Source organism: Carassius auratus, unplaced genomic scaffold, assembly GCF_003368295.1.
Source record: "Carassius auratus strain Wakin unplaced genomic scaffold, ASM336829v1 scaf_tig00217072, whole genome shotgun sequence".
Taxonomy (NCBI): domain Eukaryota; kingdom Metazoa; phylum Chordata; class Actinopteri; order Cypriniformes; family Cyprinidae; genus Carassius; species Carassius auratus.
Window position 1 is genome coordinate 1 of NW_020528880.1, and position 61,330 is coordinate 61,330.

The following is a 61,330-nucleotide window of genomic DNA, read 5'->3' on the forward strand; positions in this document are numbered from 1 at the left end:
TAGTCAAAAAGAAACATAAAATTGTCCAAATGTGATAAAATAAATCTGACTCACCGGTCGCTGAAACCAAATAAACACTCCCATGTTTACAGTTTTCTCTGTCAATTTGGTGCATTTCTCAAATTAGAAATGAAATTCTCAAAACTACTTGTACAACCTCACATCATCTAGTCATTTATACACATCATAAAAACCAGTTTCTCATTCTTTTGAACAAGCTGCGATTGCTTTTGTACATTCATGCAATTTATTACGCCACATTTATCTGCGGTTTCCTACATTATCAGTTGCTAATGTCAAATGTCAAAGGTTCATCTCATGAATCTTCAGTTGGAAAGCTTATACTGTTTAGACAGAGGAACAACACAAGAGTTACAAATTCAGAAAATTGACTTATTTTCATCTTTGTGCCCACATGTCTTTACTTTTCTGTATCACAATGGCATTGTAAAGGTTTTTTATTTATTTAGTCAGACCACTAATAAAAGTGTAACCAGTCTCTTTCAGTCAATATCCCACATACAGTAATGTGTAAATGTGTACTTTTGAAATGGATATATGGCATAACATAAGGCATCTGTTCAATACAGTAACTGTCATCCAAAATGTTGCCATAGTTTAGATCAGAACACCCATCCAGACTACACTGTTATACTGACAACATGACTAAGCAATTTAACTGTCTTATCCGTAAACTATGACGCAAGGACTTGTCATTCGATGGCACAACATGTCATTGCACGATGTTTATTTTTGAGAGATGAACTAAGGATTTTGAGAAAGAGACTGGCTTTTACAGGTAATCCATTGTGTTTTGCTATTAGTACGAGTTGTTTTGAGAAATGCACTTACTGCTTTGCAAATCTCAAGAATGATTAGAGAAATGTACCAAAGCGACTGAGAAAAACGCGTAATAACTACATGCTAAGATTCAAAGTTACGTTAATGTACACTAGGTGGCAGCACCGACTTGTTATGTTTCTCTATCCTCTTCTACTTCGCATATGGCTTCAAAATAGTCTACTCAATTTGTGCATCTCCAGTTTTCATAAAAATGTTCTTTTGCAACCCATTTGCTTTAGCTCTACATATGCTGTTGTATCTAGAAGAACTTTGAGCTAGAAGAACGTGTGGGCAGTTCATCACAAGCAATGTCGGCACAAACCCCACTACCCAGCATGCCTCAGCACTCACCATGGGAAGCTGGACACTCAATGCCCTTCAACACCCATTCACAGTTTCCATGGTTACGTTTCTATAGCAAGAAGCCAGCCATGTTCGTCAAAAACATAATTATGCTTCATTGAAATCAGATCTGTAATAACCCCTAGATGTGTTTTTATGAGTCATAGACAACTTGCCGTGACTACTTACTTATATAGTGGTATTTCCATCAGCAGGTCTCAAGACTGTTGTGTTCTGCATTTCATTTAACACGGGGAGCTTATTAGATCATATTAGGCCATACACTTTAAAATCAGCACATATTTGGCTAGTGTTTGTGGAGGATAGGAGATGATCAGCCATTCCCAAGAACTGTGTAGTTGTGATATCTTGGAACAAGCTAATTATCTCATTTATCGGCATATTTTTATTTTAAAATTCTGTCTGGGCTAAGCCCGTCTGACTTGGCAGGTTATGTCAGCATATGTTTGCAGGCTTGTGAATTTTAATCTGCCCTGTTTTGGACGATGTTCTTGGTTTGGAGGCCCCAGCCAAGAAACTGTTTGGACTGGCTCATGGGAATTAATCTTATCAGAGACGGGCCAGTTTCCTGACAATATAGCTGGAGCTCTATGCTGTCAGATAAGGCAATGTACTGTAGGAATGCAAGAGTAGTTGTGCATTTTTAGAGAGTTTCTACTATGTAGAATGCTTATCCCAGCCAAGCCGTGTGATATGTGTGTCCATCTGTTGCATGATCTGTCAGCCTTCACTTGGTTTTGAGGTCCAAAACACTTTTTCAACTACGCTGTGCTTCTCCCATGAGTTTGTTTATTTTTTTTTTTATTTTTTTTTTTACATAACACACAATTAAAAATACAGTAACTTTTGGCAGAGAACAAATAATTTTTTTTCTTTTTTGAATGATGTTTCGCATTAAAATGTCCCTCATGATTATATTGCACACTGTTTATAATTGATGATGTGCTGAACATGAGGACACAAACCACAAAGAGAGCTCATGGCTGTCACTGAAACTCAGATGCTGAGAGCAGCACATTTCTACTGAAGTTTGGTCCCAATGGATTTGCAATTAATTATCTTTAACAGTCACTGCAGCATACATAATAGTTGCCGTGTGATATATGAATGTATAACATATCTTGCTCACTGGTGAATCCGCTGCAGTAAATGGGTGCTGCCAGAATGAGAGTCTAAATAACTCATAAAAACATCACAAGTAATCCACACGACTCTAGTCCATCAGTTAATGTTTTGTTAAATGAAAAGCTATTTGCTTGATGAACAAACAAACTCACATCTTTGATAAAAGTTTTAGCAAAATAACATTTTTGGGTGAAATATTTCTTTAAGATTTTAAAACACAGTTTAAACAAATGTTTGTAATATAATTTAAATTATTATTATTGTTATATATGTATGAAAATCAGCACTAATTCTAGGTCACTAATCTAAAAGGCATGTGTGTGAACTGTTCATCTTGTCACATTCTTTCTTCTTGCAAGTGCTGTCAGATGTTTGTGATAAAGTGATAGACTCACACTTCCTCCATTACAGTGCTTAAGAGGAAGTGCTGTTATGTCTGTTGTTCTCCTGCAGCATAATGGATGTCATCATATAGGACAGAAGAGCTCATAGCAACCCTTGGATCTCCTCAGGTCCAGCTTTAAATCTTTTAAGTCTTCTCCACACAACTTGATTGCTCAGCAAGTTTGGAAGCCTCTCCCATTTGTGAATCTCAGAGTTTGGGGTAATGAATTATGTATTTGATTTTTTCCAAAAAGAATGTTTTTATTATTATTATTTTTTTTTTCGTTGTAAGCACTCAGCTTTCATTAAAATTTAAGAATCATGTATTTGCTTGGCTTGAACCTAAAATGTTGCGTTTTTTTGCCACAATACAAGAGCAGTCACACTTAAAGTTTGACTTGGTTTGCAGTTTAAATATAATAAATTATATCTTTAAATTATAAATATTTTATCTGCAGAATATTCCCCACTTGTGATGTACTTAAATTGTTCACAGTTGTTCACATTTACATTATTATTACTATCTCTTTCTACTCTCAAATCTTCCATTGTCATTTGCAAAGATTCATGGTCACACTTTATTTACAGTCTAGTTCTGGCTATTAATAACAGTAACTACAATTTTTGTCCTAATTACTGCTTTGTAAGGTAGTTCGTAGTTGTTAGGGATTAGAATATGGTCAGGCAGAATATGTGCTTTTAATACTAATAATAGCCTATATGCTAGTTATCTGCATGCAATTTTGTAAAAAAAAAAAAAAAAAAACATTATTTATTTTTAATAGTACAATAAAATTAACATTTTAAACACTGCCATTTCAGTTGCAAGTAGGCCTTAATATACCCATTAAATTTGTAACATTAATATCAATATATTTATCATAATATTTATAATATTTTAAATTATTTTGAAATTGTGTAAACACTTGCATTAGAAGTGGTGTAGAAGAGATTGTTTTAACAAATCATGGCTCCCCTGTGCCTTTAGGACTGCAAGTTATTTTTTTTTTTTTGTCATCTGGAGAACAGAGAAGATTCTTTGTCTTATGACATTCTGAATAAGTTTGGCTGTTTTGGCTGTTTGGCTGTTGAAAAACCCCAGATCACTTAAAGAAAACAATACTTACAACATCAGAACATCCCTGAATTATTACTCTTCAGTATTTTACCCTAAGCTAGATGTTGATCAGTTTTGAAGAAATGGTCATGTAAATGCTTTCTGTCTGTCTTGTTAAAATAAACTGCATTTCGAATGTCACCTCAGTAGGCCTGTGCACAAATAGTGTTTACTGTGACATAACATTATTATTTATGACTGCACACTCAGTTTGCATGCATTACAAACAGACCTTGTATGGTGGCACATTTGTCTATCTCTGTCTCTCTATTTCTTTCCAGGCAATGCAACGGCAGAGTACACTGATTTTCTTAGAGCACAGAGAACTGTCCAAACACATAAAACCTCATTGTCTGCCTGCAGGGCCTCTACTTGTCCAGTCAGGTTTGGTGTGTAGAGAAAAGTGGCATTGGTGGAAGAGAGGTGTTCTTTGGATTTATCAGCACCCAGCTTTGCTAGCACTTCTGATTGGTTGGACTCCGGCTGTATCTAAGACCAGAGTGAAAAATCCACAACCAATTTACAGTGGATTTATTAAAGGGAAGTTGCGTTTTATTATATTGTACTGATGCACTGGTGCATGACTTAAATTTTACGTTTCTGGGCAATTTTGGCTGATGCACACATGTTTTTAAAGACTAGAATTCAGCTTTAGATTTTCAAATTGCACAAACCTAGAAAGGCACCTCAAAGTTTATTCATGATGCCTAATTCAGTAACTAATGTTAATGAAATGAATCCTATTAGTGTTACCAAAGAATCAAATATGTGGTGTATTTTATCCTATACTTTTTATTAAAACACAGACTAAATAATTTGCATACCCTACTTTAAAGATGCGACGCCCTTAGAGATGCAGCCACTTTTGAAAACCATCTTAATATTTTATTTATTTTTTATTTTTGCCAGATAATGCAAGGTTCTGCAGTGAGGTCACAGTTATTTCCAGCAGCAGGGATTAAATGATGATTTTTCTCATAGTGTGACTTGGTTGAGGATTAGAGAGACTTTGGGACAAATGTCAGAAGACTCCAGACTCCGCTTCCAGTATCAACCTGGCTCCATCATAACTAACAGTCATGCTGAGGCTGTGAAAGCTGTGCTCCAGTGTGCCACTTTTATTAAAAACTTATGATAGATTGGATTGGTTAATACTGGGATTTTGCAATTTTTCGCTGAGTAAACAAAACACATCAAACCTATGTAGCCAGTGTGGTAACAGAAGAAGTGCTATGATTCAATCCACCTTCTGACAGCTGTCAATGAATTTTTAATGGTTGTACAGATGAAACATATATAATTGGTGACTGGATATGAATATTTAATAGACTGAGAGATTGTAACTATTATATAAATTCTATATAAATTACACAAAGAACTGACAGTATTGTAAATACATCAGGTGCATCATTAGTGTGCATGTTTCACTCTCTAACATTAGGCAATACAATATTATATATCCTCTGCTTACTTTTTTTTAACGGAGCAGAATAAGAGATTAATAATTCTCAGAAAATTCTTACTATTAGCCCAAATGTTACGTAGGGGCCGGTTCATCCCTCTCGGTTTCTCTGAACTTTTAGCTTGACATGAAGAGGATTCTGGCCAAGCATGCAATAACATAAACAGATTGTGCAGACTGAATATTGCAGGCATATTAAGATTGTCATTCATTACTTCCGCCAGGATTTTATAACAGCATGCTATTGTAATACATATAAACATCTAAATGAACATAGTGTTTCTGTGAATGTTTATTTCTATGTCCAGAATTCTCCATAGGCAAGTGACTTGTGTTTTTTAAGAGCGCATGAAACTGAGTAATATAGGGATATTGGTTTATGTGTGGGAGACTAAAAACACTGTTGCATGACATTTTCTTTCATTTTTCGTACATCTTTTATTGTTATTTTGAAAACTGGACATTATTTGTTCCTACAAGACCATGGGATGATGAAAGCAATTATGTATAATGCAAGGTATTTTTTATTTTATTTGTTAGTTGTCTGTGTGATGACATTGTAGTCCCTATTACAGCCCTATAAAATAAATGACTCATTAAGCATATTAAATAATGCCATCATGTAAATGTACAAAGCTAAAAGGTTTCTATACAACTTAGTTTTGAAGTTAAGTGGGAAAATATCATTGGCTCAGTATAATAACAATAAGAAAAATATGTGTTGGCAACTAAGATTTCTTGTAATGTTCGGCATTCTGTCAAAGTATGTCAAAAAGCACTGAAAAAGCATCAGCCTCTTCATTTATTAATCATATTCTTTTTGAGGTGCTATATTTAAGACAGAGCGCTTGCTGCATAATGTACCTCACTGTAATTTATTATCCTAGACTTGTTCTTCCCCGGCATGCTCTTCTTCAGGGCTGTTCTTCCTTTGTCTGAACCTAGGGCACAGTTTAAGTGGCCACAAGTGTCTCAATCTGCCTTCTACAAGATATAATGCTAAAAATATAGACTAAAATCAATGTAGCACAGGTCTGTGTGTAAAGAAATCAGAAGTCTCATAAGATTAGTATCATCAGCTTATTAACAGAACTTTCTGTGAACGGTGAAAAAAACCCAAAGGTCACATTCGAATTTAGATATTGAAAATGTCACTAGTATTTTTAGAGATATATCGTCATAAAATGTGGCAATGCAATTGATTTTGTTCTCAGTGGTCTATACAGAAACCTTCACATGCCGGTTAGTATTGTAGGTCACCTATTCGACTCTTGCAAGTGACATCACCCCTGTGCATTTCCCTTACCTTTCTATTTCCATCTGTCTGTCCTACTTGTCTTTCCTCCTGGTGAACTGTCTAATTGAGGGCCGTCAAGGGGCAGCTCCCCCACCATCCCTTTCTTGTCTGGGGGGCAAATGCTGGTTTCGGTTCCTGCTAGTCCTCTGCCGCCCGCTGTCTGTCCTTGGCTTAACTTTGGTCAGAGGTAATGTATCCTTTCCTAATATAGAGAAACCAAAGACAATTAGACACTAGAATAGAGCCTGGATTGTGGAGTCCCCGCAGACGATATCTGTGCTGGTTTGTGGAAAAGCACTTCAGTGCAGTAGTGTACTATACTCCTCTCAAAATCAATATCTCTACTAACTCTTGTGTGAAACTTTGTCCATGTTCTCATCAAATGTGTGGTTTCTGTCTATATGTATTGAAGGTGTACACTGAAACCATTATCTGCTATTGTAATGAGAAGTTGCTGTGTCTTGTATAACTCAAAATAAAAATATTAAAAAAGAAAGAAAGAAACACATCAATCAATCAATCAATCAATCTGTTAAACAGCAGTGAGACTTCTCAGTGGCATAGTCTGCGTTTTTTCAATAAATCTGGCTGTCTGCTTTGTTTTGCTGATCCCTCTCCACAAATGATAAAAAAGCTTTCATAAAGCTTTCACTTTACTCATTGATTTCATAGACTCCACTAAACGCTGCATAATATGCTTAGATGATTAGTCTACGTTTTTTTTTTTTTTTACTACTTTTTTAAAAAGTTTTTTTCAGTAAATTATTATTATTAGTTTTGAAGTCTCTACTTGCGCCTTTCTATATAAGGTATTTGTTTTGGAAATTTTTTGTGTTCTTATAAATATTGAATAACAATGAATTTGGTATAATTATGATGGTCCTTATTTTTGTGGAAACGTCAACCATTTTTTCAGGATTCGGGAAGTTTTTACTGCCACTTTTGACCAATTTAATGCACCCTTGCTATAACAAAGTATTAATTTCCAATAATATTAAATACTAACCCCAAACTTTAAAATGGTAGATAATGTTTAAATGTTAAAGACACTTTTAAAACTTGTACATTTATAAAAATATTATTACAATATGAAATTCAGACCGTGATTCATCATTTTCTTTTTCTTTCTTTCTTTCTTTCTTTCTTTCTTTCTTTCTTTCTTTCTTTCTTTCCATCCATACTGACATTGTGAATGATGTAGGTGTCTTTTGTCCTCCACTGGGAAGACAGGCATGAGTTACAGTAATCATCACAGATCTCTGACGTGATGAGGGAATTGATAACTCGCTGGTGGAAAATGGAGGCTTGTTTAAAAGAAAAAAAACGGGCTCTTTTTCCGAAACAGAATACTTTAATGCACTCTTGAAGAAAAATAATTGTACGTAAACTTGACAGTGAAAACTTGAAGTGGTTTGGCAGATGATGAGAGGATTTAGATGACAGTATTTGAGATTGAACTGGGGAGGATAGGACTGAAACAGGATTCTTGATTAGGGCTATTAAGCTCAAGTTTAACAGAGATGAGAGCCGTTTTAAGAGCGGTGTGGATTGGGTAATATTGATCATTTTGGAAACGCCGAAATGAATCACTTACTAATTGCTAAAGCTTTGATTGCATGTGTGTCTGAGAATGGATGTTTTTTAACAGTAAATTTACGGATATAATGCTTGCATGTTTTGAATGAAGCATGTGAGTTGAGACAGCGGAAGGATGAATGTGGTATATAACAGGAGGACTGAGTCGACGAGAAAGCGCCAGAGAGAGAAAAAGAGAGAATAATCCCTCAAAGCCCAGGAGGATTAAGCATCCAGAGAGCATCACGCCATATTACACAGATGTTTTTAACCTCAGGTCAACTACCCAGAAAACATCTCTCACTAATTTCAGCACAGTAGGAAGAAAGGAAAAATGTCCATTTCTGAACAAGTGCAATTAGCAGCAGTAGATTAGCTTTAAGAAAGATGCTTTTAAGCTAAATGGATAAGCTAATGTATAGGTTTCTTCCTGATATTGCAGACCTTTTTGTTGTTTCCTTCTCATGATACAATTGCACACCTGGTTCCCAACTGTGCACACCTGGTTCTGGTCCAGTTAGTTCCTCATTAACCGTGCATATGTAAAATCTTGTGTTTACCTCTTCTTTTTGAACAGCATGGAATAGTATTGGTTGGTGGATGTTCCATATTGTGCTATGCAATAAGGGAAGTGCATTTATTTACCATATTTCTTTTTAATAAACTTCTTTTATGAAATAATTATGAATGTAAAAGAAAGTGGAAATTACTGGTAAAACAAAGCTAAGATGAATAATAGTGAGAATGTCACCATATCAGAATATCAGTTTTCTTTCATGAACCAAAAGTCAGTTCCTCCACTGGGCATCGGATCAGAGGCAGGTGCTTCCTGAACCTTTGCAGGCAACTTTCATCTTTCTCAGTCAGAAACATCTGCCATTGACTAAGATGAATGTGATCTGATGGATCACAAGTGTAAGTTTATTACGTAATGTGAATTGTAAAGACACGGATGAAGCAATCTGTAACTGGTTTTATCCAAGGATGGGCCATCAAACAACATCAAAGATAAAAAGAAATGGACACTTTCTAGGGAAGCATAGTGGAAATCAATAAAACTGATTTGAAGTATTTGTTCTTTTAAATGCCAAAGCAAAAACAATAGGAGTGAACATCAGGGAGGGAGATTGCTGATTTCAATTGTTGAGTTTTCACACAGTTGCTTGATTCCACCATGCATGTGTTTACGACAACATACCAATTAATTGGAAATATTATTAGATAATGGAATTATATCTAAGAGAAGAGACAGAGTGTCTTCCATGAAGATACATTGCTAATTCAAATCTATGACCTTTTTTTATCTGTCCTTGATGGCAAATCAGAACACCTCTCTGTGTCCTTGAGTAAAATTACCTGCACTCAGTCAAAGCCTATATGTATATATATCTAGATGCAGAGAGCAAGGTGCCATACAAATGGGAAATTTCACCACCCAGCTGTACACTAATAATTTCTTTGTTTGCAATTATGTGGATGCCACATACCTTATTAATTACATACCTCTTAATTCACATCTTCTTAGGTCTACAAATGATAACAATAATAATAACAATTTATTTATTACCATCAGGTCCAATAATAATAATAAATCATTGTTAAAACACATTTTAATTCAAAAAGTGCTGTTGTTGTTGTTGTTGTCAGTGCAACATGTAAAATATTGATCAAGACAGCCATAAGCTTGACATTTTATTTTATTTTATTTTAAACTCCATTTCTACATATGTTTTCAGTTACAGTATGTGGGCTAAGAGAAGCAACCTCTTTTCACTCTTTTTTTTTTTTATTCTTATTCACAAAGATAGTCTTGTTTTATTAATAGAAATATTTGATTTAGTTTTTGTTACATCTACAAATCGATATAATTTGCTGCTAGGGTCTAAGCAGAGACTATTACTGTGAAGCAATGCAAATAGTTAAATTCCAAATCCTGACCTGAAGCATGTAAGTGAACTGTAAAATGGATTTATAACACCACACTGTTTGATATATTTCACCGAACTGAGAGCAGAGAAATGATTAAATGCATTAATAATGCTGACTTCTTATGGATGCCACCATCTGGAAAGTAATTTAAAAACTTTTTGGGAAGGGAGAAAAAACTCAAGATTCTCACACATAATTTTATATAAAGAAGCACTTATTTTCATTACATCAAAGTAATTTAAAATAAATAAGAAAAGAGGTGAGAGGAAAAGAAAGAGATGTCACCTACTGGATGAATGGCAAAATTAATGTCTGAAAACTTAAAACTTTTCATTTTAGTCACCTGACTGTTACCACTTTAAAAATTCAGAAAGCAGCGTTCACAACAGTTTGCATCATTTAGTATGTGTCCTGTTTCTGTTCTTCCATCACACTGTAGATATGCCATTAAGTGTGTGTCTGTGTTTGAGGCACTGCACAAAACTCATCTGTTTCTTATTTTAACCTCATTTAACCAGGCCTACTTTGTTCTTCTGTTACTCTCCATTTCACGGTATATTCATATTTTAACATCTTCTGTGTCTTTCTTTACATGTATCTCTTCCCATTCACTTTCTAGCCAACTAATGGTGAAAGAAAAACTGAACCATTGGTTCCATTAATCCTGGAATATTTTAAGAGGTATTTAGACACTTGGACAGAAATGAAAATTAGCTTACAAACAGCTGATAAAAGCATTAGGGTTAGTAATGTTTGTAATAAACAAATCCATCAAGACTTTTTTTTTTTTACTTCTCTCCTCCATCCATAATATTGATGTCTCCAGTGACAAAGTTATCAGGAGAGAAATATGCAGAGTGTATATAAATAAAGTGTATGACCATCATTCAAAGGGGTTTCCACCAAAGACATTATAGTCAGTTTGACAAGAGCAGATGACTTGAAACTTATCAAAACGGTGAGTCACTCATGTCAATATGGAAATTCACCTAAGGCATCTAATGTTCCACATGAAACACATGTGATATTTACATAGTGATTCTGCCAGCTGCTTTCGGACCTTTTTAAATGCAAATTCAAGAACCGACTTTGGTGATCAAAGGTGTTGAAAAAAAATATTTTATTGGTAAACAATTACTAAACAGAAGGATATGGAACATCAAGACAATATGAGGCTAATAGCACATCAAAAGACAAACTGAATTACACAAAGATTCATAGCAGAGAGAAAGAGAGAAGAGGAGTGAAGCAGGTGAAGCATAGATCACAAGCTATAGATGAAAGCAGAAGGGGGGCTAGACAAGGACCAATGTCACATGGGCTGGGTAAACAGCGGCTAAAGAGCTTACACTACCTTGTTTTAATCTATCATCCTGTGTAAATGTTAGGTAAAATAACCAAACAATATTTTCACACTTTGTCAATCTGACTCAGGCCTCTTTGCTGATGCAAGCAGATTGAGAAAAAAAAAAAAACACTTCAGCAGCTAACTTATCATTCGGCATGTTTCACTGGAGAATCTGAGAATCTAAAGTCTTGGGTTATTGACAGAGATTACACCCAATCTGTCAGTATGAGCCCATTGCAATGCGGTCCAGTATAATCCAATAGGCTCATCGCCCACTCTTTGCTTCTCTCCATAAAAAGTGCATTGTTGTCCTAGCAGTGGTATTAGGCAAGCAAGCCATGCGGTCAGTGGGAGCCGACCCAGCTGCTGACACAGTGCTGGCTGGAACAGTGCTCAGTATTTGAAGAAGGGAACACAGAGCACTGAGCAGCTCTATCCCTGCAGTGTTTAACACATTACAGGGAGGCGAAAAACATTTCTTTTATTTGAACCTGTAAAGTATTTAAAAAGCAATAGCTATGCAAGATCTGCAGCTGTGTGGATTTGAGACAAACTCATGGTGGATGATGAGATAATATTGATCAGGTGCATGGAACTGCTGTGATTCTCAAACTGGTGAGATAGATCAAGAAGATATGGGGGAGTCTGAGGCAAGCTGTCACTCCTTTTACAGTGAATATTAAATCATTTATATAATATTTAGTCATATAACTTTTTTGTGTGTGTAGACACATTCTGTACCTTAAAGTATAGTTTGTAAAAAGCTATTAAACATTTTCAATGGTGTTGATTATCCTATTATTACTAATTGTATAAATGAATAACATTTGAATCACAATTTTCCAATGAAAAAGAATGTGACAACTTGACAACTATTTTTTCAATAGCCTTGTCCTCGAAATGTTAGCTATGAGCTATTCAACCTAATTCATCAAAATGAATTTGATACAATTTAATTCTAAGTTCTTGTCATATTTTACCATTTTCTAAACTATAGCGAATAAACTGTGATAATGTGAAAAATGTTGATGGTGTCCAAATAAATGTTGGCTTGACTGTATATAATGAAGATAATTTTCATCCAACTATTTAAAATATAGCTGTTAAATTTAAGTACACAGTAACAGTAGATAATACAAATTTAGGTCAACCAATTACCAAGCAATGGTTCATTTTCTTCAGTCTGTGGTGTAAAAAGGTCTCCTCAGGAATTAAAGAGAAACACCGTATAAGCAAAACATGGCTAGCTCAAGCTTATTTTTTGGTCCCAAATTTTTATAAATATTACCGGTAGTCCAGTGTATGAAGAATAGTTGGGTATAGTATGTCAGAGTTTACTTTATTTTGATATCATCACTTACATAAATTGACTATAGTGTCATGCACCCACTGATTTTGCATTTTAATTGAATTAATATCAAGACATAAATGAAATCTAATCTTCAATTGATTTAATTATTTTTTGAGAACAGAATTCACAAATTTTCATATATATATATTATATTATATTTCATATTATTATTTATATTTTGGACATTTTACATAAAACTTTATATTTACTAACACTGACAGCTAGGCCCGTTATATTGCCAACTATTTGCGGCGCATATCAACAAAATAACATTTTGGAAGAATTCTAGTTTTGACAGTAATTCAAATGTGAATTGAACGCATCTTATCGGATGTATCTGCTAGTAAACCAGCAAAATACTACCAATAGAGGGTGGCGATGAGCAGAGGGTTTTGTTTGCGGTGAATCGGACTAGCTCCTCCTTTTAAACCCACCAACAACTGCCCCTCGCTCCAGCCCACCTATCTCTCTCTCATTCTCCCTCATTGCATGTTCTTCATCCTAGGTAGTGCACCATTAGAACAGATGCGTTCCAGTTTCTCCGTCTCTCTCTCTCTCTCTGTCAGCGTTCACTTCCTTACTTTCACCCCTCCCTCCCTCTCGAGTTCTCTCCTCCTCTACATCCTCGATCTCTCAGCAGCAGCAGTTTGTGTCCTGAGAGAACTGGCACTAAACTGACGCATCCATGGGGCGCGCGCAGCATCTTTATTTCACCACATTACAATTTGAAGTCATATAGGGGAAATATTCACGTCAACGCAGCAAACACACATTAGAGTCGTTCGGCGTTTCATCTTCCGGCTTAAAACTCTCTCAGTCGCACCATATCTGTCTGGGTTTGTGACATTTGTAGCTGTGTTGAGCCGCGGCGATGGATGGGGATTCGTGTGTTCGCGTGTGGACTCGACCGCTGCAAGTGATGCTCCAGCAGAAGAAGATCAAAGCGCGGAGGAAAAAGCGTAAGGACTTGTTCGGAGGACAGATGTGCTTCATGGGGCTGCTTCTCCTGGCGGTGTCCTGCTTGTCCAGTTTGGCCGAGAATTCCGGTGAGTTTCGGTTCAGGATTTGTCAGGAATGTGTGTTTGTGAAGGCGGAGGGGGGTAATGGAAAGTTTTACGGGAGAATCATACTGGCACTCTAAACTGTTTTAGTTTGAGAACCGTATCGCGTTACTGCACTGAGTTAAAGAGAAACATGCAGAACCACATTCTGAACTGTTAAATAATGTATGGTTGTCGAAAACTGTTCAACTTTACAGAATTACACCGCTGTTTTAGATCATGTTCACATTGTTTAAAGAGTCATATAGACAAACCAGCTTTAGAGATACGCACTTGAGAATGTAATTTTTTTTAAAGAAACCTAATCACATAATTAACAGATTCAGAGAACTGTATACCAGCACTATAAACTGTTTAGAGAGCAACTGTTAGAGAACTATATCAGCCGTTGTTGACAGCTGTAGCCTACTCACACAATGAACAGTTTTAGACAGCCATACTTAAGACTGTTTACTATCATTATTAGTGTTATAAAGCACTGTACTCACAATGTTAAACACACAAGGAGAGTGGTGCTAACACCACAAAATGTTTTAGAGAGATGTAGTTAGCCTATTATTAACTATATTATGATATTAACTGCTGAGGAGAACCGTAGAAGTGCTAGAGAACTTTACAGATTAAGTGAACCATAGACCTACTCTGCATTTAACTGCTGTAGACAACTGTCTTCAAACTGTTAACCACATTAACATACATATTCACACTATTAACCATTTCAACGAGGTGTACTTGAGACTGTTATATTAAAGAACCATACTTACAATATTAACTGCTTCAGTGAACCATAATAATGCTAGAGAATTTAACTGTTTAAGTAAACCATACTCTAATGGTTCATGTAAACATTAAAGTTAAGGCTCACATCAAGTTCAAGACATTGATGCTTGCATATAGAACGGCCACATGTTCAGCACCATCCTACTTCCACTACTACAAATCTATATCCCCTCCAGACGTCTGAGAGATGCTAGTGAGCGACTTCTTGTGGTACCATCACAGAGAGGCTCAAAATCAGTCTCTAAATCTCGTCACCATTCCTGGCTGGTGGAATGATCTTCCCACTCCTATCCGGAATGCTGAATCCCTAACAATTTTCAAGCAACAGCTGAAACTCATCTCTTTCGATGCTGCTTTACTTCATCCAAAAAACAAAAACAAAACAAAAAAACTTTTCTAGCTTGTACTTATTTGAACAATTCCTGAAACTTGGTATTACGAGCACTTCCTGTGTGTGTTTGCCTATTTAAGAAAAATCGTTTAATGTATTTCCCAATTGTAAGTTGCTTTGGATAAAAGCATCTGCAAAATGACTAAATGTAATAACTGTTACAGACAGCTGTTCTTACACTATTAACCATTATAGAGTTGTGTACTTACTGTATGTCTGATAGGTTTTCAATAACCTCACTCAAATTTAACCGTTTTGGAGAACCACACTAGCACTCTAATCACTTTTTGAGAACTGTTAACCATTTAAGTGAATTAATTAACTGTTGTAGACAGTTGTATTGACATTATTATTAAACATACTAGAGAGGCGTACTTAGACTGTAAACTTAAAGAGCCATACTCACAATATAAACTGTTCATACAGTTTCAGTATAGTTAATATTGTGAGTATAGCTCATTAAGTTTACAGTCGTAATTAGGCCTTATATATATATATATATATATATATATATATATATATATATATATATATATATATATATATATATATATATAATATATAATATATATATATAAATATATTATTATTATTATTATTATTATTATTATTATTATTATTATTTTATGTAACTAACACAAGTATCCCGATAATCAAAATCATCTACTTTGATTATAGAATTATGTCCATCACTAATTTGTTAAAACTTCACCTGTCACCTATTTTCTCAGGCCAACATTTTAAGATCACTTTATCACACACGTTTATGTTATAGCAGACAGGACTTGCACAAAGGTTTTTCCTTAAAAGCTGGCAAATATTAGCACAGAGGCTTTTTTATCAGCTTGTCTAGATTTTTCCGCTCCCTCATCCACGATACCATGCAATCTGGATCCATCCACATACAATACACTTCATCTGGCTGTTCGTATCTTTGCAGCTCGGCACAAAAATAATGGCTCTTTATAATAATCTTACTATTAAATGTATCTCTAAAAGCCATTTAGTGTTTGTGTATCTGTCGTAGTACCCGACATCATACAAAACAAAAGAAGATTTCGTATAATGCTCTGCATGTTCACTTAAGGGCACCGTATTTGTAGATAATCTTGTTGTATAACATAATTTCTACAACTGTGTACATTGAATTATGGCTGTTGGATGTAATGGACAGAGTATTTCATTTACATATACAGTGTTTTAATATAGAGGAAGATGTTCTTTTGCAAATGCCAGGAGGGAAAGCAAATAAAAAGAAGTAGAGAAACAAAGAGGTGGATTTGGAGGGAGGAATAGGGAATGATGAAGGCAGGGAGAGCTGTGCCGAGAACCTGCCAGCCAGCACAGACACTGATATGAAGTGATTGCTCTGTCAGTTGCTTACTGGCTCTGACAGACATGCTGCCTGCATCTGGGGCGGCAAGTCAGGCCTCTGACCTTCTTTATTGTTTGTCTGAGGTTATCTATTTATTTATTTGTCCTTTCTTTTCATCTTTTCTCATGTTCCCCATTTTCTCTCTCTCTCACTTTTTGTTTCTCACTATCCTTATCTCTCTTTCACACTGTTTGGACAGGATTAGATTTTCAAACGGCTGGAGTAAAATTATTAACAGAGGACATCTGTGATGTCATGAACTGATTTGGACAGGATTTGGATCTCAGTGTTTTTTTTTATTTTATTTCTCTAATTTTATCCCGAGAAAGTTGAAAAAAGGTCTAAATTAATAATGAAGGTGTGCCAGGTAATAATATAGCTCTAGTAATGATATTAGACAAACGTCATATTAATAATTATTTTTATTAATAAATGTAAATAAATGAAACGAAGCCAGATTAATACTGTACTATAAACCACTGCTTTTCAGATTAAACTCACATTCCAGATGCTCCTAGGTACCTGATGTTCAAGCATTGCATGCTCTTATCTGGAAGATGGACAGAGAAAGAAAGGGTAAAACAAAGCATAATGGACAGTGTGTTTGGCAACAAGTTTAAAATGCACAGCACTGGATAAATCTGATGTCTTTAAGATCAGGAGTTTTCCTTAATTGCAGTTCCAGTTTCTGGCTTTTGTGTAATGTTTTGACCCCTTATTCATTTATGCTGTTTTAAAGAATATATTTATCAAACCTAGAAATTTGTACTTTTGGCCCTAATTTTTTATCAGGAATTTTTGCAATTAAAAAAAAAAGAGAAAAAAAGAAAGACAGCACAGGCAAAATATTTTACCAAAAAAACTGTAAGGTATACATTTTAAAACAATACAATATTTTAGATGATTCCACCATTCACTTGCATGTACTTGACATTGATTCACATCACGAATCTTCAATTCCTCTGATACTTGTGAACATGGAACTATGGACAATAGAACACCTGAAAAAGACTCTCAGCAGAGTGACTGAATTATGTTCAAATGAATGAAAGTCATTGCAGAGTGATAGACTGTCCACAGGTGTCTTTGACTTCAGTTTGAAACAGTACAGTATCACCCTGATCTGTGCCCCTAGAAGCTCATCTCTTTGTACTTCCTTCTCTTTGTTACTTTTTCATGTGTGAATCAGAGCTCAATGAGGCCTACACTTTTTAGCCACCCTATCAAGCCAGTGCTGTATTTTCTCTAAATCTTGCAATCATTGATCATTGCTCCATTTTTATATATATATATATATATATATATATATATATATATATATATATATATATATATATATATATATAATTAAAAATGAATAAATATATTTTTTTTATGGTGGTTTCCTTTGAAAATACTGGTATGTCAAATACTATTTGTATCTACTGTCCAACCAAATTGTTTACCCCATGAATGGAACTGATGCTACCATAAATATATAATCAATTTTCTGACTGCAGTTACTTACACTGGCCATAACTTCTTACCTCTTAGCCCCGGATGAAAGCTCTAAAATGTACAGTAGTGTAGATAATGTCTCCATTCTATAGGTGACCAGGCTGCTTAATTGATTTTGCTTTCCAAGTATGGTTACTTCTTGTTGCTCTTAACTCTCTTTCTTCCTCTCTCTCTGTTCTGACCAGCTCATTTATCATCCACTCTGGCCCACACCTTGCCTCTATTTGGAGCAGAGCAGTTCATTATTTTAGCCAGTTTTACACCACGCTGGTCCACAAGCCTGACAGCAAGCTAGTCCCAGATGGATGACTTGAGATGGATCAGTGCCGTAATTGTAATTCTGTACTGCACAGACAAATTGAAGGTTTAGAATGTGTGTGAAATGTCAGAGGTCTATCAGTGTTCAGGTTACAGATTTGTGGCCATTGAAGCCCATGCACAGGTTATTAGGTGTCAATGTAACAAAGGAGTAAATTAAGTCTTCAAGGGATATTAGGTCCATATCTGTTATCATGTGTTTTTTTTATTTATTGGTTATAGTCAGTATTTGATATATTTATCATCTGGTATCAGATATTTAATTTTTGAATGCTCCTTTCCACTTTTTTTTTGGATCTCAGGTTACTTTTGCCATCATCTACTATAGCAAGATTTAACAGGGATAGTGCTGCATTACATGTATTGTTATGGTCAATGTGTTATCCTGTGGCAGAATGTTCTGTTAGCTTTCAAATATACTGACTTTGCGGATTAGTTTTCATTTGAGCTGATGCATGGAGCAAGTGCTGTTGTTGTCTGGTGCACCATTACCTACAAAAGCCATGCTTACACACCAAACCTGCCTCCCTTTGACAGCTAATCATTCACAATTCTCTTTGAAACATGGCTTTACACTTTAAAGCAGAGTCCCAGCTCTAAATATACGCCGCATAGGCTGACGTTTCTGCAGATTTTCTGAGATGTATTCACAATGAATAAAAATCATCCAGTCATCTGATCAAGTGTGAAGAGCAAATAATGGCTCATCTTTCAGTACATCACAGTTGGCAATTAAGCTCCCCGTTCAAACACTGATTACAAAAATCATCTCGACAGTCTAAATGTACAGCAAGATACTCGGTAAAGTAAATCAAGCTTAAAGAGGAGGCACTGCACATATTCTAAAACCTAAAATACATTTTTTTGCTTTCTCATTTTTAACATGGTAGATGAATGCATACTTTAGTTCCTGTTATTTCTCAGTAGTTTTTCGAAAACATTAAGTGTGCCCTACATATCCAAAAGTGTCCGTATATTACGGCATTAGAATGATGAAGTGGCATTGTTATTGACTGTGCTGAGCTGTTCAAAGAAGTTAACATAAACCTGTCTGTGAGTGCCTCTTGAGCTGGACAGTTTGATTACTAAACATATAATCAGAATGAATAGAAATAAAGGTGGAGTTAAGTGGTGCATGGATGACAGAAGAATTATCACAAGTGTGGTCAGCAGCAGTTTATATCATAATTGAGTCGTGACTGACATTAAAAAGTTCATAGAAAGAAAACATCATCCAGTTCTTAATCATCATGTTCACATATTACTCCATTCATTCTTTTATTTAAAATAGGGCAGGATGTACTGTATTAAAATGAAGGAATTTACCATATAGATTTTTTTAACATTTCATTGTATTGGGTTTTACAGTTAAGGTAAATGTCTCTTAATGTCCTGGAAGAAAATGAACGGTACATTTTCTGTTTACAGCGTACAGCCTGTAGTCAATCAAAATGGAATGCATGCTTAAATATTCTGTCTAGTGATTGCTTGTATAGCACTGGTAGCACTGTGTATTTGATGTTGAAGACAATTCCATGGTAGATTTACTGAATCCAGGAGTCTTAGATCTTCTCTGTATGTTGAGGAACACTATGTCACATGATTTTATTTTTTATTTGTTTATTTTACTTCTGTAATGTGATGCATCTCCTATGAAAGGATATTTGGTGAGTAAAAATGTACAGCAGGACTTTTAGTGGTTGTGAATTGATTGTATTGTGAAAAGTCAATGTCACAAACCTGTACGCGAGTTTGCTAAAATAATGGCTAAATAGCTAGTTTGATTAGCATTATCCAATAACATTTGCAGCCTCGGTATCATTAGCAGAAAGAGATAGTCATTTCAGAGAAAGGGCAAGTTATTATTATAAAACATTTTTTTAAGTCATTATAAACTTATTTTTTTATAAAATGTAATATTCTTAATTTAATTAAAGTTAAGAAAAAGGACCTTAAGTGTATTAATCACAAAGATCTTTTTCTAAGCATGATCTAAAATCCAATCAGCAACCTATTTTACTCATGTAATGTTTTCAGAAAGTAAATATCGTCGATTTTGATTTAATTTGGAGAGCTGGTCAATATCTTGAATAACCTGAGAGAAACAATCTCAGTAATTAACAAAAGGTACTGAATCCCCCAATTGAACGTCCCTAATTAATACAGTGGCTTTATTTTAGGATAGCTGTCTATTTTGGAATACACAAATTTAGTCAGGACAGAGGCAGCTGGAGCACATGACAAGGTGAAAAGGCAATGGAGAGAGAGAAACAGCAAAGGGTTTTCTACCTCCTCCACATGCCTCTCCTGCAGATGCCCTCACGTGTAGCGCAGGTCATTATTTCAGGGAGGAGGGGGTGCCCTACATACCTTTTTTCTCACTATATATATACTGTAGTATGCTCTAAATGTCCTCATTAGAAGTGTGATTTATGATGCCCCTACGCTCCACCTACTTTATGTTTGTGCTGCACTATAGGCGGCTCAGGCCCTGCATTGCATCTGTTTATGGTGTTTGCTAAAGCCAAAACCGCTCTGACCGAGTAAATCAAATGCAATGCACAGTTCAGCAGAACTCAGCAAGACCACTGAACATGTCCTAGAGAGACTCTGGCCAGCCACTGAGCGAGAGGACGGATTGCACACAGATGTTTGAAATATTTTAGACGTATGGAGATGAAAAGCAGCCACACATTGTAATGCAGCAAGGACAAGCACATTATACGGGCACCGTGCAAATCGGGATGACCTGCCAGAAATATTACACACTGAAAACAATATGTTCTCAAGTTCACTTTACAGAAACTAGTATGCTGATGTTTTTTTAGAGCGGAAGATACAGTATGAGGGTGGTAACCTTGCGTCTGATGGCCTGTGTGCAGCAGCTATTTGGTGCCGTGAGATAACTTATTGTCTTATAAAATGTTATATAATAATTTAATAGTTTTTTTCTCTCTCTCTCTCTTTTTTCTGTAAAACAAGAAAGACCAATTAAATGTGTTTTCACCATTTGATTGAATTTGTTGACATATTAGCAACCTATATTGCTTCCTATATAATGTGCTGCTTTTTATATCTCTCAAAATATTTGTCATGATAGTTGAACAAAGATTTGTCATTGGTATCAAGAAGTGTTGCTGTATTCTGAGTTCTAAGTGTTGTGAATGATGATACAGCTAAACCGCTCTGCTGTCCGCAATTAGCATGGAACCCCAGCACACGCTATGAGTGCTAGCACATGCAGATAGCCTTTCACCTGCACTAAGAGGGGAAGAAGAACTTATTAGCTTTTTAATTGTCTGATTTGGATCAAACGTGAGCTGACTACCATGCAGTGTAGTGCAAATTACGAGTAAGGATATGAGTAGGTAGCTCATTACTTTTCACACAGGATTACTTTTCATTCAAATAAGCATTTCTACTCTGTAAAAAAAGACAAATATGCTTAAGATATTAAAATCCACTATGAAAGAATAATGAGTTCTAAGCCTTTAAGCTTTTGAACTGCTTTGCATTTATATAAGCCTTTGTTTGATATTCTGTCTGATTACATAAAGCCGCGGTTGAAACATATTTGAAGGTGATGTTGGTTTGTAATGTAACCTGCTGTGGAAGCGAGTACTGACAAGAGATATTTTGGTGGAGTTGGTGGTTTTTGTGATTTCCTGAGCTGTATGTGAGGATGGCCAAAACAAGCCATTACCCCAAAAGAACAATGTCTGAGTTGGATAAAACAGAAGAATCAGACACAGCTGTGATGTAGGAAGAGATTTTGTGGTCCAGTGCCACCAAGACAAATGCAACACTCGTTTTGTCTCAAAAATACAGTGAAATATGGTGCCAGCATTAGTAAGACTGCTTTTCATTATCAGGGACTGGGCATCTTGTTAAAATAAAAGAATGTGTCATCTGACTCTAACCCCAACAACAACCTTCAGTAAATTTCTAAAATGAAAAATGGTGTGTAAGAATAGGCCTGAAGAATGTATGAAGCTAGTGGTAAATATTTAATAAAAATATTTAAATGTGGGGATTAAAAGATAAAAATAGATGTGTCCCAAGTTGTGTACTTATGCAATATTCTATGATGTTTTGTAGTATAAATAGTAAGTGCACTTTCAATACTTGGATGATGCACTTATTGTGGAATATTGAACACTTCATGACGCAGCTTAAATTACATAGCGAAGGGGGAGTGGCTTTCAGTCTCTGATTATTAATGTCAAAATAACACTAAATAATTAATACACTACATGGTTGAGTGCATACGTGAATGCTTAATTTAGGATGCAGCTAATGACATGGTTAAATTAAATAGGAGAAATATGATGATACTGTGCAATCTGTCCTATGATTGACAACCTAATGTTGATTGGTGAAGTGATTACAGTATTTGTAAAAATGACATTTTAAACAATGAATCTGACTAATGCAGTTTGCATGAATGTGTAAAACTATTTTCAAATTATACTGTTTAATTGTTCAAAATTTTATAACTATTCTGGTTTTGGGTTAACTGACTCTAATTATACATGTTAATGAGGGGTTGCGGCTAAATTAGTCAACCTTATTGCTCAACTTGACTAGTCAACCTTTTTTTTGCGATTCATTATGCATTTAGTATAATTTCATAGTCTCAAAGCTTCCTGACTGGCCCTCTAGGCCTTTGAAGATTGATGGGTGGAGATGAGGCTCTTGTCCAGCTCTTCTGGCTGACAGCAGACATGAACAGCAGGAGCCTTACCGCCAGCAGTCACTAATGAGACTATTAATGGTCTGTCACATCCTTAAATGATCCATTACTGATACCCAATCACTGACTTTATATATAACCACCATAGATTTACTCCTGATAGTTTGTTTAATCATTCACCCGATAATCTGATCATTAACTATACTGTACAATTCTCAGACAGATCCATTCCCATTCTTTCCCTGAGACCCAATCATTTCAGCACTCAAGAAATCTCATATGGAGTTTATTTTTTGTTTCTTTCTAGGTGTTTTTTTATATCATATACCCAAAAATATGACGATCCCCTTCAGAATTATTGCCTCCCTAAAATAAATAAATAAGTAAATTAATAAATGTATATCTTTTAAAATAAATAGTGTGATACCATAAAGACAATACGTTATAAAAAAGAAATGTTTTATATATATATATATATATATATATATATATATATATATATATATATATATATATATATATATATATAATTGTGAGTAATTATTTATATTACTATGTTTAAATATATCATATTTATTTATTTATTTTATTATTATTATTATTTATTTATTTTTACACTTTTTTTCTGCTGACACCCTAGTGGTCCCGGAAGGTCCCCGTTCCTCTTCCAAACAGATGTTTGTCTTCTGTTACATCACTAATGTAATACAGTGTTTCCACAACACCTTAAATTCTACCTTGCTTTTCTCTGTCTAACTTTGTTTGACTAGTACTGGCCCATATTCAAGTTTTTGCCTAATGAAGATAAACTAGGTAATTACGGTTTTGGCAGCGTGGAAGTATGCAGTATTATATTTATCCATTTTGACAGTATGGGGTCGGATGTCTAAGGGTACTCTGAAACTATAGGATAGAATTTCCCGGGTAGTTCCTCTTCGCAACAGCTGCTATCTGGGACAGTCTTCTGTGGGACAGGTCCTCAGGTGATGTGTTGCAGATGTGGCTAGGAAGAGCAATCTATTTTCTATTTGACAGTGTGTAAAGAATATAGCAGAAGCATCTGCATTCTGCAAGCTTTTTTCATTGAAATAGCACTGTTAATGACAGGATTTCTATAGCATTACCAGCAAAATTGAAATAAATAAACACCTTTTAAAGTTTAAATTAAATGTTATTTAATAAAGCTAAATAGTTTTGTCTTATATCCTTATGGTTAAAGGTGAAGCATGTGCTTCTCTACCACTTTTTTTTTCTTAAGATAACATCATTGGTTCAACCAATGGTTTGAGTTTGAGATAGGATAAACCCTTAAACCTTTTTTTCTGTTTTTGTGCAACTAGTTGCACAAATATTAAACATTTCACCTTTAAGGTGACCAGTGTATGCTTGTGTGTGAAACTTCAATTAACTGGTCCTTAATTAGTGTGGTATTGCAGGTAAATAGCTTTTGATGTGTGACAAATAACTAATGGAAGACTCTTGGGAATGATGATCAGTACTTTCTGTGGCTCTCTTTGGGCATATGCACCTAGAGGCCTTATTATTCATTACTAAGAAGTGACTAAAATACTAATGAGAAGTAAATAAGACCCTTTCCATTAATGATGCTGCCCATTACAGTATCATATTTGAGTAAATCTTTAATGAGCATTATTGTTGGGTGACAGTGCATCCAGTGACACTAAAGTCACCCTACTTTTGCATTAATTTACAGTTTATTTTGTAATTTGACCTCATTCAAGATAATTTTGCATCTGCAAATAGTGTCCCTTGAAATAGCACTGCAGTAAAAAGAGTAAAGTTGTATAATCTGTCTTAGTCATGTTTGCTCTCTGTGAAATCACTTGAACATCAGGACAAGCACCTACGGCTCTTTCTTTGTAGAGAGAGGTCCTTTGCCATAATGCATCCTTGTCTTTCAGCTAAATTTGTATGCTGTTTTATGGTAAAGCACTGAGTATATAAGGCATGTTTCTCTCTAGGGTCTGGGCATTTAACATCATACTAGAGGCCTTTTGCTTCATGACATGCACCATGTTGTCTTTGTAGATTATAACAAAGAGGGGATAAAGGACTTGGTTATGTAATATTTTCTATGTAATTTTTGGAAATGGTCGTTGACTTTTTCTTGTACATTTCATGATAAAGGTGATGGTGCAGACGTGCAGTAGTGCATATAAACCTTATTATTCATTAGACGTGTCTCAACTGCTTTTTCTACTTATGCTTGACTAAATATATATAGAGGAATAGAGACGTAGACAGATTGTATGCACAACAATTTCTAGCCACACATACACACATATATATCGCTTATATATGCATCTTATACTCATTGAGGCTGCATTTATTTGATTAAAAATACAGTAAAACCAGTAATATTGTGAAAAATAATTGCAATTAATAATATAACTTCCTGTTTCAATATATTTAGTTTTCAATTATAATGAAAACTATTTATTTTTATTATTTGATGCATAGAAAGTTCAAAAGAACAGAATTTATTTGGGAATATATGTATTTTGTTCAACATTATACATTTATTTACAATATTTTTATACCACATGTGCATTTTCAATCTCAGTGAGGGACTGTCTCTTTAATGGGCTGTCTCGCAGAGGTGCCTTGGGCTCTCTGGTGCAGCTGCATGCTGAGACTTTCACATTCATTACTTAGAAATGCCTAAAATACTTCTGCGGAGTATCTCAGACCCTCCTGTGTTGAAATGTTTAAGGAGGATTATAGTTATTCACATGCAATGACACTTAATGTAAAATGTAAAAGCAATGTTCTTTATTTAAGAGATAGAAATTCTGTCTCTTAAAAAAAAGAACATTGCTTTTACATTTTACATGAAGTAAGTGCATATATCATCAGAATTTTCTTCAAAATATTTTTTATTCTCTGCACGTGTACTCATGTGTTTCGATTAGCCATCTCCATCTGAGCGTGATGTCGTCACTGTTCTGCTCTGGTCTCTGCGGTTACGTCACATCTCCATAGTAACTTCTTGCCTCCTCCTGCGTGTGTGTTTGCCGTGTGCATTCTGGCTCGCTGCACAGGTAATGCCATTTCTGTGCAGCATGTCAGAGAGAAACACAATATCTCCAGTGAAGCTGGCACAATGAGGCAGAGCTTTGCTCACTCTAACGGAGCTGCTATTTCCTCTTTATCATGCGTTTGAGGATATAACCTACATGGTAAATTATTTAGCCAATTAGTTGCGTTTTAGCCTTGTAGAGTGAATAATAAAGACTCAGAGAGAATTCACTAAACAGTTAGGGTACTTTGCTGTGCAATAACAAAACATGCCTTAGCCTGTTTACTAACCAACCATAGTTATTTTTAACATATTTAACATTTAACCATTGGCACTCTTTTCTGAACCTTATTCCAAAACTCAATTCTATTTGCTTTCTGAAAATAGCATTGAATTTATTTTAAAAGAGATGATGATTTTCAATTGATCATGTCAGTAGGTATTATTAGAATCAAATGATGTACAAATGATGAAGATGTATAAGCACACTATTCAGAATTATACATTACAGCATTTAGGTTCATTTATGGTACCATTTTATTGCCGATTTATAATACTGAAACAATCTGTTTTTCCCCATTCAGTTTGATAGGCAATCAACTTCCCAGTTAAAGACCATGTATTTTGCAAGATTTATTCATATTACTAGAAATAGGAAAAAGTGTGCAATATATCAGAATAAGTCCCGTCTCCTAAAAAAAAGAGGCAGTCGCCAACTGGTAAAGTCATTGCGTCCCTGCAGCTGCTGTTAGAAACTCCAGTTCCCATAGAAACAGTCAGTGTCCTGAGACACATGCTTGGGATTGTACATGCGCATTGGCTGGACCAACTTGAAATATGCATTTGAGCATATAATTAAAATTTAAGGAATAGTTAATGCCAATTTTGTAGATGGTTCAAAATACATTATTTGAACGTGAATTTGAAAAGTTTTTGAGATTTTGGTAATTCCCTATAGAGGTGGGAGTTAGACATGCATGCCAGAAAGAGCTGCCCAGAGGCATTGCAAATATGGCCATTTAAATGACTTTCCTCGAGAGGGACTTTTACTGAAAGCCACAAAAGAACTTTGGCCAAATTGGTCGGCTGCACCCTCTAAAACCCAACACTCAGAACTGGCCTGCAAAATTTAGAATTGCAGCATGCAAAATTGCATTTAGCATAGATTTTGTGAGCACATTTTTGCTGCTATCTAATTTACATAATTCCTTTAGTGAATCGGGTATTAAAACAACAGACAGCGTGTTCAAATAAGCGGCATGATAAATTCCCCTTTTGAAAGACGGAGGGATCATATACCGATGAAGCATCTGTGTGGCTCGGTTTCATGCTTCGCTCGCTAGTCTCTCATGTCCTGGACAGATCCCTGCTGTCTCTTTACTATAAAGAAGATGCTAAGGTGTCACATTTGCCAAAAGTGTCACAACCGTCTTCACTTCACTACATGATTCTTGTGACATCTCAGGGGGTGATGAATTATTAAACAGTTTTTACTAGGAATGTCAATGTCTGGATCGGTTTGAACTTTTTTGTCTTTTTGTTGATAAAGACAAACTCAAGTTTCCTATCAGTACCTAAGAGGAACAGGGTGTTCTGACACTCTCCTTACAACCGTATCCAAGTTCCGTATCACTGTTCACATCACATCACAATGTCAAAATGCGTCACGTCATTGCGTAACATCATAATGCACCCCACAGCCCCGAAGCCCCATGAGTGCTGTTTTTTGATAAATATAGAGGTTTTATTTATAGCGACTGGAGCGGTAAATGAAAGGAGTTGCGCAGGAAGACGGTAGAGTGGAGTGGAGTAAGGGCAGAGACGCTTGAGGACAGAGTGACCCAGATGACAGCGCTGCCAGAATAATCACCCCCTCCCAGACCAGGCAAACTCAGGCCGAGACGCTGCTGCAGGAGCATTCGCCACGTGATGTCACTTTTATTACGCCTCTGCTTCACTCCGCACCACAGACGGTCCTCATGAATATTCGCCAGCTGACTTCCGGGGCTCTACTGCTCACAGTAATACAAATGAGAAGTGGAGCCTATGAGAGTTTTAACAGTATGTAACACATTCTGGCTCACTGTGTCCCTGTGAATGCAGTGTGAATAGGAGATATCACACATTAATTCTGGGCTGGACTGGTCAAACCTGCCCAAAACAACACTGTGATGAGCCCAACTTAGAGCCGTGAGTGTGATACTCAGCTGTGTTGGATTTAGTTTGTATAATAACACTGGATAATAATAGATTGGGAAAAAAGTCTGTAATTCTAACTTTGACATTCAAGGCCCTTGCATTTCTATTTACCATCTGTCATTTTTATAAGTTCCAAATAATTGTAATAGTTGTAAATGACTGTCACACTCACATGACATGCTGTCTCTGTCTTTTCCATGTGAATATGTGCATTATGTATTTGTGCTGTCCAAATTACATTCAATATACAATCTGATCTGCATTCTCTTTTATAAAGCAGTTATTTGCTTTAGATTTAAGTGAAAATGCTCAGCATTTGATATCACTTAGCATTTGCAATATGTTTATCCTCAGTAAATGCAGTGATTTGATCAAAAGTGACAGAAAAGATTTGACATTACTACAAAAAGTAATCTTTCTATTTTTTTTCTATTAATAAAAGAAACATGAAATGGTTTCCATAAATAAAAATAAATAAATACTCGAGAATCACAACTCTTTTCAACATTAATTATGAAATTAATGCATTTTATAAGAAATGTTTCTTGAACAGCATGTAGTATTTCTGAAGGTCATGTGACATTGAAGACTGGAGTAATGGCTTTGCCATCACTGAAATAAAATGCATTTTAAAATATATATTAAAATAAAGACCAGCTATTTTCAACTTAAGAATATTTCAAAATATGGTATGACTGGATTTTTTTTTATCTAATAAATGCATGAGAATACAAGTCTTCTTTCAAAAACATCAAATCAACTTACAACTCTTACACTAGCCTACTGAACAGTAGGCTAGTGTAAATAATATTAGCAGAAAAAGAGTAGTTTAATAGAAAGTACATTTCTAGACAACACTTTACACATATTTGTCATATCATATTCATGTCATATCACATATTTATCATAAATTGTGCACTTTTATGTTTTGTAAGTGGGTCCCTTGTATGAGGATTGTAATATTTAAGAGTTTGTGTCAAATTTGTCAATTGGTCATATCTTTTCTAACCTAAATACGTAGATAAATCTAGCTGCGGTTAGTGACAATAATTTTTTTCTATGTGTTTTACAGGTTATGGCATCTCCAGTCTCTCAGATGAAGATAGTGAGAGGTGGGAAAGCCGCAGGCTGCTGCAGGACTCTGACATTGACAGCAACTTCACTCAGGAAGCGCCGGTTGAAAAGAACTGCACACCACCTGGTAAGAGGTTTAGCACCCCACACATAAAGAAAACCTAACACAGTCTACCAGCTCTTTTGGTTCAATAGCACAGATAAAACAGGAAAATTATTCTTTTTCTAAGGAACTTAGCATGCCAGATGACTAATGTCACAATGGATGCAACACCTCAATATGATTAAGCAAGAAGTCAGCAAGAAGTTTAATTTCTGAAAATCAGTTTTGATAGTGGAATGTTCATATTGGAGCATGTATTGGATTCTATGAACCTTAAGATCATGTGATGTTTTCTAAAATGAAATATTGTCATGTCTTTTATTTGTTCTCCTCTGTTTTATGAGTCCACAGAGGTATTAGTCCTGTATCAGGACTATCAGTAAGTCAGACACTAACCCTTGTGTTGCTTATGAGTGAATAATCTCACCGACACAGACTTTGCTATTGTTTCTCTTGGGGCTCACTGGCTCGAGAACATAATGTGTGTTTTAAACCATAGAGACCCATGAGCTGTGACCAATTCAGTGGTTAACAGTGGGTTTCTGGCCAAGGTGAAGACCAGACACGTCACCTATAATGAAGACATTAAAGTTTATAAATGTATTACTACTGTGAGAAAAGTCAACTCTTTTAGCTGCTATTGTTGAGTTTGATTTGAGATTTGGTTAATGTCTATACAAGATCCCATGGTAAACACTTTCACACCCACTTTTAATTTCTGACAGAATTAGTATAAACAATTTGACGTTTCTAATCTGTTCCTCATTATTTTCCTCATTGTTATTCATTGTTTATTTGCATGGTTTCTTGTATGATCTTCTGTGTAATTCGATGCACTAGGCTACATTGTGCTCCACACTCTTTGACAATGTGAAGAGGCCAATTAAAACGGGTCTGAGGGAGAGGCAAGGATGAACAAAGGGGTCATCGATACTCTGCGGGTCTATTGATTGACCGTCTCCCTCTTCTTTTGAAGCTCTCCTCTTTCCCCCTGCAATGCATTTACCGTAGATGGGATCAACTACAGCACACTGTTAGTATCTGATTCCACTTCACTGCTCAGTTTGCTTGTTGCTCAGGAACTTCATACATTTTCTTATAGCCGGGCTATATGTTTTTAGTGGCACCAAAAATATTTGGACAATGTTGCCATATTTAAAAATGTATAAATTCCTTTTTATTATATAACAAAATATTACTGTTGTCAAACGATTAGTTGTGTTTAATCGCATCCAAAATAAAAGTTTTTGTTTACATAATATATGAGTGTGTACTGTGTATATTTACTATGTATATATAAATACAAACACATGCATTTATATATTTTAGAAAAATATTTTGTTTACATATGAAATATATTTATATAAATTATAATAATTATATAAATGTATACACATGTAAATATTTTCTAAATATATACTGTATGTGTGTGTATTTAAATGTACATAATAAACAAACAGTACACATACATATATTATATAAAAACTTTTATTTTGGATGCGATTAATCGTGATTAATCGTTTGACAGCACTACAAAAAAAAAAAAAAAAAAAAAAAAAAAAATATATATATATATATATATATATATATATATATATATATATATATATATATATATATATATATAAACACACACACATACAGGCATGCATTCATTCATTCATTCATTCATAAAAAAATATATATATATATATATAGAGAGAGAGAGAGAGAGAGAGAGAGAGAGAGAGAGCATGGAACGTAACGGCAAAATCAGGAAATTTACTGTAAACTAAAACAAAATTAATTAATATAAAATTGAAATGTAAAATAAAAAGAAATAGAATAATATATTTGGAGTTGGTAAGACTATTTTACTGTATTTGAAAGAAGGTCCTTATGCTCATAAAGCCTGCATTTATTGATAATCAAAAATACAGTAAAAATAATAAGGTATGTTAATGCAGTAATGCTGTGAACATTTTTTACAATTTAAAATTCTTTAAATTGTAATTTAATACTTTCTTAAAATCAGTCAGTAATGAAATAACAAAAGTATTAATTCTTTAGAAAACATCTTGCTGACCTCAAACGTTTTAATGTTATCGTAAATTCAAAATAAGACAAACATTGGATAAGTAATGCAAAAATGGCTCAAAAAGTTAATTGTTGAAACAATTTGATTGTATGTTTGCAGAAGCCACATAGTTTGAAATTTTGGTTTTTAAATGCAGTGAAATAATGCATATATTTTTTAAATGAGGCTTCAGTGTCCATATACTTTGGGGCCACTGTATGTCATAAATACTGTTATTTTATATGCGTTGGCATGACTTTTATATTTTATATGTGATTAGAGTAGAAAAGGGGAGTGTTTTAGGCTTGAGGGAAACACTTAATCTGCAGTGAATACAGAGGAATGTCAAGTCTTATGGATGGTGAGATAGAGCAAAACATATGATTTGACATCTGTCCAGAAATAAAACAGAGCAGGAGGTCATTTTCCATGGGGAGCCATTGTATCTGCAGTGAGCTCAGTGTGTAATGGCCCAGCTCTGCTGTTATGAGGTGTAAAGGGAGCAGCTTTGCGTCTGTAACACAGCGTGGCCTGCCTGCTTTTGTTTTTGTTTTTTTCTGTGGGCGGATTTGGGTGAATGTTTCCAAGTGGGGTCCTGGTGTTTTAGGAGGCTGTGTTTCTTGCCAAGCATCTCCTTGATCTTGCCGTTAAAGAGCGAGCTGTGCTCTTAAGCTCTCGCTCGTGTCCAGATGCCCGCTCCCCCACCCGTCTCCAACACCAGCCTGGCGCCTTGGCACAGGTTGAGGGTTTCCTTACTCCGCTGTTTAAAACCATTCTTCCTTTAACACGGCTGTAGAAGTCTACACATCACACTAGAGAATAAGTCTTGCTCATATCCTGATGTTCAAACCTGGTTTTTTACTACACATACACAAATGTTGGGAATGACAACACTGTTTAAATGTATGAATGAAGGCCCTAAGTTATCATTACAGACTGTGAGAATCAATCTCAGACAAGAAACTTGGACATCAATAGTTCAGGCTATTTTTGACCAAGAGATAGCAGACTGGAGACCTATTACTGTATGATGCTGTTAACAAAACTAACTTGTTTTGCCATTGATATCAATACTGTATTCACCAAGTTTGCATTAAATTAATTAAAAGCAATAGTAAAGACATTGATACAGTATAATATTAATGTTTTCAGCATTTATTAAAAAAAACGTTCTACTGAACTTTGCTTTGAACTTTGTTCATCAAAGAATCCTGATCATGGTTTCCACAAAAATATCACATCACAACTGTTTTCAACATTAATAATAATAATAATAAAGATTTATTGTGCAAAATCAGGATATTAAAAATGATTTCTTAGCTTTGCCGGAACAAGAAATATGCATTATTAATATTTTTTAAATAGAAAGCACTTACTAAATAGTTAAAAAAAAAATTGTTTTTACTTTGTCATCAAATATTCTTCTTCTTTTTTTTTTTTTACATGTTCATAAATGTTTTAATTATAAGAATATTTAATAATTATTTAATAAATTATAATAATTTTATTCCTCACAATATATGCTCTTTCCTTCTCGTCCGTTTATTGGGCTTTGCAGGCAGAATCTCCCTTTCCTCAGCATTCTTTCATCCTTAGTGTATGTGTAGTCATTTAATTTTTCATGTGCTCTGCTCTCCCATGAATCTTCAGGAGTTCTGCCAGTGCACAAATCCTCCTTGGCACTTCCTGAATATTCGCAAATGCATCATAACAATCAAGACAGCCCATCATTAGCTTGATTACTGAAGCTAATGAGCTGTTAATTATCTCTTCATCCATCAACTCCTATTGTCTGTCACACGGCAATTAATGTTGCTCAAGCAGTAACAGTGACTGACTGGAAGCGATGATAATAGATTATGACCTTTGAACCAATATCAGCAATTAACTTTACCTATAAGTTTATCCACTGGAATTGATTTTATGACAAATCATTGATTCAAGTTAAATCCTTCAATATAGTCATTTAATGAAAATCAGTGATTGATCTGAACAATTACAGCTAACCTATAAATTCTGATCTTATTATGTTGTGTTGATTTCATCTAACTGAAGCGTGCTCCTGTTTTTGTATTCCTGTGTACACAGTTGGACATTTGGCTAGCAGATGAGTCATGTGACCTGACCTTTGAGAGCAGTGCTGACCTTAGGCTTACGGCAGAGAGAGTGTGTAGGACTGCTCAGCTGAAATGTGACTACACACAGAGGCTCGGGCAGATGATTAAAATGTCTACTCTCATCTTTTTTCACCTGTCTATTTTCTCTTTGTTTCCTCTTTGTGGTTGCCATACTGATGTCAGGAGGACCACAATATTTATTTATTTATTTATTGTTAAATCTTTTTAGTGTTCAGCCGAAACATTTTCTTTCTACATTTCTGTTGTTTAGTCCCAGGAAAATTCTGTAATGTTGATATGTCTTTAATAGTGCACCCAAGGAATATAACCTTAAATTAAAACTAAAACAGAAATAAAATATTAAAATATAAACTTATTTTATTTCAGTTGCCAAGGCATAATTTATTATTTTAGGTCAGTTTAATTTGAAGAACTAAAATAACTAATAAATAAATAAACACAAAACTGAATAAAAACACAATATAAAAATCATCATCATGTCATTCCAAACCTACATGACTATATTTATCTTTATTTCTAAGAATGTGTTGACTGTTTTTGCCCAGTCACTGAAATTTTTTTAACCTCCATGACTCAAATTTTACAGACAAAAACTACAATTTTATTGTTAGCACTGTGGGTCTGATTATAAATGTACAAACCCGATTACAAAAAAAAGTTGGGACGCTGTACAAATTGTGAGTAAAAAAGGAATGGAATAATTTACAAATCTCATAAACTTCAAGATGGGGAGAGGATCACCAATTCCACCAATGCTGCGGCGAAAAATATTAGAGCAATATCAGAAAGGAGTTTCTCTGAGAAAAATTGCAAAGAATTTGAAGTTATCATCATCTACAGTGCATAATATCATCCAAAGATTCAGAGAATCTGGAACAATCTCTGTCAAGGCCGGAGAACCCATACTGGATGCCTGTGATCATCGGGCCCTTAGACGGCATTGCATAACATACAGGAATGCTACTCTAATGGAAATCATAACATGGGCTCAGGAATACTTCCAGAGAACATTGTCGGTGAACACAATCCACCGTGCCATTTGATTTTGACGGCTAAAACTAAAAAAAGATGGCATATCTAAACAATACAGAAGCACAGGCGTTTTCTCTGGGCCAAGGCTCATTTAAAATGGACTGTGGCAAAGTGGAAAACTGTTCTGTGGTCAGACAAACCAAAATTTGAAGTTATTTTTGGAAAACTGGGACGCCATGTCGTCCGGAGTAAAGCGAACAAGGACAACCCAAGTTGTATGGGGTTGCATGAGTAAATGTGGCATGGGCATGTGGCATCTGGAAAGGCATAATCAATGCTGAAAGGTATATCCAAGTTCTAGAACAACATATGCTCCCATACAGACGTCGTCTCTTTCAGGGAAGACTTTGCATTTTCCAACATGAAAATGCCAGACCACATACTGCATCAATTACAACATCATGACTGCGTAGAATTAGGTTCCGATTACTGAAATAGCCAGCCTGCAGTCCAGATCTTTCACCCATAGAAAACATTTGGCACATCATAAAGAGGAAGATGCGACAAAGAAGACCTAAGACAGTTGAGCAACTAGAAGCCTGTATTAGACAAGAATGGGACAACATTCCTATTTCTAAACTTGAGCAACTTGTCTCCTCAGTCCCCAGGCGTTTGCAGACTGTTATAAAAAGAAGAGGGCATGCCACACAGTGGTAAACATGGCCTTGTCCCAACTTTTTTGTGATGTGCTGATGCCATGAAATTTAAAATCAACTTATTCTTACCTTAAAATGATACATTTTCTCAGTTTAAACATTTGATATATCATCTATGTTGTATTCTGAATAAAATATTGAAAATTTAAACTTCCACATCATTGCATTCTGTTTTTTTATTTACAATTTATACAGTGTCCCAACTTTTTTGGAATCGGGTTTGTACAAAGTCACCATACACACGTCTAATTGTGCCCAAAAAGAGGATGCAAAAACAACAGCAAAGAATACAGTCACATAAAAGCCGCGATTAACACCGGAAATGTATAGAGTAGTCCAGAAAGAACAAGAAACTGTGATTAAATGTGCTGTATGTAGGATTGACATCTGGCAACCTGTGGTGCCAATATTCCATTGGGCAAATTGGCAGTGGGCGGGTTTCACAAACCAAAACCGTGACAGATATTTCGGCCTAGAGCGCACATTTTCAAAGTAGAATAACTGACTGTAGCGTTGTTTTTCAGATAAATGTTAACTTAGCATGTTTCTTATATATCTGCAAACATATTATGGTATTTTACAGATTTAGCATGTTGCGATGCTGCTTGGGTAGTTAGGCAGGTAGTTACCCTGTACACCCATTCACAAAACACACACACACACACACACATACCTACTTAACCACAATGTGAGGACGTATGACTGGAAACCCTACCTTTAGGGACACCCCTTTCTGAAGGGTCTAGAGACTAAAGAAAGATATGACTGCACTTCTGGAGAATCTGTCATCACAAATATCACTTGATTTGATCAATAAAAGCCTTCCTTAAAGACCTGACATTTTACCTTCACTTTAGGGACATTATTTTATATGTCGCTTTTGGGGACATTAAACACAAACTCTGATCAAGTCATACTTTGAGGACCATGGTGATACACAAACTCTGGTTAAGTTATACTTTCAGGACATTGTTGAGATGGTATATATTATTTATCCTAAGAAGACAGAAGTAGAATATTACAATTCAAAGTTCCAATACTGGACAGTGAAATCAAGCTAGTGCAAAGATACAGGTGTGAGAGAGTAAACTGGGTTTCTTCTTTTCAGCAAGATCACTGTAAATGGGTAGCCTACATGATTTGTAGCTTGAGATCAAGTGCCTTTGGCTGCTCAGTTGGGGAATGACAATTAACATTCAGAAATATTATTGACTTGCCCGATTGACTATCAGAAGCAAAAGATGAACAGAATTGAGATGAATAATAACACTATTGTCTTTAATTTCAACTGCAAAACAGCTCTACATAAGTCATTTCATAATTGTTGACATTTGCAAGTTATTTTATGTGTGTGAAGCTCCTTTGAAACCATCTGTATTGTATAATGCGCTATAGAAATAAAACTGACTTCACTTCATGGCAGAGAACCTTTCACTGACCGAATCTGCATCCCTCTAGTTAATTTAGCATAGACTGTAAACTAATCATTATCACAAAACATCTTAAGGAGTTTTCCTCACCAGAGTCATCTTTGGCTACACACTGGGGTTTTAAGACATTAGGCATGTTCCTCTGTAAAGTGTAGTAATTGTCAAAAAAAACTCTATACAAATAAAAATAGTGATACTCCGATTAAATGACCCTTTGGGGACTCTAGTGACACACACACACTCCGATTAAATGACCCTTTGGGGACTCTAGCGACACACACACACTCCGATTAAATGACCCTTTGGGGACTCTAGCGACACACACACACTCCGATTAAATGACCCTTTGGGGACTCTAGCGACACACACACACTCCGATTAAATGACCCTTTGGGGACTCTAGCGACACACACACACTCCGATTAAATGACTCTTTGGGGACTCTAGCGACACACACACACTCCGATTAAATGACTCTTTGGGGACTCTAGCGACACACACACACTCCGATTAAATGACCCTTTGGGGACTCTAGCGACACACACACACTCCGATTAAATGACTCTTTGGGGACTCTAGCGACACACACACACTCCGATTAAATGACTCTTTGGGGACTCTAGTGACACACACACACTCCGATTAAATGACCCTTTGGGGACTCTAGTGACACACACACACTCCGATTAAATGACCCTTTGGGGACTCTAGCGACACACACACACTCCGATTAAATGACCCTTTGGGGACTCTAGCGACACACACACACTCCGATTAAATGACCCTTTGGGGACTCTAGCGACACACACACACTCCGATTAAATGACCCTTTGGGGACTCTAGCGACACACACACACTCCGATTAAATGACTCTTTGGGGACTCTAGCGACACACACACACACTCCGATTAAATGACTCTTTGGGGACTCTAGCGACACACACACACTCCGATTAAATGACTCTTTGGGGACTTGAGTGACACACACACTCCGATTAAATGACTCTTTGGGGACTCTAGCGACACACACACACTCCGATTAAATGACTCTTTGGGGACTCTAGTGACACACACACACTCCGATTAAATGACCCTTTGGGGACTCTAGCGACACACACACACTCCGATTAAATGACCGTTTGGGGACTCTAGCGACACACACACACTCCGATTAAATGACTCTTTGGGGACTTGAGTGACACACACACTCCGATTAAATGACTCTTTGGGGACTCGAGTGACACACACACTCCGATTAAATGACTCTTTGGGGACTCGAGTGACACACACACTCCGATTAAATGACTCTTTGGGGACTCGAGTGACACACACACTCCGATTAAATGACTCTTTGGGGACTCGAGTGACACACACACTCCGATTAAATGACTCTTTGGGGACTCGAGTGACACACACACTCCGATTAAATGACTCTTTGGGGACTCGAGTGACACACACACTCCGATTAAATGACTCTTTGGGGACTCCGATTAAATGACTCTTTGGGGACTCTGATTAAATGACTCTTTAATATTAACAGTCTTGGACACATTGTGTTGAAAGTGCACATTGCAGTTAATGACAGAACTTCAAAAAAATATTTTTTAAAGAACAACAATGAAAAATCAATTAACTTGAGGTGGGAATGATTCTCAGTGCCCAACTATCCTCTGTACTTCCTCCATCCACCCTTCTTCAAAATCTCTCTACTTCCTCGTTTACATTCTCTCCTCCCTCTTTAACTCTACTCCTCCCTCTTCACTCCTCCCTCTCTTTATCCTCTTTAACTCTACTCCTCACTCTTTTTACCCGCTTTACTCCTCCCTCTCTTTATCCTCTTTACATTTACTCCCTCTATTCCTCCCTTATATTAGCTGTGCTGGACATGGGCTGTGGCTGGATGTAACCGATTGGTGAGAGTTGCCGTGTGCAGAGAGAAGCTGAAAACTGAGATGTGATGTCAGACACTTTCTGCTTCCTGTAGTGATGCTCAGGCTAAGTTTGCATACTTTACTACAGCTGAAGTGGAATAAACGCATTATTTTCCAAATACAGATAATTCAGAGACATTTTCATTCAATACATGCACTAATGTTTGTACAAGAATAAAGTTCAAAATAAGCCTAAATACCAGTGAAGTGGGGTCTATCGCAACTACATGAAAAGAGCTTTTACTGTTATAAAGAACAGATGTGATCCTTAGTGGAACTGAAGGTGTGAGAAGAAAAATGAAACACACGTGATCATTGTCAAGCAGTGTACTCTGCCAATCGTGGATTAGCTGTGTCATCATCAGAGCTCGTGAGTCGCTCTAGAGAATCTGCTCTGGCTGAGTCCTCCTGCTCTCCAATCACTCTAGTTGTACTCTGTTGCCTTATGGCACAGTCACGGGCGTCGCTGTCTGAAGTCAGACACAAGTTCTAACCGTCAAGAACTGCTCAAGTTAGCCGCTGATCGTTCTGTGCAGCACTGCATGAAGTCCAACAAGCCTAATGCTCTCCTCCCCTCCCTCTTTACGTCCCCTTTACATTCTCTCCTCCCTCTTTACGTCCCCCTTACATTCTCTCCTCCCTCTTTACATTCTCTCCTCCCTCTTTACATTCTCTCCTCCCTCTTTACGTCCCCTTTACATTCTCTCCTCCCTCTTTACGTCCCCTTTACATTCTCTCCTCCCTCTTTACGTCCCCTTTACATTCTCTCCTCCCTCTTTACGTCCCCTTTACATTCTCTCCTCCCTCTTTACGTCCCCTTTACATTCTCTCCTCCCTCTTTACGTCCCCTTTACATTCTCTCCTCCCTCTTTACGTCCCTTTACAATCTCTCCTCCCTCTTTACATTCTCTCTTCCCTCTTTACGTCCCCTTTACAATCTCTCCTCCCTCTTTACATTCTCTCCTCCCTCTTTACGTCCCCTTTACATTCTCTCCTCCCTCTTTATGTCCCCTTTACATTCTCTCCTCCCTCTTTACGTCCCCTTTACAATCTCTCCTCCCTCTTTACATTCTCTCTTCCCTCTTTACGTCCCCTTTACATTCTCTCCTCCCTCTTTACATTCTCTCCTCCCTCTTTACATTCTCTCCTCCCTCTTTACGTCCCCGTTACATTCTCTCCTCCCTTTTTACATTCTCTCCTCCCTCTTTACATTCTCTCCTCCCTCTTTACATTCTCTCCTCCCTCTTTACATTCTCTCCTCCCTCTTTACATTCTCTCCTCCCTCTTTACATTCTCTCCTCCCTCTTTACGTCCCCTTTACATTCTCTCCTCCCTCTTTACGTCCCTGTTACATTCTCTTCTCCCTCTTTACATTCTCTTCTCCCTCTTACGTCCCTTTACATTCTCTCCTCCCTCTTTCCGTCCCCTTTACATTCTCTCCTCCCTCTTTACGTCCCCGTTACATTCTCTCCTCCCTCTTTACGTCCCCTTTACATTCTCTCCTCCCTCTTTACGTCCCCTTTACATTCTCTCCTCCCTCTTTACGTCCCCTTTACATTCTCTCCTCCCTCTTTACGTCCCCTTTACATTCTCTCCTCCCTCTTTATGTCCCTTTACATCTCTCCTCCCTCTTTACGTCCCCTTTACAATCTCTCCTCCCTCTTACATTCTCTCTTCCCTCTTTACGTCCCCTTTACATTCTCTTCCTCCCTCTTTACATTCTCTCCTCCCTCTTACGTCCCTTTACATTCTCTCCTCCCTCTTTACGTCCCAGTTACATTCTCTCCTCCCTCTTTACGTCCCCTTTACATTCTCTCCTCCCTCTTTACGTCCCAGTTACATTCTCTCCTCCCTCTTTACGTCCCCTTTACATTCTCTCCTCCCTCTTTACGTCCCAGTTACATTCTCTCCTCCCTCTTTACGTCCCCTTTACATTCTCTCCTCCCTCTTTACATCCCCATTACATGCTCTTCTACTTTACGTCCTTTAACGTCCCCCTTTACATTCTCTCTTCCCGCTTTACGTTTTTATTTAGGCTTATGTTGAACTTTATTCTTGTACAAACAGACACTGTATCAAGCAGTGCATGTATTGAATGAAAATGTCTCCGAAATATCTGGGTATTTGGAAAATAATGCATTTTTTCTACTTCAGCTGTGGTAAAGTATGCAAACAGCACGAGCGTCTCTTAATTTTAATGTCTACACCTTTATCTTAATTTCTTTTAATTTAGCTCCATTTCTTACGAAAAGAGCATAATGTGCAAAGTGTTGAAGTGTTTGTGCCTCCCTACAAACCACCCTTTCTTTTAGGAGTCGTGATCCTGTTCCGCACATAATTTTTCACACCAGTCCATGTTCCCTGCTTCAAAGCTTCTGGCTCTGCATCACTACGGGAAGCAGAAAGTGTCTGACATCACATCTCAGTTTTCAGCTTCTCTCGTCTGCACACATTAACTCTCACCAATCGGTTACATCCAGCCATAGCCCATGTCCAGCACAGCTATTCACTCTTCCCTTTTTTATCATCTTTACATTCTCCCCTCCCTCTATGACAGAAATATCAAAAAGTTTAACATGACATTTCATCCAACTATATTGTAACTGAACAAAGAAAATTGACTCTTACTATCCTCTACTTCTTCATTAGCCTTCTTATACTCTAACTTTTCACTTTATATTCTGTTTCATTCCACAAAATATTTCTACACCTTTATCCTCATTTCTTTTAATTTAGCTCCATTTCCTACAAAAAGAGCATAATGTGCAAAGTGTTGAAGTGTTTGTCCCTCCCTACAAACCACCCTTTCTTTTAAGAGTCGTGATCCTGTTCCGCACATAATTTTTCACACCAGTCCATGTTCGCTGCGTAAAGCTTCTGGCTCTGCGTGAATGCATCTTTCACAGTCTTGCTTACCAGGAACTTTGCATGTCTTGATGAAACTCATCATGTGTCTCTCTACTGCTTTTACCTCACTGTCCTCCCATTTCTTTTTTGGAGCATTTGAAGAACCTATGAAATAATTAAAAAGTAAATTCTCATTACACATTCTCATTACAACTAAATCGGTGAGTAAAGAGCAAATCAAGACTGTGTTCCCAATGCATTTTTTTTTTTTTGAATTTGTCTGGATATTGCTGCATGGAGCCAATTCATGTTTATTTGATTATTGTTGTTTGTGCAATGTAGAGATTTTTCTTACCTTGATCCTCCTGTGAAACAGCTTGTTCAGATTGAACAGGTTGATCAGTCTGTACTGGTGCTGGTGTCTGAGATAGGTCACTGGAATCCTCCTCATCACTTGACATGGAATCACCTTGGGCCTCAAGTTGCTCTTAATAATTAATTAACGAAAAATGAACACTTTATTGCTTATACCTAGTATCTGTGACATGAATATATACATTGTTTTGCAAATATGTACAGCACAGATACACACAGAGCATGTATACTCATACCATTTGGGTCGATTTCAATGTCATCAAGTTTCTTTCCTTTGTAGTCAGACAGTGTTCCTTTCTCCATGGCCATTAGGACTTTACTCATTTTTGCCAGCTGCAGTGTTCCCTCTGGTAACCGATAATACTGTCTGTGGATTCGGATATCGTGACCAAGGAAATCAGCCAGTTGGTCTGCTTCATTCTCATTAAGGTTAAGAATTTTAGACATGGTTGCTATGTGTTTCCTGAGCCTAGTTGATGACAGTGCTTCAGGGTTCTTTATGCCACATTCGCAAGCAGCTTTGTTGATGCACTCTCCTCCTCTGTAGGCAGGCGAGGATGATGAGGGCTGCACAGGCGAGGTTGAAGGTGACGTGGGTGACTTGGACTTTGGAGTGGCTACAGAAAAAAAGAGACTGGCCGCCTGGCCCACACGAAAACAAGGATAAATATCTGAAGGGCCTTAAATGTAGTCACACAATGCTGATGTTGTTAACATTAACAATTTGAGAACAAAGTATAGTTTGCACGGTTTGATGTGATATGATAATTGATAAGCGATTGTTAGATTTAAAGGTGGGGTATGTAATTCTCTTTTTTGTCCATTTTTTCAAAATCACTTGAAATCCTATTCCTAACCCACTTACAGCCACTGAGTTAGAAGCACTGAAATGAAAAGTAAGCAATTTAATCATCTGTGGAACAGGCAGGACTCGAAAAACTCCAGCCAATCATTTCCAAAACTACCTAGAATCATTAGACAGTAACTGTGTCAATCAAATGGTCGTACCATACCCCCTCCCCATCGTGTCCATGTACTTCGAATGGGTGGAGTCAAAGGAAAGACCATAGGAGTTGTGTATTTTCAAAATCTCCCGGCCGTTTTGCAAATCACATACCCCACCTTTCATCAGCGCGATTTACTGCAATGCTTTTTTTCCCCTTAGTTGGTCAGAACAAAAGTGAGTGTTACTTGTTCCAGTGTCATTTTCCGGTGAACATTCTTCTGTTGGTCATGACTCATACTTCCAAAAAGTATAATCTGTCATTGCAAATGACAGTATCCACACCGACGCGATGTGATTGACAGCAGCGCGTTCTCCTCAAAACATTGGATTCATTCGCGCTGTGCCGTGTTAAGGCACAACCCATGTAAAGTTGATAGTTCCACGAATGACTGCAATTGCAGATTTCGAACAGAAATGGCGACAAAGACGAAAAACTAGGACTGCAGCGTTAAATAATTTCTTGTTTGTTTTTTTAATTGTGAGTACATAAATACATTTCAAATGACACGGGTGCTTGATGAAGTCGATATGCACCTACAAATCAACTTAAACCAAACCATTCTATGGTTTGCCAGCAATAAAGATATTTTCTATTTGAACACCTGAGCACCAGCTAATAGTGGTTGACTGTGCTGCGTGTTCATTATTTTGGGGGCGGAGCAATGATGCGAGGGGTGTGTTTGTTTGGGTGTCGATTTCAAATATTAAGTGTTTCTCAGAAATCACTTATTGCATTTTTAACTAGCTGGCAGTAAACATCAGTAGATAGTTGCTGCATGTTTAAGATGGTTACCGTTTTATTCCTTGATGTTCTTGCTTTGCCTGACTGCTTATGAGGACCATTGCTGTTTACCTTGTCCAGTTCAGGAGAGGAAACAGAAGCTGCACAATGGGGCTAGATGTCAGAAAAGAAACCAGTGAATATCAAAATATCAGAATATTTGTAAAGGACAAAAAAACTTGTTAATGTTCATTCCTCTAGCTGTCCTATACTTTATATATCATTCCACACACAACTCTATGCTGAGAGAGTCAATAATATAGAATAATGATACAGATGTTTTAAAGTGGACTTACGGATTTATGCAGGCGCAAACTGCTGGCTGGCTTTTTATCAGTGGATTCTGCTGATGCTTTATTCAAAGGCTTGAGAAATATGAGACCACAATCACATGGTAACTAATCAGAATTAGAGTAAAAAATTATCATGAATTACTGATCAATCTCTTTAGCATTTTATTGATAGTACCTTGACTCGCCATGGCCAATCTGAGTCTCCATAATTGTAAGTGATTTCCTCTCCTGGTAGAATGTCTCGTACAGCAAACAGACACAGGTGAGGTTTTCTGCTCACTTCAATGGTTCTCATTTTGCAAGTAGGATTTCTGGTCTCATTGTTTGCAAGTCTTCCCAAAGACGAGTCTTCTTTAGATGCATCCATGCTATAAAAACATAAAATGAACACTCAATACTTATAATCTTAGTATATATGCTAGACATGTACAGTTATTTTTACAAGTGGTTCTGAACCCCAGTCCTGGGAACCCACCGCTCTGCATATGCTGTATGTCTCGTGTTTTAATCCACCTGATTGAGATGAGGAGTTCTTCATCAGAACATGGCTCTATGAACTCATCTGAGTGCATCAGGTGAAGGAGACCTACAGAATCTGCAGAGGAGGGTCTCAGAACCACTGATCTATATGATAGTGTACTGCAATGTATGGTAATGTACAGCTCTCAGATAAAAGCATCTAAAAGTTACCATGTTGTTCTCTTTAGGGAATACAGGGGGAATTTTTTTTGATGACTCAAAGAAACTACACTCCGTACTCTATGTCAGTTCATGGTGAATTTGAAGTATTAGGGTGTGTTCACATGTGGCATGTTTTTTTAGACTGTTAATGTGGTTCATCTGAATAAATGTGAAAGCTGCTATTTGAAACCTGGTGCGACCAAACAAGCGGACCGAGACGCTGAAAAGAAGGGTCTCAGTTGGCTTCCAAATGAACTCTGGTGCAGTTCAAATGAAATATGAACATAACATGGACCAGAGACATGTAAATAAACCAAAAACAGGAATATGTGACCCTAAAAAGGACAGACTGGTCAATCATAACTTAGGTTCAACGATAGAAATGCCAATCTGAACACTAAGTGTATCTGGACCAAAAGAAACGAGCGAACAGAACTACAGGCATGAACTAAGTATCTTACAGTCCCAGATATTTTAGCATACCTACTACATCAATCTAACAGTTCTGTACTCACCACCAATATTTGCCATGCCACTGAAAATCAAACAGGAACGTGTTCTCAGCTTCAGTGTAGTGTCCAGTTCGGTCCAGACTCTCCTGTGAACTCAAAAGTTCACCTCTGTATTCAAGAACAAAATCACCTCTGAAAAAAGCTCCAGTGGTGAAAACTCCACGCCCTGAAGAGGAGAAATACATTAGCTTCAGTTTCTTTAATGTCAAATATTATTTTGATTCTTACTAAAAGTTCTCTACCATATGATGTACATTATATGATGTAGAAGGGATATTACTGAAGGAAAATAGTCAGCCAGGCTAATCTCAAAGCATGCTTTGCTTTTCATACTTTTAAGTCTTAAAATTATACAGTTAAAATTACATACATTTTCTTACACAAACAATATGATCATGGCTATATATTGTTTAGAACAGAGTGCCGCAGTGATGACGTATTTTTGAAGGCCAACCCGGTAGTTCACCTCACCTAGTTCCCTCCACAAAAACCTTATAGGATTTTAGAACCCTATAGAAAATCCATATCCTTGTGTAATATATATAATGTTTCTACATTCTTGTAATGTATGTTTGACTGATTGTGTGCCTTTATAAGTAAATCAGGTTAATGACGTCAAAAGCAAACCATATGTGTATCTGACTTTGTGTATTTCATATGTCATGTCACTTGTGATGTTAAATAAAGCCCAAGAGTATTCCAGAATACCAGTGGGAATCTTACAGACTCATATTCTCCTCTCATCCAGTATCGGATGCAGGATTTTGACTGTACCACCTCTGCATGAGATGAGAACACATTTTAAGAGTTTCTTGGGTAGAGAAAACGCTTGCTCTCTCTGGATGTGCTTAAATCCACAATAAGGACACTTTCCTGTCACACATCACACATGCTCACTTCAATAAGCCACAGAACACAGGTTAAAGGGAATAGTTTACCCAAAAATGAAATTTCTTTCAGTAATTACTCACCCTCATGTTGTTCCAAACCCGTAAAACCTTCGTTCATCTTCGGAACACAAATTAAGATATTTTTGATGAAATCTGAGAGCTGGATCACTCCTCCATAGGCTTCCAAGGGACTGAAACTTGTTGGCCCAGAAAAGTTATAAAAGAGATCATTAATATAGTCCAAGTGACTACAGTGGCTCAGTCTTAAGTTTATCAAGCGACGAGAATACTTTTTGTGCGCAAAAAATAAATAAAAATAACGACTTTATTCCACTATTCATTTCCTTCTCTCTGGGCCTCGAGTGAGTTTCACGTAGTAAAACTGTGCAGTGCGTCTGTGTTGCACGTCACACGCATCACACACATGACCAGCGTCGGCCAATAGTGAGCCTACGTGGTGACGTGTAACACAGACCCACTGCGCAGTTTTACTACGTGAACTCACTCGAGGCCCAGATAGAAGGAAATGAATAGTGGAATAAAGTCATTATTTTTGTTGTTTTTTGCACACAAAAAGTATTCTCGTCGCTTGATAAACTTAAGACTGAGCCACTGTAGTCACTTGGACTATATTAACGATCTCTTTTATAACTTTTCTGGGCCAACAAGTTTCAGTCCCTTGGAAGCCTATGGAGGAGTGATCCAGCTCTCAGATTTCATCAAAAATATCTTAATTTGTGTTCCGAAGATGAACGAAGGTTTTACGGGTTTGGAACAACATAGACAAAATCTAGCTGTGTCGATTGGTTTATGCTTATGCCGTTTATGATTACCTTAGTCTGCGTTTACATGACCACCAGAACTGTTGGCTTATTATGCATAATTGGGTTATGTATGTGCAAATAAACATTGACTTTGGGTTGATGGAACCAGAAGTGCAAAAATGCAACTGCTTTGTTTTACTGTACGACGTACACACCTCCGCCGACTTGAGCTTCCAAAGTTACCGGAAGTCATTCATTTTCAATGGAAGCTGGCTTCTCTCAGCTGCAAGGAGCGTCAAATTCCTTGGCATGGCGTTTTGAGCGACTAGAGCGTCAATCTGAAAGTTGAAGTAGCTCAACTTTATGGTAATGAGCTATGTTCAGCGGCAAGCAGCAGCAAAACGCCAGCAACCAATCGGAATATAGACGTCCTTCGCGCTGGCTGATTCCGGAGAAACATACGATGTAAACTTTCGTTCCTACCAAAACATTAGTTCTATCAACACGCTATCAAACTGTGTCCTGTCCAGCCTGAAGTTCCGCTGGACGTACCTCTCGTCATCGAGCCGCAGCTGCTGCACCAGCCGGTGATACTCTCTGAATTGATAACGGCCCTGGAGGGTTTCATGAACCCAAAATCTCAGAGTCCGATGTCTTCTCAAGCAGCACCAAACACAGCAACTTCACGATTATCCGACAGTGATACACATTTGAGAATGAGCTCAACTTATTTGAAATATTTACGAGCGCTCGTTTTAAGCGGGAATGCAATTAATTTGCTCACGGTAACACCAATTTGACCAATTACATTAAAGTAAATATAATATTAATATAACAATAATAGCTAATTATTCTTTTCTTCCCAAACAAATGTGACCAAAACGGTTATAATAATTCTGTCATTATAAATGGTTTCTTCAGTGTATTGCTTGTTTTTTCTGTTTATTACATTTTATGTTGTGACACTTCTCTTCTCCATGCTATGTCAGAGCGGCCAAAGCGTCAACAAGCTTCCCCGTACTTTTTGACAAGCGTCCTTGACAGGGCGGCCAGAGCTTCTTTGCAGCTCAAGTCGGCGGCTGTGTGTACGTACAGTTAGGGCTCATGCCAGCAGAACTCTATTCAGGAATCTGGACTGCACAATAAAAAATATATATATTTATAAAGTACTGTTTAACTTGTGGCCTAACAACCATATGACTTGCCTTACATTAAATTCTCAGTTTTGTAGATTAACATTATTACTAGGGCTGGGCGATAAAATGATAATGATAATTATCACGATATAATTTCTCGATAAAACGATATCCAGAGTTCGATAAATGTTCGATAATGTTTATGCGCCAAAAGCGGAACCGAACTCATTTGACCCGCGCGCCACACGGACCGTTTATCCGCTCGGCTCAAAGTCCAAACGGCAGCGCAGCATGACTCGCGAGCTCACTAGAGCAGATGAGTTTACTCTGATCGGTCTCTGTCATCAGATCCAGTGAGAAGCGCTTGACTTCAGCCAAGAACACACGTTTCAGTGATTTAAACCAGTTTAAAGGCCGATTAAACCGCGCTGACAAACAGGAGAAACACTGTGGTCAGTCAGAAGGCTTCTTTGTCTACAAATTCCCACCATTTACTACGGATTTACTGTAACGTTAGCCTAATAATATTAACTGCACCATGAAATGTGGGATATACAGTATTGTTCAAAATAATAGCAGTACAATGTGACTAACCAGAATAATCAAGGTTTTTCGTATATTTTTTTATTGCTACGTGGCAAACAAGTTACCAGTAGGTTCAGTAGATTCTCAGAAAACAAATGAGACCCAGCATTCATGATATGCACGCTCTTAAGGCTGTGCAATTGGGCAATTAGTTGAATTAGTTGAAAGGGGTGTGTTCAAAAAAATAGCAGTGTGGCATTCAATCACTGAGGTCATCAATTTTGTGAAGAAACAGGTGTGAATCAGGTGGCCCCTATTTAAGGATGAAGCCAACACTTGTTGAACATGCATTTGAAAGCTGAGGAAAATGGGTCGTTCAAGACATTGTTCAGAAGAACAGCGTACTTTGATTAAAAAGTTGATTAGAGAGGGGAAAACCTATAAAGAGGTGCAAAAAATGATAGGCTGTTCAGCTAAAATGATCTCCAATGCCTTAAAATGGAGAGCAAAACCAGAGAGACGTGGAAGAAAACGGAAGACAACCATCAAAATGGATAGAAGAATAACCAGAATGGCAAAGGCTCAGCCAATGATCACCTCCAGGATGATCAAAGACAGTCTGGAGTTACCTGTAAGTACTGTGACAGTTAGAAGACGTCTGTGTGAAGCTAATCTATTTTCAAGAATCCCCCGCAAAGTCCCTCTGTTAAAAAAAAGGCATGTGCAGAAGAGGTTACAATTTGCCAAAGAACACATCAACTGGCCTAAAGAGAAATGGAGGAACATTTTGTGGACTGATGAGAGTAAAATTGTTCTTTTTGGGTCCAAGGGCCACAGGCAGTTTGTGAGACGACCCCCAAACTCTGAATTCAAGCCACAGTACACAGTGAAGACAGTGAAGCATGGAGGTGCAAGCATCATGATATGGGCATGTTTCTCCTACTATGGTGTTGGGCCTATTTATCGCATACCAGGGATCATGGATCAGTTTGCATATGTTAAAATACTTGAAGAGGTCATGTTGCCCTATGCTGAAGAGGACATGCCCTTGAAATGGTTGTTTCAACAAGACAATGACCCAAAACACACTAGTAAACGGGCAAAGTCTTGGTTCCAAACCAACAAAATTAATGTTATGGAGTGGCCAGCCCAATCTCCAGACCTTAATCCAATTGAGAACTTGTGGGGTGATATCAAAAATGCTGTTTCTGAAGCAAAACCAAGAAATGTGAATGAATTGTGGAATGTTGTTAAAGAATCATGGAGTGGAATAACAGCTGAGAGGTGCCACAAGTTGGTTGACTCCATGCCACACAGATGTCAAGCAGTTTTAAAAAACTGTGGTCATACAACTAAATATTAGTTTAGTGATTCACAGGATTGCTAAATCCCAGAAAAAAAAATGTTTGTACAAAATAGTTTTGAGTTTGTACAGTCAAAGGTAGACACTGCTATTTTTTTGAACACACCCCTTTCAACTAATTGCCCAATTGCACAGCCTTAAGAGCGTGCATATCATGAATGCTGGGTCTTGTTTGTTTTCTGACAATCTACTGAACCTACTGGTAACTTGTTTGCCACGTAGCAATAAAAAATATACTAAAAACCTTGATTATTCTGGTTAGTCACATTGTACTGCTATTATTTTGAACAATACTGTACATATTGGATTGTTTTATATTATTACAGTTGTTTTCAGTCGCAAACAAGCATTTGTCCAAGCAGTTGTCATATTTTCAAAACTCTAAACACAATTAGCACAGCATCTGTCTATTGTGGCCATACCATTCACACATTTCATGTCGTTTTCACACAATATGGAGTCATTGAACACATTTCCACAATGCTTACATTTTCTGAACAGACAAGCTATACCTCCCAACAAAATTATGGATCGTTTTTGTAGTATTTACAAATGTTAACACACAACATCCCACAATAGCAAAAACAATGTTCCAAACCTTAGATACAGTATAAAAAAATCTGCTTCTGCAATGATATCAGTTCAAAAACAATTTATCTTAGCTGATTTATGTTGTGTAAATTGGGCCAACCACAGCTGATTCCAATCTGGCTTAGACTCAATTGCAGGGGTTATTTTTTTCTATTACACTGACACTTATACAATACAGTAAAAGGAGGACTTTGAAGAGTGATATTTTTGGAAACAGAAACAGAAAAAGACAAACACTAATGTATGGACGAGGAAGAGTAAGAGCAAGGGCCCAGTGAGAGGAGCAGGAGCAGTGAGAGGAGCAGTGAGAGGCAGGAGCAGTGAGAGGAGCAGTGAGAGATGCAGTGAGAGGAGCAGGAGCAGTGAGAGGAGCAGGAGCAGTGAGAGGAGCGGGAGCAGTGAGGGGAGCAGGAGCAGTGAGAGGAGCAGGAGCAGTGAGAGATGCAGTGAGAGGAGCAGGAGCAGTGAGGAGCAGTGAGAGATGCAGTGAGAGGAGCAGGAGCAGTGAGAGGAGCAGGAGCAGTGAGAGGAGCGGGAGCAGTGAGGGAAGCAGGAGCAGTGAGAGGAGCAGTGAGAGGAGCAGGAGCAGTGAAGGAGGCAGTGAGAGATGCAGTGAGAGGAGCAGGAGCAGTGAGAAGGAGCAGGAGCAGTGAGAAGGAGCGGGAGCAGTGAGGGGAGCAGGAGCAGTGAGAGGAGCAGGAGCAGTGAGAGATGCAGTGAGAGGAGCAGGAGCAGTGAGAGATGCAGTGAGAGGAGCAGAGCAGTGGAGGAGCAGAGCAGTGAGAGAGCAGGAGCAGTGAGAGGAGCAGGAGCAGTGAGAGGAGCAGGAGCAGTGAGAGATGCAGTGAGAGGAGCAGGAGCAGTGAGAGATGCAGTGAGAGGAGCAGGAGCAGGAGCAGTGAGAGGAGCAGTGAGAGGAGCAGGAGCAGTGAGAGAGCGGAGCAGGAGCAGTGAGAGGAGCAGTGAGAGGAGCAGTGAGAGGAGCAGGAGCAGTGAGAGGAGCAGGAGCAGTGAGAGGAGCAGTGAGAGATGCAGTGAGAGGAGCAGGAGCAGTGAGAGGAGCAGGAGCAGTGAGAGGAGCGGAGCAGTGAGAGGAGCAGGAGCAGTGAGAGAGCAGGAGCAGTGAGAGATGCAGTGAGAGGAGCAGGAGCAGTGAGAGATGCAGTGAGAGGAGCAGTGAGCAGGAGCAGTGAGAGGAGCAGTGAGAGGAGCAGTGAGAGGAGCAGTGAGAGAGCAGTGAGAGGAGCAGGAGCAGTGAGAGAGCAGTGAGAGGAGCAGTGAGAGAGCAGTGAGAGGAGCAGGAGCAGTGAGAGGAGCAGGAGCAGTGAGGGGAGCAGGAGCAGTGAGGGAGCAGGAGCATTGAGAGGAGCAGTGAGAGATTGTTTTTATTTTACCCCCCCCCCCTTCCTTTTTTTATTCTGGGCTTTTTTCTGTTGTTGTTTTTTTGTTCAGAATGCTCTTATGTGTTTCATGGATATTTTGTTCACTGTAAGCAATACTGTCAAACCTTTTCTGTTCTATCATACCGTGTTTCTACTGTACCTCCTGCAGTAAACAGTAAAGGAAAAATAGCTTTTTACTGGAATGCTTTTGAATGTGAACATTACTGTACATTTGGACATACAGTTCCTAACCAAGAAATTTAGTGTAAAACAGTGAATTGCATGTTTTGCATGCAAATACCTGTAAAACTGAGACTGAAAAGTCTATGCAGTTTTTGTAATGTCAACAATAGCCAGTATTTTGAAACCTGGTGTACTTTGATTGACTGCATGTACTTTTGAGGTGAAAACAAGTGTTATTCTTTGACAGAATAATTTAATTTTGAGTCAGATTTCCAGTGTTTTGGTAAAGTTGGTGTGTTGACAGAAAGATGTGTTCTATTTTGAAATGTAGATTTAGTATAAATTTAACAAAATGTGTTTTTGAGAAGAAAATTATCCATTTGGCCAATTGTGTTTTGTAGGTGTTAGTCTGTGATAAGAGTTTAGAAAAAGTATCTGAAGTATGGGTAAGCGCTTGTTAGCGATTGAAAAAAACTGTAATGTAGACAATGTATTAAAGGATTAATAAAATAGTTACAGTATTTGGTTTTGTGGTTATCATGATCTAAATGCATGATACTGGATGACCAATGGTTAATTTTAATAAAACTCAAACAGTCAGATTATTACATTTTACCAAATAAAATTGAGGTCGTTTTAAAAGATGTTACTGTTTTTGTTAATGAACATAAATTTTACATAGTAAATCTGCTCCTAACTGAATCTAATACTGCTGCAAATCATTGTCAAATATGCATTTTGAGACAAAATATATCTAATATTAATATTGCTGCCTGCACTGTAAACTGTGCTGAAGATCCGTGCCATCAAAGTCAGGCAACACAAACCTGTTTCAAGACTTGAAACAATATCCCCCATTAGCACATCCAGGAACTAAGAAATACATTTTCCAATAAATATATTTATTTTGTTAAGGAAAAATAACAAATGTTTGAATGTTCTACCTCAGATTTGTGAAATGTTCACCTGTTTGGCAAGTGTTTGTCATGATATGTTCTGACAATAAAGAGTAGTTTAAAACCACAATTAATGCTCTGGTTTCTACAACTTTCACTTAGGAGCAAATATCTGCCTTTAAACTTGAAAGAAATAAAGATTTGACATTTATTGTGATAATTATCGATATCGACTAATATAAAACAATTATCGTGATAACTTTTTTGCCATATCCCCCAGCCCTAGTTATTAGTTACTAAACTGCTTAGTCATTTATACTTGCCTTTATATTTGCTGATGAACTGCTCTCGAAGCCCAGGCTTGTCAGTTTTACAGGTAATGTGATGATGCTCAGCGTCCTGCAGAGGTTTCCTACGTCTTTTATTTCCCAGCATGGCGACTTTCTTTCTTGAAATGACTGGAAAAAATAAATACAAATAAATATAAGGTGAATGAAATAAACAAGCATATTTTAAAAAATCCTGTTGATCTTACTGGAATTGTTCACCAAAAACACACATAATTAACATACTAACCCTCATATCCAAACCGGTGTTGTGTTTTTCTGTGGAACAAATCTTTATATTATATATATATTTTTTTTAATGGAAATGTCATTAATGCCAAAAACCATTGGTTCTTGTGTGTCTTGTAACCACAATTGATGTCAATCTATATTTGATTTAAGAGCTAAAGTATATGGGAGATTTTCAGTCAATAACCAGCTAGATTTATATGGACTATTTTTAATGTGCTTTTTGTCTGCTTTGGAGCTTGAAACAAAATACAATTATTATAAAGTATCAATTCATGGTCATTGTGCAAAAAAATCTCAGTGAAGATAAATTATTAAAATAAAACATTCCACTAAAAAACCAATTCGGGGGCAAATAATGTAATAATGTATTACATAAAATATAATATATAAAATAATGATATTAAAAAATGAGAATGAATTATTTCAAATTACTGTTGATATTTTACAACACTTTTGAGAAAAACAATGATTTAGAAAACTACCACTGACTCGGTTGTCTTGATTACTTTGTAGAACCTAAAGTACTATTATATGAAAAATAACAAAATTATATTTAATAGTCAATTTTATATATACAATTTGTTTTCATTATTGCAACAAATCATCAAATGACACAGGCTTAGAAGCAAACTCAAATACAATCGAGAAGTAAATAAAACCCTATTACAAAAAATAACTAAACCACTAAAATAAACATACATCGTACTATATTTCATATTACACAATGTATTTAGTTATCATGCATTTTCAGGACAAGTCTTGAACTCACCTTTCCTCCTGGTGGGTTGTTTGTCGTCTGTTTCGCGCGTTCCATCGTCACGTGTCTGCATTTCCCGGGAAAACACCACCGTCGCTGACTTGCGTAAATGACGTAGTTACGTATTTGGATTTCACGTTGAAATTGTGACTACATTTATTTGGCCTAATAGAAAATTATCTGGTGGCAATGATATTTGTTTTGACCACAGTACTGTTTCTTCAAACTTAAAAAAAAAATGTGATGAAGTTAGTCTTTCTAGTGGACAGAGCACATGATCACTTTTTAACCGAGCACCCACCTCAAACTAGGAACCAGTGCGCATGTCCGTACAAGCACTGGTTTAAAAGAGCAAAAAGTACCCGGTGTGCACTTATTTTTATAAAATAACACCACATCATAAAGTTTTTAAGAGAATTACAAATAAGAATATTCAAAACGTGCAGGTCTGCTGTAAACTAGAGCTCACAAGACTTTTGTTAGTTCATTCATTCATCTCATCTGCAGCGAGTCAGTCAGAGACAGTGCTGTGGGGGAAGGGCGCGCGCGCGATCAGAGAGTGCTGTGGGGGAAGGGCGGCTGATCACAGTATGAGCAGCAGAAGCAGATCTCAGCTAGGGCTAGGGCTAGGGCTATAGGGCTATAGTTGAAAATCAAAGTAAGAACTAATAAATCTGTAAACAAACATTTAAACGTGCCAGCTTAATTCATGATTCTTTTAAACACTTTTGTTCTTTTGTATGACTATAACTGCTCTCTCTCTCTCTCTCTATATATATATATAGAGAGAGAGAGAGAGAGAGAGATACATAGATATATAATTTCTTGAATCATTCTTAAGATTTTCAAACCAGTAAGTGCACTGGTTTGTAAAAAAAATGTACCCAAAGTGTACTTAATTTTCTGAAATAACACCACATCATAAAGCTTTTAAGAGGATTACAAATACGAATATTCAAAATGTGCAGGTCTGCTGTAAACAAGAGCTCACAACTGTCTAAATGAGCAACCTAGATCTCTTGAACAGACATCTTATTTTCTATTACAGTTGTTTTCAGTCGCTAACAAGCATTTGTCCAAGCAGTTGTCATATTTTCAAAACTCTAAACACAATTAGCACAGCATCTGTCTATTGTGGCCATACCATTCACTCATTTCATGTCGTTTTCACACAATATGGAGTCATTGAACACATTTCCACAATGCTTACATTTTCTGAACAGACAAGCTATACCTCCCAACAAAATTATGGATCGTTTTTGTAGTATTTACAAATGTTAACACACAACATCCCACAATAGCAAAAAACAATGTTCCAAACCTTAGATACAGTATAAAAACCTCTGCTTCTGCAATTAAATCAGTTCAAAAACAATTTATCTTAGCTGATTTATGTTGTGTAAATTGGGCCAACCACAGCTGATTCCAATCTGGCTTAGACTCAATTGCAGGGGTTATTTTTTTTCTATTACATTGACACTTATACAATACAGTAAAAGGAGGACTTTGAAGAGTAATATTTTTGGAAACAGAAAAAGACAAACACTGTAATGTATGGACGAGGAAGAGTAAGAGCAAGGGGGCCAGGGAGAAGAGCAGGAGCAGTGAGATGGATATTTTGTTCACTGTAAGCAATACTCTCAAAGCTTTTCTGTTCTATCATACCGCGTTTCTACTGTACCTCCTGCAGTAAACAGTAAAGGAAAAAAATAGCTTTTTACTGGAATGCTTTTGAATGTGAACATTACTGTACATTTGGACATACAGTTCCTAACCAAGAAATTTAGTGTAAAACAGTGAATTGCATGTTTTGCATGCAAATACCTGTAAAACTGAGACTGAAAAGTCTATGCAGTTTTTGTAATGTCAACAATAGCCAGTATTTTGAAACCTGGTGTACTTTGATTGACTGCATGTACCTTTTGAGGTGAAAACAAGTGTTATTCTTTGACAGAATAATTTAATTTTGAGTCAGATTTCCAGTGTTTTGGTAAAGTTGGTGTGTTGACAGAAAGATGTGTTCTATTTTGAAATTAAGATTTAGTATAAATTTAACAAAATGTGTTTTCGAGAAGAAAATTATCCATTTGGCCAATTGTGTTTTGTAGGTGTGAGTCTGTGTTAAGAGTTTAGAAAAAGTATCTAAAGTATGGGTAAGCGCTTGTAAGCGATTGAAAAAAAACTGTAATAGCATTTATTAATCAAAACAGTCAATTGAAGTCTGCAAACCCACAGCAGGGCTGATATGCAAGCATCTCATCTGCAGCGAGTCAGTCAGAGACAGTGCTGTGGGGGAAGGGCGCGCGCGCGATCAGAGAGTGCTGTGGGGGAAGGGCGGCTGATCACAGTATGAGCAGCAGAAGCAGATCTCAGCTAGGGCTAGGGCTAGGGCTAGGGCTATAAAATCAAAGTAAGAACAAATAAATATGTTAACAAACATTTAAACGTGCCAGCTTAATTCATGATTCTTTTAAACACTTTTTGTTATTTTGTATGACAATAACTGCTCTCTCTCTCTCTCTCTCTCTCTCTCTCTCTATATATATATATCATTTCTTGAATAATTCTTAAGATTTGCAAACCAGTGAGTGCATTTTTCAAAACAATTGGTACAAACCCAGACAAAAACAAAGCCTGTAACTTGCTCAATATCCTTAATACAATATCAATGAACATCAGTGCCATCAGAATGACAAGTCCTTGTGTCATTGTTTACAAACATGATAGTCAAAATGCTTTGTCATTTTGTCAATATAACAGTGAACTATCATTCAAAAAGTGAAACTTGTATATTATATTCATTCATTACACACAGACTGATATATTTCAAATATGTTTCTTTTAATTTTGATGATTATAACTGACAACTACGTAAATCCCAAATTCAGTATCTCAGAAAATTTGAATATTACTTAAGACCAATACAAAGAAAGGATTTTTAGAAATGCTGGCCAACTGAAAGGTATGAGCATGAAAAGTATGAGCATGTACAGCACTCAATACTTAGTTGTGTCTCTTTTGTCTGAATGACTGCAGCAATGCGGCGTGGCATGGAGTGGATCAGTCTGTGGCACTGCTCAGGTGTTATGAGAGACCAGGTGTCTCTGATAGTGGCCTTCAGCTCTTCTGCATTCTTGGGTCTGGACATGTCACATCTTCCTCTTCACAATACCCCATAGAAGACAAGTTTGCTGGCCAATTAAGAACAGGGATACAATGGCCCTTAAATCAGGTACTGCTTTGGCAGTGTGTGCTGGTGCCACATCCTGTTGGAAAATGAAATCTGCATCTCCATAAAGTTGATCAGCAGCAGGAAGCATGAAGTGCTCTAAAACTTCCTGGTATACGGCTGCGTTGACCTTGGACCTCAGAAAACACAATGGACCAACACCAGCAGATGACATGGCCCCACAAACCATCACTGACTGTGGAAACTTTACACTGGACCTCAAGCAACGTGGATTGTGTGCCTCTCCATTCTTCCTCCAGACTCTGGGACCTTGGTTTCCAAAGGAAATGCAAAAGTTACTTTCATTAGAGAACATAACTTTGGACCACTCAGCAGCAGTCCAGTCCTTTTTGTCTTTAGCCCAGGTGAGACGCTTCTGAGTGTTCAAGAGTGGCTTGACACCAGGAATGCGACAGCTGAAACCCATGTCTTGCATATGTCTGTGCGTGGTGGTTCTTGAAGCACTGACTCCAGCTGCAGTCCACTCTTTGTGAATCTCCCCCACAGTTTTGAATGGGTTTTGTTTCACTATCCTCTCCAGGATGTGGTTATCCCTATAGAGCTGGTAAGTCCCGCCCCCTCCGTAAAACCCCACTGGACCTCAAAGTTGAAAAACTGTCAATGCAAATGGGATTAATTTCATTAATGGGAGAAAATAATTATTTTCTGGTCCCGTTTGAATTGTGACATGAATGTGAACATATGTTGTCTGTGAATTTTTTATATAATCTTTCGTGTGAAGAATGTTACAATTTAGCAGGTAGAAGTTTGATAGGGGTAGACTTTTTGTGACAGCACTTTGTGGACTACAACTCTTTGCTGCTTTCGACATGTTTGAAACGTCAACAACACTAGCACATGGCTCTAGCTCACGGATCCCGCTAAACATGGCTGTGTCTTTGGTGCACTTCACCACCTTCTTTCAGGGAGAGGACAAAATCTTTGAGGTTGGCGAAAACCACAGGTAAGTCAACTTTATGGGGTGACGTCACATAGGCGACATGTAGTCTTTCTCGTTATGTCTTTTCCACAACTGCTAGCCGATAAATCATACCATATACTGTCACTGTTCACATTCATGGCACAATTCAAACGGGACCAGAAAATAATTATTTTCTCCCATTCACTTGCATTGACGGTTTTTCAACTTTAAGGTCCAGCTGGGTTTTACGGAAGGGGCGGGACTTACCAGCTCTATTGCTTGTACACTTTTTTTCTACCACATCTTTTCCTTCCCTTCGCCTTTTATTAATGTGCCGGGACACAGAGCTCTGTGAACAGCCAGCCTATTTAGCTATGACCTTTTGTGTCTTGCCCTCCTTGTGCAAGGTGTGGTCATCTTTTGGACAACTGTCAAGTCAGCAGTCTTCCCCAAGATTGTGTAGCCTACAGAACTATTGAGAGACGATTTAAATGTTTTGAGTTAATTAACTGATTAGAGTGTGGCACCAGGTGTCTTCAATATTGAACCTTTTCACAAAATTCTAATTTGGGATTTTCCTTAGTTGTCAGTTATTATCATCAAAATTAAAAGAAATAAACATTTGAAATATATCAGTCTGTGTGTAATGAATGAATATAATATAGAAGTTTCACTTTTTGAATGGAATTAGTGAAATAAATCAACTTTTTGATGATATTCTAATCATATGACCAGCACCTGTATACTTTGTATAAGTGTTTTTACATTATGCCTCTGGGATAGGCAACTTCGGTCCTGGAGGGCCACTGTCCTGCAGAGTTGAGCTCCATCCCTAATTAAACACACATGAACAAGGCAATCAATGTTTTCAGGATTACTAGATATATACAGGCAGGTGAGTTTTTATCTGGGCTGGAGCTAAACTCTGCAGGACAGTGGCCCTCCAGGACCGGAGTTGCCAATGTAAAATGCAAGTAGACTGCTGTAATATATAATGTAAATATGCTGTATTGCACGACTACAGTATAGTGAACACTGTGTGATTGCACACCTGTTCAAGGACTATGCATTAATTGTGGGGGGAGAGAAACGGTAGAGCTATATTAATAGAATGTGAAGCATACAGAACAGAACGAATCATACTGTTAGAACAAGTTAAAGAATTAGGTTACACACATTTATCAGTAGAGGGTTTACTTTCCTTTTCTGCATCAAAATCATCAGCATGGCCAGCATGAGATACCTTAAAGAAACAGACTTATTTAATCGAATTTAAGAAATAACCAAGAATATATATATATATATATATATATCATTATTATTATTATTATATATTTTTTTTCAATACATATTAGTAGAAATCCGCATTGAAGCTCCACACCCCAAACAGTTGGTGGCGGTAATGCACCAAATTGGTATGCCAACCGTCAATAAAAGAAGAAGAAGCACACCTGTTCAAATGTTTTAATGACTGAGGACACACACGGTTGTTCTCCCAACATTCAGCTCACCTTTTGACCCGCTTCGGCCATAAGGTCATGATATTGAGAACATGATAGTGGCCCTTATTTCTTCAGAATCTTGTCCTCTTCTACCTCTTCCTCTGTTTACCTCTGTATTCTTCCACCACACATACTTACTTTCTTCCATGCTGTTCACCCTGTTTGTACCTTGTTGTTCTTACATTACCAGAGTGTGTAACACTGTGTTGTGTTGTGCTCTGTCTGTATGCTTCTCAGATGAAGCTTAATGAGATGCACTCTGAGCTATTTTAAGGAACTGGTGGATTATTGGATGATCGAATGCTTTACATTCCCCTTCATTAGTGAAAATCAGAATTCACCTCTGCAATTCAACAATTCAGGACAAAAATGTCTAAGAGAAGTGTATAGAAAATTTGCTTGACAGTTTATGACAACTACTATTCTGCATTTAATGACTTAATGAATTAATACCTAGATGTTTTGGGGAGTAAGACTTGGGAGAATTCAGCAGAGAACCATACATTTTGATCAACATGGCATTTGATAATGTAAGAAACAGATAAAACGTGTACATAATCAGTTGCATTTGTAATTTGTTCAAATGATGAGCAATTGCTTTTGAGGTGCACAAGTAAGTAGATAACGTGGAGGTTGAATAAGAATTTTAGTCGTGATCTGAGAAATGCCCCAAGCGACTAAGAAAAACTTCAAATATAATTAATAGAATATAAAATAAAAAGATGTTTGCTGTACCTTCTTTCCTCTATATAAAAATATAATATAATAAAGTAATATAATGCAATGTAATGTCATATAATATAATTATATAATAAATGAAGGAATATAATGTAATGTAATATAATTAATATAATATATAATGTTAATATAAAATAATATAATATTATATAACATAAAGAGAATGTTTGCTTGTTGCTGTAAGTGAATGTGTTGCTCTGGTTACAGACGCGCGTGCTCTGGTGGGGGAGGGGCCTGGCTGCGCTGTCAGGGAAATGGCAGGACGCAAAGTTGGAGAAAACACTTAAAACAAATAACATCACTTATAAAAGCAAGCGAATCTGCCTGTTTTCACATATTTTAATTGCTTGTATATTTTTATTGAATAAACTCAGATGTATATCACCACACCCACAATAACAGATTTAAACAGTTGCCCCTCCGCTTTTGGAAGGAAATATGTTACTTTTCAAATTCACATGATGTATTGTGTCTGTCCCTTCCTGCGTCAAACTTGTTCCTACAGCATTAATATCCGATGTAAGTGCTGTAGTCATGGTGACGCGGGGCAGCGCGATCTTTACACACGCACACGGAGCAGACTCTGATGCGAGAGAAAAACGCGAGGATTAAAAGTTGTAAAACATGCTAATATGAATCGCGAGAGCTCCTGCTGCTCAATGCATATTGGTCTAATCTTATTTAATACTAATTATTGGGAATTTATCTGTAATTTAATGTGGATTATCTGTCAATTCATTCACAATCAACATGTTTTTGCCTCCGCCATCTTTATTGATGACGTATTGGCCTCTGATTGGTCAGATCACCAA

The 61,330-nt window shown here is 37.1% G+C and overlaps 2 protein-coding genes across 2 annotated transcripts; one reads left to right on the forward strand and one right to left on the reverse strand.

Moving 5' to 3' along the window:
• The first annotated feature begins 13,253 nt into the window (after positions 1–13,253).
• LOC113099846 (sodium/potassium/calcium exchanger 3) lies at positions 13,254–33,915 on the forward strand. The gene is made up of 3 exons (XM_026264801.1): positions 13,254–13,840; positions 29,221–29,349; positions 33,470–33,915. Exons 1-3 carry the CDS (start codon positions 13,666–13,668, stop codon positions 33,490–33,492), a joined length of 327 nt encoding a protein of 108 aa, XP_026120586.1. The 5' UTR covers positions 13,254–13,665; the 3' UTR covers positions 33,493–33,915.
• A 7,394-nt stretch (positions 33,916–41,309) lies between these two features.
• On the reverse strand, positions 41,310–54,884 carry LOC113099845 (uncharacterized). Its single transcript, XM_026264799.1, has 9 exons — positions 54,140–54,884; positions 53,116–53,250; positions 45,066–45,228; positions 44,045–44,237; positions 43,873–43,941; positions 43,589–43,690; positions 42,026–42,431; positions 41,770–41,901; positions 41,310–41,579 (listed from the first exon to the last, which is right to left on the reverse strand). Exons 1-9 carry the CDS (start codon positions 54,198–54,200, stop codon positions 41,413–41,415), a joined length of 1,428 nt encoding a protein of 475 aa, XP_026120584.1. The 5' UTR covers positions 54,201–54,884; the 3' UTR covers positions 41,310–41,412.
• Positions 54,885–61,330: the final 6,446 nt, after the last annotated feature.

Coding starts and splice junctions, on each gene's coding strand:
- LOC113099846 (XM_026264801.1), top strand. CDS start 13,666: ATGGATGGGGATTCGTGTGTTCGCGTGTGGACTCGACCGCTGCAAGTG. Junction 13,841..29,220: donor CAGTTTGGCCGAGAATTCCG/GTGAGTTTCGGT, acceptor TGTGTTTTACAG/GTTATGGCATCTCCAGTCTC. Junction 29,350..33,469: donor AAAGAACTGCACACCACCTG/GTAAGAGGTTTA, acceptor CTGTGTACACAG/TTGGACATTTGGCTAGCAGA.
- LOC113099845 (XM_026264799.1), bottom strand. CDS start 54,200: ATGCAGACACGTGACGATGGAACGCGCGAAACAGACGACAAACAACCC. Junction 43,942..44,044: donor ATTGGCCATGGCGAGTCAAG/GTACTATCAATA, acceptor ATATTTCTCAAG/CCTTTGAATAAAGCATCAGC. Junction 41,902..42,025: donor CATTGAAATCGACCCAAATG/GTATGAGTATAC, acceptor TTAATTATTAAG/AGCAACTTGAGGCCCAAGGT.